The following is a 72,089-nucleotide window of genomic DNA, read 5'->3' as shown; positions in this document are numbered from 1 at the left end:
CGTGATTTTGCTTTCCCGGATTTTTTGATACTAAACATATATAAAAAAATAAAAATACATACTTAATTACTTATCTACCTCCTTAGACTTTAGAAAGCTACTGCTAGTTTCATCTGTTTAAATTTATTTATAACCAAAAACACAGTTTCTCTCAGTCGAATCCCATATTCCGACCTCTCATTCAGAAACGGTACATATTCTGCTAAATCAGCTATGATTGCTTGATGCAGCTCTACTAGCCACATCGGTAAACACTTTATTCATATTAATAGGCTAAAGCGCTGACGAGATATTACCTCTTGAACTTTCATAAATTTACAATTTTTAACGCAACAATAACATTTAAACTATTATAGATTTTGTGGCGCGTCTAGACAATTTAGCTTTATATATTTTTATGTCCGTGAGTGCCAACTAGCACCCCCATGTCACTCTTAGTTCTGTTTTCATCAATTTTTCTCTGGCATATAACTTCCTCCAAGCCCGAAAACACGGTCATACACGCCCCAGCCAGGCTTCCGCAAGGGACTGACTATTGGAGAATATAATACCTGAGAGTGAAAATGGAGAGAGTAAGGACATGTGACCTCATAATCTTACAGAGGCTTTACTCGAAGAAAATGGAGAAACTGAGGTCGTTAAATGTCCCACAGTAGACATAAGTTTAGGTAATATTATGTTACAGTGTGTTGTAGATTCTGGTAGCAAGGTGTTAACTATCAGAAATGATGTGTTCAGCTGTTGCTGTGTGAATAAAGCACGTCGATACTAACACGACAGAAGAATAGTGATAGAGAGGCAGCCCTGACAAGGGAGTGGAAATCAAGCTACAAATGCAGGTAGATTTTACATGTTAGTGACACTCATTCATTGAAAGTTTCAAATCGTCTCTATATACATAAAGTATTTATAGATATGTAAGTAAATTGGTTTTTTTTTTTTCGCTAGTCAGATGACGTCTGGGTCTGCTTCTTACTTACTTTCCTTGAGTGATGGTGGTACTTAAAGACGAGTGCTATTAAAGTCTCTATCATGGTACTTTTAATTACTGGAACGCCAAGAGATATCTTCAAAATTTTATTTAAATTATCGAATTTACATGCAAAATATTTTAACCAGATTAGAGTATATTAGGTGTGGCTCAATGGTAAAGCCTATGTCCATTTTGAATTTTTTGATCCTCTTGTAAGGAACAAGTAGTGTATTTGTGATTATCTCCATCATGTTCTTCCTTATTTGCCAAGTATAATTTTCAATTGATATGAAGCCATTTGTGTTGCTGTCCTATTCTTCTCATTTTCTGTGTAAAACGTGTAAGTTGCTGTGACAGATAATTATGCACAGGGGTCAGTTCCTACTTTTGTATGGCAGTAGTGATTACGATTTCACGTAGTATGTTTAAAAAATTCAGTACCCTTCACAATGAATATGTGTGTTTCGTGACTTCTGTTCATTACTTTATATGTAAGAAAGACCTTAACAGGTCGCCTCCTCAATGGGTAAGCATAAAATGCTAAGAACTGCTCTTCCATTGTACCGACAGTTGAGTTTCATTTGTTTCCCTAAGGCATGGGGTAATGAAATGCCGATCAGATTTATACCATAAATCTCATAGATAACACGTCTCAGTGTGATAGCATTTTTGATTTGGCTACACACACCATTTTATCATCTATTTACCTTGTGTAAGACTTTCTGTTTTGCATTTATTCTGTAACTGAGCATTAATGAATGTATTTGTGTATAAGCGCATTTGAAATGCTTCTGCAGACAACATTTAGTAATCGTAGCCGGTAGGCCTTACGAACCTCACTTGGTGGAGGGAATAGCAGTGAATAGAAAAGCAATGGACAGAGATAAGAATACTTTCAGTGGTTGCAGGGGTGGATTTGGTCATAGGTATCTCTACCTTCCACGTGAGAGAGGAACCGCTTAGGCCATGCCTTCTCTTGGTAGACATATTCCTGCAGCGACTCGCTCTCGTGAGTATTGCTGTCAGGTCGAGGATAAAAATACTTGAATGTTACAATTTACTTGATCTATTTACTTAACCGCCGGCCGGTGTGGCCTAGCGGTTCTAGGCGCTTCAATCTGGAAGGTCGCTAAGGTCGCAGGTTCGAATCCTGCCTCGGGCATAGGTGTGTGTGATGTCTTTAGGTTGGTTGGGTTTAAGCAGTTCTAAGTTCTAGGTGACTGATGACCTTAGATATTAAGTCCCATAGTGCTCAGAACCATTTCAACCATTTAATTAACTTTCACTATGTTAGAAATGATCTCGCCATTGGCAAAAGATTCCGGGCTAGCCCCCATTCGGATATTCAATAGGGGACTGCCTGAGAAGGAGGTGAGCATGAGAAAAAATTTAGTAATGAACGAAAGGATAACCTGCTATGAGTCGGGGCGTGGAATGTCAGAAGTTTGAACGTGGTAGACAAGCTAGTAAATCAGAAAATGGAAATACTAAGGCTCAATCTATACATAGTGGGGGTCAGTGACTTGAACTGGAAAGAGAACAAAGATTTCTGTCAGATGAGTACAGGCCAAGATCAACAGTAGCAATAAATGGTATAACGGGGGTAGAATCAGTTATGAACGGGAAGGTAGGGCAGACAATTATTGTGAACAATTCAGACATGGGGTTGCTCTCATCAGAATCAACAGTGAAGCAACACTGACAACGATACTTCATGTATACATGCCGACGTCGCAAGCCGAAGATGAAGAGGTAGAGAAAGCATATGAGAATGATGAATAGCTAATTCAGTACATAAAGGGTGATAAAAGACTAATTCTCATGAGGGCTTAGAATGCATTTGGAAGGAAAGTAGTAGAAGAAAGGGCTACGGAAGAGTGTGTGCCTGGTAGTAGGAATGAGAGAGGAGAAAGGCTAATTGAGTTCATCAATATATTTCCCTTTGTAATAGCGAATACGCTGTTCAAGAATCACAAGAGGAGGTGGCATACCTGGTAAAGGCCAGGAGATACGAGAAGATTTCATTTAGATTACGTTATGGTCAATCAGAGATTCCGAAATAAGATATTGGATTGGAAGGCATACCCAGGAGCGGATATAGATTCAGGCCACAATTTTGTAGTGATCAACAGTAGGATGACGTTAAGAGATAGTTACTCCACTGTTAAACGTAAAAGAGAGAGCGGATATGTCGAAAAAGCATATTGAAGGCCGCTATGAGGTGGATGACTTGTCTGAGGGTGTGACAGAAGAAGAAACAGGAATAGATATAGAAGAGGTATATGATCCAGTATTAGAATTAGAATTTCGAAGAACTCTGGAAGACTTAAGAAAAAATTGGTAACATTACATCAGAATCTCTAAAATCATTTGAGATAGTAGCAACAAAACGACTATTAACGTCGTTGTGTAGAATGTATCAGACTGGCGATATACCATCTGTGTTTCGGAAAAAAATCATCTGCGACTACGAAGCAGACGAAGTTAAGGAATTGTGCTACATAGGCAGCAAAACAGCCTATGACGGACGGGCCAAGGTGAACATAAAAAGCAGACTAGGACTGGCGAAAAGGGCAGTCCTGGTCAAGTACGGTCTACTAGTATGAAACATAGGCCTTCCAATAGGGAACTGCCAGAGAAGGAGGTGAGCATGAGAAAAATATTCAGTAATGAACGAAACCTGCTATGAGTCGGGTAGTGAAACATAGACTGAGGGAAAACCAGAACAGAAGATAATAGAAGCTCTTGAGATAAGGTTCTACAGACGATTGTTGAAAGTTAGGTGACTGAAAAGGTAAGGACTGAGAAGGATGTCGGAGAATCAGTGAGGAGAGGAGTAAATAGAAAAAACCACACAATAGGAAGGGGTTGTAGGACATCTGCTAAGACATTACGGAATAGCTTCATGGCGGATGTAGGGATACGTAATTTAATATTCGACCCTCTACTAGAGGGAGCTGTAGAGGGGATACACTGTAGAGGAAGACAGAGATTGGAATAAATACAGCAAATAATTGAGGACATAGGTTGCAAGTGCTGCTCTGCGATGTAAAGGGTGGTAGAAGAGAGAATTATGTGACGGGCCGAATTAAACCCGTCTGTAGCCTGATGATTAAAAAAAAATGTTAGGATAGGGTTTGTGATCCCGTCTTTTTCGATTGTTTCACTTAATTTTGCTTATTGAATGTAATTTGAGGTGGCATGCCTTGTTCCTCTTCAACAACCTCCCGAACAGCGCGCGGGAAAAACAAACACCTAAACCTTTCTGTTCGAGCTCTGATTTCTCTTATTTTATTTTGATGATCATTCCTACCTATGTCCAAAGCACTACACATCATGAACCCTCTATTCGCTACTCTGGCTATGTATTGTCTCATGCACTGTGTGACAAACGTCATGTTAAATTCATCGTTCTTTCAACCGGTTACAGACTGCATCCAATGTTGCAACATTTGTTCATTAGATCAGTATGTGTTTCCGGTGTCTTGGCTACCAGTTAAATTCTCCGTGCACGTTGTAGAGCTTGAAATTACGCATCCAATGAGTAACTACATTCACAGGGAATTTTCTTTCGTAAACTATTTTTGCGAACACCAGTCTCTGATACGAAAAATACCACAGCCTCATCTGTTCATACTCTGAATGCTTTCATCCGTTTAGTAGCTCCAATATCTCGGGCACGAGGCTGATTCCACAATACGTTCACTGTTTCCTATGTGTCCCATTTTGGTATATGTCAAACGATCGCCTATTAAATGAACTGTTGTAGCGGATCGAATACTAAATTACGTATTCCTGTTTGCGCCATGAATACTTCGAATTTTAAATGTCTTTCTTGCCTTTAGGTGATTTTTATCACACGTATCTCGATCTCCATTCATCCCCATGTGCCTGACCACAAAAGATTAGTGCAAACCGAAAGTATGTGCGCCCTGAAAACGAAATAAGAGTACGGTTACGGGATGGGTAATGAATTCAGTCCTACTGCAATTTCCATAACGTCACCTAACAGCAAATGCTTGCTTATATCTAGTTTATCCATTACTATAAATCTTATCACTCCTGTTTTAATGGCCATATTCGATAGTGTAACTTCACGTAGTATTACAAGCATGATAGATTACGAAAGTGATGTAAGCGAAAGTGAATGCTGAGCCATAACTAACCTCTTTTTAATGAATACTCCTGTCATTTATCTGGCACTCCTGCTCAAGATTTTCTTACATTGACCAGTAGTAGATTAATTTCAGTCGAAAGTAATTTAAAAACACACTCCCTCCCATTATCGTATATGTTACATAGACGGCTATATATTTTCTTAGACACTCTTTCAGTTGTTTCGTTACGATAAAGTCTGTCACCTTAAATCTATTATCTGATTTTGTTATCATCGAAATATAGGTTCGACGAGCGAGGTATGTGGGACACTAACTTACCACTAACCAAAGTACACTGATCAGCCAGAACATTATGAGCACCTACCTCATATGCCGTAAAGGGTACCCTCCGCCAGGCACCCTATGGGGGCTTGTGGAGTATCTATGTACACTGGTGTCCTAAACCACAGCAACAAAAGCAAGATTACTTTCACTTTGCCATAAAACCGTATGAAGAAGTGATAGTAAAATAGGATCAACGCAAAGAATTCAGAACTGCGACAAGCATAACGGTAGACTACCATGTTCTTCTTTCTTCCCAACTTAACGGATTTTCACACACATGCCGAAGACTGGTTAATGTGCTCAGTATGGGTTGTAACCCCCTCTGCCACCAACACAGGCCTGACAGCAATGAGGCATGCTGTGAATGATGTCCTCAGTCTCATGTGTGGCAATAACACCCATTCTACCTGCAGTGCTGATCGCAATCCTGGAGAGTGGTTGGTGGATGATGAGGAGATGCAAGCCATCTCCCTGGTTCATCCCAGACAGGGTCTACGGGATTCAAATGTAGAGAGCGAGCAGGACACGCCATGCGTGCAATACCTTCCGTTTACAGGAGTACATCAACCACCTGTGTTCTATAAGGCCGAGCATTATCGTCCATCAGTACGAAGCCTGGGCCCACAGCACCTCGCAACTGCAAATGGGGTCTCACGATACCTGATAGCAGTTAAACCTTGCCGATTCACGCTTACAATTTCATGAGTAGGGGTTCGAGTGGTAAACATAATCTATGTCCACACCATCTACATCTACATGATTAATCTGCAATTCACATTTAAGTGCTTGGCAGAGGGTTCATCGAACCACAATCATACTACCTCTCCACCATTCCACTCCCGAACAGCGCGCGGGAAAAACGAACACCTAAACCTTTCTGTTCGAGCTCTGATTTCTCTTATTTTATTTTGATGATCATTCCTACCTATGTAGGTTGGGCTCAAAAAATTAATTTCGCATTCGGAAGAGAAAGTTGCTGACTGAAATTTCTTATATAGATCTCGCCGCGACGAAAACTGTCTTCGCTTCAATGACTTCCATTTCAACTCGCGTATCATATCTGCCACACTGTCTCCCCTATTACGTGATAATACAAAACGAGCCGTACTTTTTTGCACCCTTTCGATGTCCTCCGTCAAACCCACCTGGTAAGGATCCCACAACGCGCAGCAATATTCTAACAGAGGACGAATGAGTGTAGTGTAAGCTGTCTCTTTAGTGGACTTGTTGCATCTTCTAAGTGTCCTGCCAATGAAACCCAACCTTTGGCTCGCCTTCCCCACAATATTGTCTATGTGGTCTTTCCAACTGAAGTTGTTCATGATTTTAACACGCAGGTACTTAGTTGAATTGAGAGCCTTGAGAATTGTACTATTTATCGAGTAATCGAATTCCAACGGATTCCTTTTGGAACTCATGTGGATCACCTCACACTTTTCGTTATTTAGCGTCAACTGCCACCTGCCACACCATACAGCAATCTTCTCTAAATCGCCTTGCAACTGATGCTGGTCTTCGGATGACCTTACTAGACGGTAAATTACAGCATCATCTGCGAACAACCTAAGAGAACTGATCAGATTGTCACCCAGGTCATTTATATAGATGAGGAACAGCAGAGGTCTCAGGACGCTTCCCTGGGGAACTCCTGACATCACTTCAGTTTTACTCGATGATTTGCCGTCTACGAACTGCGACCTTCCTGACAGGAAATCACGAATTCAGTCGCACAACTGAGACGATACCCCGTAGGCCCGCAGCTTGATTAGAAGTCGCTTGTGAGGAACGGTGTCAAAAGCTTTCCGGAAATCTAGAAATACGGAATCAACTAGTCGATAGCGGCCATTACTTCGTGCGAATAAAGATCTAGCTGCGTTGCACAAGAACGATGTTTTCTGAAACGATGCTGATTACGTATCAATAGATCGTTCCCTTCGAGGTGATTCATAATGTTTGAATACAGTATATGCTCCAAAACCCTACTGCAAACCAACGTCAATGATATAGGTCTGTAGTTTGATGGATTACTCCTACTACCCTTCTCAAACACTGGTGCGACCTGCGCAATTTTCCAATCTGTAGGTACACATCTATCGGTGAGCGAGCGGTTGTATATGATTGCTAAGTAGGGAGCTATTGTATCATTAAGGACCCCTCAACGATATCGGTCTCTTTCCACAATGTTTGGATCCCGAAATCGAGTTCCACGTTTCTTCCATATGCGAATCCATTACGATTCACTCTGCAGACTAAATCGAAACTCTTATCTGAAGAAGACATTGGCCCACTATTCGACGTCCAGGTGGTGTGTTGACGGCTCCACTCTAGAAGTTCCCTTCTGTGAAGACAGCATGTGACCCACAATATAGGCCACTCTGCCGAAGCCTTCTGCACATCGTTTGCCTCGATACAACACGTTCAGTTGATGCTGCGAGCTGACATGCCACAGCCAAATGACGGTTCCCTTTTCTGAAGTCACACGTGCTCGACCCTGCCCTGGTCTTCGGGATACAGTTTCGATCTCTATAAACTGTCACCACATCTGAGAAATAACAGAACGATTCACACTAAACTATGAGGCCATATCAGTTTGCGACTGCCTGCGTCTATTCTTTCTGTGGCCCTCCACCGCAGAGAGTCTGGTGGGCATCTCCTCTGTGCCACACTGCATCATCTGTGACTGTGTACACAGCGACAGTAGATGTGGGGTTACCCAGCAAACACTACCTTGTTTCATAGATGCCCCGATGTCATCGTTGGCGTCGTTGTCCGTTGACTATGCCATCTTCCGTGCAGAGCAACACCGTACAAATATCTGGTTGACAGTTTCTGTGATTATATCGTGACGGGGAAATAACGGTTTGTTGCTTTCATTTTGGAAACTAGTGTGGATGTACTAGGGCTAATTGTGAAGATATGGATGTCCACTATTGTTACGGTTACCATCGGCGATGTATCGTGGCATTGAAGCAATGAAGCCTTGATAGGTCGCTAGGAGGATCTAGAACCACATTGCACACACAAGTCACTTAATTCCCATGAACTGCAGTGAGGGGGACGGTGAACTCTGACGCCACGTTCAATCACGTCCCATGTGTATTCGATCAGGTTCATTCTGGCGAGATGGGGGGCCAGCGCATCCCGGTCGGTGTGACCGAGCGATTCTAGGCGCTTCAGTCTGGATCAGCTCGACCGCTACAGTGGCTGGTTCGAATCCTGCCTCGGGCATGGATGTGTGTGATGTCCTTAGGTTAGTTAGGTTTAAGTAGTTATAAGTTCTAGGGGACTAATGACCTCATATGTTAAGTCCCATAGCGCTCAAACCCATTGAGCCATTTGAACCAGAGCCAGCTCATCAACTGGCACTCGCTAATGTGCTCCTGAAACCACTCTATCACACTCCCGCCTTTCTGACATGGCGCATTATGTTGTTGTAAAATGTCAAAGCTGTCAGGGAACATGATCGTCATGAAGGAGTGTACGTGGTCTGCAACTAGTGTACGATACTCCGTAGTCGTCATGATGCCTTGCATGAGCTGCACTGCACCCACAGCTGTCCACGTGAATGTCCACAGAGCATAAAGCAGCCGCCGACAGCTTGTCTGCGGCCCACAGTTAAGATGTCAAGAAGATATTCCCCTGGAGTAAGAAGAATCTGCACAATCATGCTGGCATCATGAAGAAGGTATCGGGATTAATCAGACCATTCAACGCTTTGCCACTGCGCCAACGTCCATTGCCCATGGCCACGAGCCGATTGCAGTCATAGTTCCCGATGTCAAGGTGCTAACATTGGCACATGAATGGGCCGTTTGCTGCGGAGGCCTATCGTTAAGAGTGTACAGGGTATGTGTGTTCAGACACTCTTGCACTCTGTCCAGCACTACAGTCTGATGTTAGTTCTTCCACTGTTTGATGCCTGTCTTATTTTACCAGTCTGCTGAGCCTATGATGTCCTTCATTTGTAACGATCCCGACCTCTGGACGTGGTTTCACCTTTATTTCGCTACGTCTTGAAGACACTCTCAACAGCACTCTTCGAACATCCGACCAGTCGTGCAGTTTCCGAAACGCTCGTGCAGAGCCTCCATGTCATCACAATCTGGTCTCGGTCATACTCATAATGCGTGCTTTCCCCATTCTACACACGGACAGCACGCACCCTGATACCTCATGCACGATGCGTGTGTCTGACTAGCAGTCACTCATCACTAGGTGGTGCCACTGTCGCCTGAATGGGTTCATATCGATATTAGGTCCGTGGTCGTAATGTTCTGGCTGATCAGTCAGTTATCTTGTTAATGTGACTTACTATTTACAAAGATACTCTCGTTGGTTCCGCCTATTTTCCGTGTTCTCTGGTTCCTTTCGATCTAGCACTTTGAGGGTAACATTTGACATACCAGTAATATCAGGACTTGTTTCACAATGTCTTCTAAGGAAGTATGATTACAACAATAATTCTCTGGTTTGACTGTCAGCTACGTCATGGGTTCCAGCACAGGACGCAGTCCATCTTCATCTTGGTTATGATGTTCAAATTTGTCGACATACATGGTGTCGAAAATTAAAGCAACGTAGAGAAATTTTGCAAGGTTGCATTTATTTTTCCACGAAACAGTATAAACAGGTAACAGTAAAGTAGAAACTATGTAAAGAATAACTGCTGTATACACTACTGACCATTAAAATTGCTATACCAAGAAGATGATGCGTTACAGAGGCGAAATTTAACCGATAGGAAGAAGATGCTGTGATGTGCAAATGATTAGCTTTTCAGAATATTCACACAAGTTTGACGCCGGTGGCGACACCTACGACGTGTTGACATGAGGAAAGTTTCCAACCGATTTCTCATACACAAACAGCAGTTGACCGTCGTTGCCTGGTGAAACGTTGTTGTGATTGCATGGGGCTTAATTATTTAAATATGAAATGCAAATTCTTTTTAAATTTTTAGTAGCTGTATGTCCGATTACGAAGTCTGGTAAACGGTTGGCCCTGACTAGTTTTAGTACGCAATCTCACTGCATAGAATAACAACAAAGAATGGAATGAAATTTTCCGTTAACACAATTAATTAATTAAGTCCCCAGCAGCTATAAAACCAACGAAACAGCAAAGCACAAGTGCAACTGTTCTGTGTGTGGAAGTGTGATTCAATGTACACATCTGGCACGGTTCTTCTTCAATAAGACAAGAAATTTTAAATATCATTTATACTGAAGTAATTAAAAAAAATTAGAAATACTATAATTGCGCAAGAAAACCAGAATTACAATCTAATACAAGAACACAAGCCAGATGCTTTGTTGACTGAACCTGTAATGACGCATTATTTAAGACATGGAAATAGTGAAAAAAAAAGGGAATATTTTACCTTCATATACATTGACGAATAGCACTCTGATCATTACAATATCTCCATTCGAACAACATCTGCTGTCTAGCCCATCAAACAACTGCATAAAACATGGAACAAGCACTCCCTACTACAACATATCAACACCGACTCACTACTACCACAAGCACTCTCCACCACGACTTCTCGACAAGAACTCTTCACTACGACATCTCAGCAAGCACTGACTTCTACGAGTTCTCGACAAGCACTGCCAGTGGAGGCGGCGGAATAATACTCTTTGGCGCAATCTCTGGCGCTGTGGCTCAGTGTAGCCACCTTTCATATGCCCCTCCTCCACGGGCCAGAATTTGATGGTATTTTTGCCAGCATTGGTGGTCAAAATACCACCAAATTCGTCCACAAAAATACAGACAAAATTAAAAGATAATATTAATACGTAAATATCACATAGTTAGATAAAATTTTTGGCTTTGCACTGACCTTTCAATAACCTAATATATAAAATACAGTAAGCAATACAAATTCTTTCATACATGTGACTTTACATAATAGTTTACACAATACACAAAAAAATCAGTTTATACAAATGTTCAAATAAAATGCTTTCAATGATAAAAAAAACAAGTAGTTGATAGTTCCAGCAGTAGCACCCAGCAATGGTCAACAGGTGCAAACAGCAAGAAGTAACATCATTTCAGTAGAAACAGTTCCAGCAGTGGCACCCAGCAATGTTGAGCAGGTACAGACACCAACAAGTGACATCATTCAGCAGAAACAGTTCCATTAGTGGCACCCAGCAATGTCGAACAGGTGCAGACACCAACAAGTGACATTATTTCAATAGATGCAGTCCATCAGTGGCACCCAGCATTGTTGAACAGGTGCAGACACCAACAAGTGACATTATCTCAGTAGAAGCAGTCCGTCAGTGGCACCCAGCAATGTTGAACAGATGCAGACACCAACAAGTGACATTATTTCAGTAGAAGCAGTTCCATCTGTGGCACCCAGCAATGTTGAGTAGGTGCAGACACCAACAAGTGACATTATTTCAGTAGAAGCAGTTCATCAGTGGCACCCAGCAATGTTGAGCAGGTGCTGACACCAACAAGTGACTTTATGTCAGTAGAAGCAGTTCATCAGTGGCACCTAGCAATGAAGAGCAGGTACAGACACCAACAGGTGACATCTTTTCAGTAGAAGCAGTCCATCAGTGGCACCCAGCATTGTTGAACAGGTGCAGACACCAACAAGTGACATTATCTCAGTAGAAGCAGTCCGTCAGTGGCACCCAGCAATGTTGCGAAGGTGCAGACACCAACAAGTGATATTATTTCAGTAGAATCAGTTCCATCAGTCGCACCCAGTAATGTTGAGCAGGTGTAGACACCAACAGGTGACATTATTTCAGTAGAAGCAGTTCCACCTGTGGCACCCAGCAATGTTGAGTAGGTGCAGACACCAACAAGTGACATTATTTCAGTAGAAGCAGTTCATCAGTGGCACCCAGCAATGTTGACCAGGTGCCGACACCAACAAGTAGACAAATATGTTCTTCTTTTTTTTCTACTTAACGGATTTGCACACACATTACAACTGGTTATGTTCACAGTATGGGGTGTGACCACCTCTGGCAGCAATGCAGGCGCAACGACGCCCGGACATACTGCGGGAATGACGTCATAAATCTAATGTTGAGACTATAACTCCCACTCTACCTGTAGAGCTTGGTGTGTGGTTGGTGGATGTTGAATTTATGTAGCCTGTCTCCGCAGTGCATCGCAGACATGCTCTATGGATTCAGATCGAGAGAGCGAGTAGGCCAAAGTATGCTTGCAACATTTACCGTTTCCCAGAAACATCAACCACCGGTGTTCTATGATGTCGTCTTTATAGTCCTTCAATACGCAGTCTGAGTCCAAATCACCTGGCAACAACCGCACATAACGTCCCAAGATGTCATCACGATACTTGACAGCAGTTAAACCTTGCCGATTCATCCATACAGTTTCACACATAGGTGTTCGGGTGGTACACATAATCTCTGCCTACACCATTACGGATCCTCCTAGATGTCTGTCTCTTTCCACGGTGCTTTAGTCCCGAAATCGTGTTCCACGTACCTTCGAGATGCAAATGCGTGGAGAATCACTCTTCATACCAAATCGGGACTCATCTGTGAAAAGAACATTGGCCTATTGTTCGACGACCAGGATGTATGTCGACGGCTCCACTCTAAACGTTCCCTTCTGTAACGACGCATCAGAGGTACACATACAGCAGGTCTCGTGCCATGAAGGCCACTCTGTCGAAGCCTTGCGCACACGGTTAGTCTCGATACAACACGTGCAGTGGATGCTGCGATGTCAAATGCCAGTTGCCTTGCAGTACTCATGCGGAACCGTCGCACCATTACAGTCAAATAACACCCCTCTCTTTCTGATGTTACTCATGGTCAGCCTCTCCCTGGTCTTCGGGATACAGTTTCGGTCTCTATAAACTGTCGCCACACCGAGAAACTACACAGCAATTCACATTAAGCCATAGGGCCACATCAGTTTGCAATTGTCTTGTTTCGTCTCTTTTTATGGCCCTCCCCCATCGGGAGTCTGGTAGACGTCTTCATTGTTCCATACCGCCCCTTCTGTGACTATGTACACAGCGACTGTGGATGTGGGACTATCCGGCACGCACTACCCCGTTTGATAGGTGCCCTGACGTCATCATTGGTGCGGTTGTCCGTTGACCAGAATGCTGCCTTCCGCTCAGAACACGATTGTACCGAAATCTGTTGACAGTCTGTATAATTATACCGTGAATTAGACAGAGAACGGGGTTTTACCGGTTTGTTGCTTTAATTTTGGACACCAGTGTAGCCCAAATTCTAAGGGCAACCTTTTGTAATTGCAAACGAATTTGGTTTTTGGAAGCGTTTGGATAAGACTGATTGGTTCCGCTGGAATCTTCTGGTACGGCGAACGTTGCAGACGGTTCTGGAAGATGCCATTGAAATATACGTGACACAGTGTCGCACATAATAACATTCAGAGCTCTCTGTCAGAAATCAGCACTCGACAGTTATTTGAAATTGGTCTGAGAGTTATCTGTATTAATATATAAGTTAAACGGAGGGGCCGTTTTTAATTGCCCTGTAACTACAGCGTATTGTGTTAACAACTCACTATTAAACAGTATTCTTGGTTAAGTAAGGGCTGAAGAAATTATTCGCTTATCACCGAATGAAGTAAAAGACAGTATTTGCATTACATGAGAAATGTAAGCGTAGGCAGCTTTTCATCCAGTAAGGATGAACTTAAATGACATTTTCTTCCGGGAAGGAACTCTCGTAGCAAGTACAGTTGAAAGAATTCAACAGATTTTTTGTGAAGTGCGTTTCTACAGTGGCCTGTAGTTACAATCTAGAGGTACTATGCAGCTCCAGATTTCCATCACGAGGACTTTTTGTAGCTTTTTAAAGACAGATATTGTTATCGTTGAAACTCGCGAGTTTCTACAGTGGCCTGTAGTTACAGTCTAGAGGTACTATGCAGCTCCAGATTTCCATCACGAGGACTTTTTGTAGCTTTTTAAAGACAGATATTGTTATCGTTGAAACTCGCGAGTTTGGCATTATGTGAATTTTTAACCTCTTACGCGTAATTTTGAACGGTTGTCCTTAGAACACTTTATAACGCGTCTTTTATGGCACCCGTTACGCTGAAGGTTCAAAACTAATATTGGGAACACGAAATATTATAATTTAGTTGTAGTTACTCTGCGACATGAGCAATAAATATCTCAGGTGCGCCAGTTTTGTTCGAACTGGCGATAGGAAGTCGTACATAAAGTAGGGAGCAGGCTCTATTTAGTTACTATAGTTAGTAGTTATCCTAATGAGATGGCCGTAATGGCAACTAAATAGATCACGTCGAAGCCAACTAATTCTGATCATGAAACAAAACTCTCCGATACATCCAAACGATAGGGTATTAAAACACGTACGTAGTATTAGTGTCGGAAAAAATTTGAAGTACAATGCGATATCGAAATCTACATCTACATCCATACTCCGATAGCCACCTGACGGTTTGTGGCGGAGGGTACCTTGAGTACCTCCATCGGTTCTCCCTTCAATTTCGGTCTCGTATTGTTCGTGGAAAGAAGGATTGTCGGTATGCCTCTGTGTGGGCTCTCATCTCTCTGATTTTATCCTCATGGTCTCTTCGCGAGATATACGTAGGAGGGAGCAATATACTGCTTGACTCCTCGGTGAAGGTATGTTCTCGAAACTTCAACAAAAGCCCGTACCGAGCTACTGAGCGTCTCTCCTGCAGAGTCTTCTACTGGAGTTTATCTGTCATCTCCGTAACGCTTTCGCGATTACTAAATGATCCTGTAACGAAGCGCGCTGCTCTCAGTTGTATTTCTCTATCTCTTCTATCAACTCTATTTGGTATGGATCCCACACTGCTGAGCAGTATTCAAGCAGTGGGCGAACAAGCGTACTGTAACCTACTTCCTTTGTTTCCGGATTGCATTTCCTTAGGATTCTTCCAATGAATCTCAGTCTGGCATCTGCTTCATTGACAATCAACTTTATATGATCACTCCATTTTAAATCACTCCTAATGCGTACTGCCAGATAATTTATGGAATTAACAGCTTCCAGTTGCTGACCTGCTATATTGTAGCTAAATGATGAGGGAACAATCTTTCTATGTATTCGCAGCACATTACACTTGTCTACATTGAGATTCAATTGCCATTCTCTGCCCCGTGCGTCAGTTCGCTGCAGATCCTCCTGCATTTCAGTACAGTTTTCCATTGTTACAACCTCTCGATATACCACAGCCTCAGTGAATTTCCGATGTCATCCACAAGGTCATTTATGTATATTGTGAATAGCAACGGTCCTACGACACTCCCCTGCGGCACACCTGAAATTACTCTTACTTCGGAAGACTTCTCTCCATTGAGAATGACATGCTGCGTTCTGTTATCTAGTAACCCTTCAATCCAATCACACAATTGGTCTGATAGTCCATATGCTCTTACTTTGTTCATGAAACGACTGTAGGAAACTGTATCGAACGCCTTGCGGAAGTCAAGAAACACGGCATCTACCTGTGAACCCGTGTCTATGGCCCTCTTGAGTCTCGTGGACGAATAGCGCGAGCTGTGTCACACGATCGTCTTTTTCGAAACCCATGCTGATTCCTACAGAGCAGATTTCTAGTCTCCAGAAAAGTCATCATACTCGAACATGATACGTCTTCCAAAGTTCTACAACTGATAGACTTTAGAGATATAGGTCTATAGTTCTGCACATCTGTTCGACGTCCCTACTTGAAAACGGGGATGACCTGTGCCCTTTTCCAATCCTTTGGAACGCTACGCTCATCTAGAGACCAACGGTACAGCGTTGCAAGAAGGGGGGCAAGTTCCTTCGCGTACTCTGTATAAAATCGAACTGGTATCCCATCAGGTGCAGCGGCCTTCCCTCTTTTGAGCGATTTTAATTGTCTCTCTATCCCTCTGTCGTCTATTTCGATACCTACCATTTTTTCATATGTGTGACAATCTAGAGAAGGAACTACAGTGCAGTCTTCCTCTGTGAAATTGCTTTGGAAAAAGACATTTAGTATTTCGGCCTTTAGTCTGTCATCCTCTGTTTCAGTACCATTTTGGTCACAGAGTGTCTGGACATTTTGTTTTGATCCACCTACCACTTTGACATAAGACCAAAATTTCTTAGGATTTTCTGACAAGTCTGCACATAGAACTTTACTTTCGCATTCATTGAACACCTCTCGCATAGCCCTCCTCACACTATATTTCGATTCGCGTAATTTTTGTTGGTCTGCAAGGTTTTGGCTTTGTTTATGTTTGCTGTGAAGTTCCCTTTGCTTCCGCACCAATTTTCTAACTCGGTTGTTGTACCACGGCGGCTCTTGTCCATCTCTTACGATCTTGCTTGGCACATACACATCTAACACATATTGTACGATGGTTTTGAACTTTGTCCACTGATCCGCAACGCTATCTGTACTTGAGACAAAACTTTTGTGTTGAGCCATCAGGTACTCTGAAATCTGCTTTTTGTCACTTTTGCTAAACAGAAAAATCTTCCTACCTTTTTTAGTATTTCTATTTACGGCTGAAATCATCAATGCAGTAACCGCTTTAGGATCGCCGATTCCCTGATCTGCGTTAACTGTTTCAAATAGTTCGGGTCTGTTTGTCACCAGAAGGTCTAATATGTTATCGTCCCGAGTCGTTTCTCTGTTTAACTGCTCAAGGTAGTTTTCATATAAAGCACTTAAAAAAAACTGATGTCCAACATCAGAAGGAAGAAAGACAAAAGAAAGAAAATATTGGGCAGATATATTTCCATTGCACAGCTTTCAGCTCTGAGTCATCAGTATTTCAAGTTCATGTAATATGAGTCTCCCCTTATCATAAAAGAAACTGTGATACTCGAAGAAACCACTACAACTGTCCATGTAAAACAGTTCACAAAAAAGTAATAGGGTCTGTTCACTACCCGCTGGACTGGTCCACGAAAGTGGTGACATTTACTTCGTGAAATCCACTGTAGATACCTTTCACTAAATCGAAATGTCCGTGGATCTTAAATATTTAATAGGATAGATGGATTAAAAATATTTTTTTCGCTAGCTATTTCATATTCTTCCAACTAAGAGTCTGGAACAACATGTTACTCTCAGGAACTTAACTGTTTATTGTACCCCCATCCGGGCGAAGCCAGCGGAAAAACCCCAGGAGGAAAAACTGCAGTGTGACCATCAGAACTTACTGGTTTACAAATATTTCATCGTGGACTGAAACCAGGTCTTTTATTGTGTCGTTTGTTAAACCCACACACTGCATTTATATACTTAAACGAAAGTAAAGCTTTTACCATATTTACCATTCAACTTACAGTATACCAACAGTTTTTAAACTAGGAAGATTTACGTCAGTCACATAACAACTACAAGCAAAAGTTTCGTTAGCCGTAGCGTTTTTATGAACATTCGTTACATGACGCAAGCGTGCATATTATTTGATCTTGAAAGGTGTGTGTGTAAATTTTCATAGGAATTTCATTGCTTTGGACTTCTGGAATCGCATACGTAAGGTTTGAAATGCTTAGACATGTGCGCGCAGCCTCAACTGAGAAGACGCGCTGCGCAGAGATGTTGGGGTGACTTTTGCTCAGCGAAGATGCGCGGCTGATTTATCTGTTTGTTACGAGGAGAGGAGACAGCTTTGGGGTTAGATGTTTAGTAGCAGTAAGTGATGGAGAATTTTCGGAAGTATATTATGGCTTATTGGAAGATTTGTTACGAAGGGAAAACGTATTGATTTTTGCACTGGTATGATTATACTCTTTGTGAAGAATGGTTTACAGGTAATGATTAAGTTCGTTTGATAATGCAGCATTCTTGGTTCATCAGATATCAAGATCAGAAATCTTTCTGTATTTTCATTTTTTTGTTGTTGTTGGGATTTATCGATAATTTTGAGGCAAATGGATTTAAGAAATAGATTTTGGAATATTGTTTAGCGAAAGATTGTCCATTTGAGGTTTAATTTTTGTAATTCTTGGATAATAGTAACATGATTTCAGAGAAACTTTATCTCTTTCATTAAACGTTATTAAGTAAAACGGCATGAGATTGCTATTGAGTTTATTTAACTCAGAGTCATTGTCCACATCTCAAGAGTCAATTATTTTTCAGTTTATTTTAAACCATTATCAAAACTTATGAATCAAGAATGATAGCACAGCTTGTAGAGAACGCATTGCACCTTTGTGTACCTCAGTAGTTAAATTTTGCAGCTCTGTTGTCGGGACGCACTGTATCTACGAGAGCAGTTTGCACGGCGTTATCCGGTGCGACCAAGGTAATAAGAATCGTGTAGAAAACCGATATAGTCAGTTTTTGTAATAACAATAAATTTAAGAAAGAACATGATTTTCTTAGCATTCTCGCAGTTAGATTTCTGTGTGCACTCTCGCAGTTGAATTTTTACATCAACGGTTAGAATTACGCCAGGAAACGCGCCTTGTAGTCTTTGAGGTACGCACACTATTCTAAGCAGATCGAAATTGGGCATTGAAGAACAGATTAAATACTGAAAAAAACCAAGTTTTCAGTCTTTACACTAGAATCATTTTCTTAAAGAGTTTTAAATGTAAGGATATGTTCTGTCCTGTATGACAGCTTTTACGGAGGCTTTAATTGGAAAGGACTCGTGGTTATCACTATGCCGACAACCGACAGTTCACGGACAGCAGACACGGTTGCATTTCGACCCCGGACACATCACACGAAGTGAGAACCATCCAGAAATGGAGTTCGGAATCAATGACAATACACCTCGAGACCACTCTGGACACGGGCCCGGAAGTTACGATGACGTCCACATTTGGCGAGTTACATGGAAGGACACGTAGACACGAATTAAAATAGCTGGACAGTGAAATACATCTATGTGCAGAAAGGGAAGTTTACTTTAGGGTACATGTAGTTTGTTTTCTTTAATAGAAACTAGCCAACATCGTTTTACATCGAAATTCTTTGGGAGATCTCACGAGTTTAGCGTGAAGCCGAGGCATTATTTCACGATCATGCGAACAACCTATTTACGCGAAACCTGTACACAGTTTTAAATCGTCTTTATTAGTTAACGATCAGTCTAGCACTGCATGCAGTGTTTCTGCGTGCCATTTTGTCAATTTTGCAACGTCTTTCATTTGTTAGTTGAATGTTAAGATTGCAGACATTTATGCTGGAAAGCCAGCAACAACACAAAATAAGCTACTGCTGTGGCCGGTTTACGGTTTAGGCTGGGCCACGCTGCCACACCCGCCCGTGCGCAAATACTTAGCGTTGGCCTGCTTAGCATCGCGGACGAACGTCCGTGGTTTCAGCGACTCCGGAACATTTGGTGCTACGCACAGGAAAAAGCGAATACATTCAGTGAATTCCGTCTCTTTCCGTGCCCGCAGTATTCCAGCACTTGTGAGTGAAACGTATTTCTACTGTCAACTACCTTTTCCATTAGGCACATCACTACATACCACCGCTTCACTTTTGTCCACTTTCACTAAGAATTCTGAACGTTCATAGCTCTGTTCATTATTTGGACTGCGTTAATTTTGTTCTCCTCTTTGCCTTACCTATAAAGTACTTTGTACATATTGAGGCCTCACGCAAGAGTGATTTAATTGATAATCGATTAGAAACTTATATTCTGTATTTACATTAATTTACAATTATTATCCAATGTGTTGTTGACGTTGTGGACTTCAGTCCAGAGACTGGTTTGAACCACCTCGCCATGGTGCTCTATCCTGTGCAAGCCCCCTCATCTCCGAGTAACTATTGTAATCGACATCCTTCGGACTCTACTTAATGTATTCATCTCATGGTCACACTCTACGGTTTTTACCCTTCACGCTTCCCCCTGATACTAATCGGTTATTCCTTGATGCCTCAGAACGTTTCCTACCTGTCGATCGTTCCTTTTAATCGGGTTGTGCCACAAAATTCCTCTTCTCCCCAATTCTGTTCAGTACCTCCTCATTAGTTACGTGATCTACCGATCTAATCTTCAGCATACTACTGCAGCACCACGTTTCGAAAGCTTCTATTCTCTTTTCATCGAAACTATTTATCGTCCATGTTTCACTGCCATACAAATACTGTCAGAAAGAACTTCCTGACTCTTAAATCTATACTAGGTGTTAGCAAATATCTCTTCTTCAGAAACGCTTTCCTCGCCATAGAGAGTTTACATTTTATATCCTCTCTACTTTGACCGTCATCAGTTATTTTGCTTCCCAGATATCAAAACTCATCTACTACTTTAAGTGTCTCATGTCCTAATCAAATACCTTCAGCATCACCTGATTTAGTTAGACTGTATTCCATTAATCTCGTTTTGCTTTTGTTGATATTCATCTTATATCCTCCTTTCAAGACACTGTTCATTCCGCTGAACTGCTCTTTCAGGTCCTTTGCTGTCTCTGTCAGAATTACAACGTCGTCGGAAAACCTCAAAGTTTTTATTTGTTCTCCATGGATGTTAATTCCTACTCCAAATTTGTCTTGTGTTTCGTTTACTGCTTGCTGAGTATACAGATTGAATAACATCGGGGATAGGCAACTACCCTGTCTCACTTCCTTCTCAATCGCTGCTTCCCTTTCGTGCCCCTCGACTCTTATAATTGTCTTTTGGCTTCTGTGGAATTTGTAAATAGCCTTTCGCTCCCTGTATTTTACCCCTGCCACCTTCAGAAATTGAAATAGAGTATTCCAGCAAACATTGTCAAAACCTTTATCTAAATCTACAAATCCTAAAAATGAAGGTTTGCCGTTCCTTACATATCTTCTAAGATAAGTCGTAGAGTCAGTATTGCCCCCACCCCCCCTATTTTCTTCATTTCTACAAAATTCAAACTGATCATCCCCGAGATCGGCTTCTAACAGTTTTTCGATTCGTCTGTAAAGAATTCGTGTTAGTATTTTGCAATCGTGATTTATCGAACTGATAGTCCGGTAATACTTACACCTGCAAAGACCTTCTTTCTTAGGGATAGAACTTATTATATTCTTCTTGAAGTCTGACGGTATTTCGCCTATCTCGTTCATCTTGCTCATCAAATGAAAGAGTTGTGTCATGGTTGGCCCACCCAAGGTTATCAGTAATTCTAATAGGAATGTTATCTACTCCTGGGGGCCTTTTGGACTAAGGTCTTTCGGTGCAGTGTCAAGGTCTTCACTCAATATCATATCTCCCATTTCATCTTCATCTACGTGCTCTTCCACTTGCATAACATTACCCTCAAGTACAGCGCCCTTGTATACATCCTCTATATACCCCTTCCACCTTTCTGCTTTCCCTTATTTGCTCAGAACTGGTTTTCCATCTGAGCTCTTGATATTCATACAGGTTGTTCCCATTTCTCCAAATGTCTCTTTAATTTTCCTATAGGCATTGTCTGTCTCACCCCTACTGATATATGCTTCCACATTCTCACATTTGTCCTCTGTCCTTCCACGCTCAGCGGTTTTGCATTTCCTGTCGGTCTCATTCTTGAGACGTTTGTATTTCTTTTCGCGTGCTTCATTTACTGCATTTTTATATTTTCTCCTTTCATCAATTAAATTCAATATCTCTTCCGTTACCCAAGGAGTTCTGCTAGTCCTCGTCTTTTTACTGACATGATACTCCGCTGCCTTTACAATTTCATCTCTCAAAGTTACCCATTCTTCTTCTGTTGTATTTCTTTCCGCTATTCTTGTCAATCGTTCCCATTGCTCTCCGTGACACCGATTTACAATTTTCTTTTCTTATGCAATGAGAACGTACGATTTAATAAGAAGTAATGTTTCATGATTTTATACTACTCGGATGGAACACAGTTCAGCGTATATAGTACATTCGTCAGCTAAATGCGGCAAGGCAGTGCCCCTCGTCCATTTACTGAGTAGTAATTCTACAGCTTTCATTACGTGAATCAGCAGATGAAAGCGTCAATACATGTAGACACTAGTCTCAACCCAAAAGAGACAGGAAAGGAAAAATCCTACAGCGAAATTTACCGGAAAAAATCTGTTTATTCGAGACCTGTATATGAAATTCTGCAATATCTTTTATTTGGTTATTTGTTCGTGGAAAATAAGTAGAAAATATTTCTTCAAACTACTCAAATTGGTAACTACCGGCTGGTGTTTCAGAGTCATAAGCTATTTCTTCCACTCACAAACACAGCAATTAATCAATCAGTAACTTTCCAGGTTCGATGCTATTCACTTATTAAAAAATATATATATATACATACGGTAAAACTCGTATAAGTGTAGATATTTCTATTGCTGGCTGAAGGCGATGTACTGAATAACATGACTATTTACTTCATTGGCAGACTAATAATTACAACTATTGGGAGTAATATATTTTTGGGTTAGTTACTATCTCTACCCCCCCGTGAACCATGGACCTTGCCGTTGGTGGGGAGGCTTGCGTGCCTCAGCGATACAGGTAGCCGTACCGTAGGTGCAACCACAACGGAGGGGTATCTGTTGAGAGGCCAGACAAACGTGTGGTTCCTGAAGAGGGGCAGCAGCCTTTTCAGTAGTTGCAAGGGCAACAGTCTGGATGATTGACTGATCTGGCCTTGTAACAATAACCAAAACGGCCTTGCTGTGCTGGTACTGCGAACGGCTGAAAGCAAGGGGAAACTACAGCCGTAATTTTTCCCGAGGGCATGCAGCTTTACTGTATGATTACATGATGATGGCGTCCTCTTGGGTAAAATATTCCGGAGGTAAAATAGTCCCCCATTCGGATCTCCGGGCGGGGACTACTCAAGAGGATGTCGTTATCAGGAGAAAGAAAACTGGCGTTCTACGGATCGGAGCGTGGAATGTCAGATCCCTTAATCGGGCAGGTAGGTTAGAAAATTTAAAAAGGGAAATGGATAGGTTGAAGTTAGATATAGTGGGAATTAGTGAAGTTCGGTGGCAGGAGGAACAAGACTTCTGGTCAGGTGACTACAGGGTTATAAACACAAAATCAAATAGGGGTAATGCAGGAGTAGGTTTAATAATGAATAGGAAAATAGGAATGCGGGTAAGCTACTACAAACAGCATAGTGAACGCATTATTGTGGCCAAGATAGATACGAAGCCCACACCTACTACAGTAGTACAAGTTTATATGCCAACTAGCTCTGCAGATGACGAAGAAATTGAAGGAATGTATGATGAAATAAAAGAAATTATTCAGATTGTGAAGGGAGACGAAAATTTAATAGTCATGGGTGACTGGAATTCGAGTGTAGGAAAAGGGAGAGAAGGAAACATAGTAGGTGAATATGGATTGGGGGACAGAAATGAAAGAGGAAGCCGCCTGGTAGAATTTTGCACAGAGCATAACTTAATCATAACTAACACTTGGTTTAAGAATCATGAAAGAAGGTTGTATACATGGAAGAACCCTGGAGATACTAAAAGGTATCAGATAGATTATATAATGGTAAGACAGAGATTTAGGAACCAGGTTTTAAATTGTAAGACATTTCCAGGGGCAGATGTGGACTCTGACCACAATCTATTGGTTATGACCTGTAGATTAAAACTGAAGAAACTGCAAAAAGGTGGGAATTTAAGGAGATGGGACCTGGATAAACTGAAAGAACCAGAGGTTGTACAGAGATTCAGGGAGAGCATAAGGGAGCAATTGACAGGAATGGGGGAAATAAATACAGTAGAAGAAGAATGGGTAGCTTTGAGGGATGAAGTAGTGAAGGCAGCAGAGGATCAAGTAGGTAAAAAGACGAGGGCTAGTAGAAATCCTTGGGTAACAGAAGAAATATTGAATTTAATTGATGAAAGGAGAAAATATAAAAATGCAGTAAGTGAAACAGGCAAAAAGGAATACAAACGTCTCAAAAATGAGATCGCCAGGAAGTGCAAAATGGCTAAGCAGGGATGGCTAGAGGACAAATGTAAGGATGTAGAGGCCTATCTCACTAGGGGTAAGATAGATACCACCTACAGGAAAATTAAAGAGACCTTTGGAGATCAGAGAACGACTTGTATGAATATCAAGAGCTCAGATGGAAACCCAGTTCTAAGCAAAGAAGGGAAAGCAGAAAGGTGGAAGGGGTATATAGAGGGTCTATACAAGGGCGATGTACTTGAGGACAATATTATGGAAATGGAAGAGGATGTAGATGAAGATGAAATGGGAGATACGATACTGCGTGAAGAGTTTGACAGAGCACTGAAAGACCTGAGTCGAAACAAGGCCCCCGGAGTAGACAATATTCCATTGGAACTACTGACGGCCGTGGGAGAGCCAGTCCTGACAAAACTCTACCATCTGGTGAGCAAGATGTATGAAACAGGCGAAATACCCTCAGACTTCAAGAAGAATATAATAATTCCAATCCCGAAGAAAGCAGGTGTTGACAGATGTGAAAATTACCGAACTATCAGCTTAATAAGTCACAGCTGCAAAATACTAACACGAATTCTTTACAGACGAATGGAAAAACTAGTAGAAGCCAACCTCGGGGAAGATCAGTTTGGATTCCGTAGAAACACTGGAACACGTGAGGCAATACTGACCTTACGACTTATCTTAGAAGAAAGATTAAGGAAAGGCAAACCTACGTTTCTAGCATTTGTAGACTTAGAGAAAGCTTTTGACAATGTTGACTGGAATACTCTCTTTCAAATTCTAAAGGTGGCAGGGGTAAAATACAGGGAGCGAAAGGCTATTTACAATTTGTACAGAAACCAGATGGCAGTTATAAGAGTCGAGGGACATGAAAGGGAAGCAGTGGTTGGGAAGGGAGTAAGACAGGGTTGTAACCTCTCCCCGATGTTGTTCAATCTGTATATTGAGCAAGCAGTAAAGGAAACAAAAGAAAAATTCGGGGTAGGTATTAAAATTCATGGAGAAGAAATAAAAACTTTGAGGTTTGCCGATGACATTGTAATTCTGTCAGAGACAGCAAAGGACTTGGAAGAGCAGTTGAATGGAATGGACAGTGTCTTGAAAGGAGGATATAAGATGAACATCAACAAAAGCAAAACAAGGATAATGGAATGTAGTCTAATTAAGTCGGGTGATGCTGAGGGAATTAGATTAGGAAATGAGGCACTTAAAGTAGTAAAGGAGTTTTGCTATTTGGGGAGCAAAATAACTGATGATGGTCGAAGTAGAGAGGATATAAAATGTAGGCTGGCAATGGCAAGGAAAGCGTTTCTGAAGAAGAGAAATTTGTTAACATCCAGTATTGATTTAAGTGTCAGGAAGTCATTTCTGAAAGTATTCGTATGGAGTGTAGCCATGTATGGAAGTGAAACATGGACGATAAATATTTTGGACAAGAAGAGAATAGAAGCTTTCGAAATGTGGTGCTACAGAAGAATGCTGAAGATTAGATGGGTAGATCACATAACTAATGAGGAAGTATTGAATAGGATTGGGGAGAAGAGAAGTTTGTGGCACAACTTGACCAGAAGAAGGGATCGGTTGATAGGACATGTTCTGAGGCATCAAGGGATCACCAATTTAGTATTGGAGGGCAGCGTGGAGGGTAAAAATCGTAGAGGGAGACCAAGAGATGAATACACTAAGCAGATTCAGAAGGATGTAGGTTGCAGTAGGTACTGGGAGATGAAAAAGCTTGCACAGGATAGAGTAGCATGGAGAGCTGCATCAAACCAGTCTCAGGACTGAAGACCACAACAACAACAACATACTATCTCTAAGTACATGTGGCAAGGGCAACCCATTAATGGTTACTTTGCCCTGGGCTGCAGATTACGTGTTGAAGGTTGGACACGTGGGCATAAAAAGGTAAGTCTACAGTGACACGCATAGTCCACTTCGTGGTGCAACTACCATCAGCAGAAAACATGAGGTCGCAAGGTTTGTGACTTTTGTGGGCAGATTGTTCGACGCAGAAGAAAAAGCAACCAACGCACCTAATGTGTGTGCATGTTAAAGTACCGCATATTAAAATACCTGTACTTACACCCGTTACACTCTGTACACACATATCTGCAGATTTACAGATAAGAGAAATACGTATATACGATGTGCTTATTTAAGTTTTGCACTTCCTTTAAAAATTTTATGGTCAGTATTACCAGGTCTTAAATTATTATGTAAGTCCTAAATATTCAGCTACGTGACCGTCTTTGACATCAATTAACGTTAATGAACAAAATCCTTATTGGCTGTTATTTACAAGATTACTTGCTACATCAGTCGGCGTAAATAAACTGAGGTGACATAAGTCATGGGATACCTCCTACTATGCTGCCAGACCTCCTTTTGTCCAGTGTGGTGCAACAACAGGACGTGGCATGAACTCAAAAAGTGGTTGGAAGTCCCCCGAAAGAAATACCGAACCATGCTGCCCCTACAGTTGTCCATAACTGCAAAACTGTTGACAGTGCAAGATGTGCGCGAACCGACCTCCTGATTATTTCCCATAAATGATGGATGGAATTCTCGTCAGGTGGTCAAATACTTGCCTCGAGTTTTCCAGAATGTTCTTCAAACCAATCGCGAACAATTGCGGTCCATTGATATAACACCATTGTTTGGAAAGTGGAGTCGATGAATGGCTGCAAATGTTCTCCAAGAGGCCGAACATAACCATTTTCAGTAAGTGATCGGATCAGTTTCATCAGAGGTCGTAGTCCATTCTGTCGAAACGCAGCCCGCACACAGCATTCTGAAGCCATCACCAACTTGCCCAATGCTTTGTTGACAACTTTGGTCCATGGGTCTTGGGATATGCCCCACACTCAAACCTTACCTTCAGCCCATACGAACTGAAATCGGGTCTCATCTGACCAGGCCACTGTTTTCCAGTCATCTGGGACCCAATCGATATGGTGACGAGCCCAGAAGAGGTGCTGCAAGCGGTGCCCTACTTTTGGCAAAGGCATTCGCCTGTTTCGTCTGTAGCCACAGGCAGTTAACGCCAAGTGTCCTCGCACTGTCCTAACCCATATTTGGTATTCTCGTTGCACGTTTGACAGTGTGGAGCTCGGAATATTGAATTTTCTAACTATTTCCGAAATGAAAAGTTCAATACCTCTAGCTCGAACGATCATTTCGTTTTTAGTGTCTTGTAACTCACATCGTATGGTCATAATCACGTCGCAAACCTTTTCACGTGAAGCAGCTGAGTTCAGATGACAGCTGCACCAATGCGTTGCCCTTTTATACCTTGTGTACGCGATACTACCGCCATCTGTATATGTGCATATCGCTATTCCGTGACATCTGCCACCTCATTGTATCACTCTATTAGATGATTATGGGCTATGATTTTCTATTAATATATTGTCATTTTGGTTTCTAGTACTTCCCCTCTAACGTCCTTTCTCTGGATAAAGACTTCCTCATTTTCAGTGATCGCAGTGACCAAGATTCTTTCACATATTCATTATACTACTTCTTCCAGCAAAATTTATACATTGGCGACACAATTAATTTACGGTAACGTAATGTAAATAATAAGGTATAATATTTGTCATTGTTCGTTATAAATATTTGCACAGCTTACATCACGTCACTTTTGTACCAAAATGAAGTTCCCAAATGATTTGCCAGATTGTAGTTCATCAGTTTAGTCACTTTCACTAGATATGGTTCGTTACTGTTGTAATTATGAGGAGAGAATATTACGTTCTCCCACATCGTATAAGAAGAATGTTTTCATTTTACGGCTATGAATGAGCAATACTTAAAGCTCTACCCCAAAGCTTCAGTATAGATACTTATATATCATTATTCAGTACAATGAAGTTTCTACTCTCATGAGTGTCTGCCACATCATTATTTATCTATTCATTTCCTTTACAGTCATAATATTTGTATATAGTTCATGTGAACACATTACCTCCACTGTATGACACACTACCTGTTTCACCATTTACACACATCACAAAAAACTTGTACACCTATGTACTCATCCACCATTTGAATTCCATAAGTGGTGGAAGATCGGGTCATTACTCCCTTCCTAGATTTCGTCATCCCGACCAAACTGCATTTAACTATCTACATGGGCCGTGCCTATTGATTTCGATTGCCTTTAATACACCTAACCAAACATTAGGGCAGTCCTGTTGTATTTATTCACTCACCGTGACAAGTGTATTTCTATTGACGAAGAACGAACAATTACTAGTGTATCCTAGTTACTTATTAACAGTGATAACATTCACTCATGAAATCAGGACTAAGGCATCTCAGATATAGAAATGGGATGTTATTTTTCCCATGAATTTGCTTTTACGTCTTTATAGTTCTGCTGTGGTCTGAAAGTACTCAGTAGTACCTGATTGTACGAGTAAAAATTTTGACATCACATAAAGAATTTATGTTTCCTGAACCTTTAGTGCATTTCCACTTTCATTTATTATTTAAAAGCACTACTAAATGTTTTTTAATGTCCCTGTGAAAATATAGGGTTTTAATGTTTTTACACATTGGATGTGGTAAAAGATAACCATAACTTCCTTCTTGTGAACTATTCGCTACAAACTGCCCACAAATTATTGTTTGGTTAGTTTTTGAAGGTCACGGTTAACATGTCGAGGGTTAATGTCTTTATCAGCACATGCTAGAATTACGTATGACACTGAAATGCCGAGTAACTGTAGATAATTTTCACTCTGGTCTGTATTCAGTCATGATATGGATACTGTCCTAGATCGGGATGCCGGCAAGCGATGGCGTTTACGCCACATCTTTTCTTATTATCACAAGGTACGCTGCATTCTGCGTGTCGAGTGTAACACAACAACAGTGTCAGCGGTTGCATCGCCAAACTGAACTGCGACTACAAAGTCTTAATTGCAGCGGCAAGAAGTGACTCGCACCACAACTGCTGTAGTTTCCGTCTTTATTGTCATTATTATGTACCGTAGGTGTGAACATCTGAAACTCCCTAGTTTTAGTATAACTTCTACTAACAAAACACAAGAAACTGTGGGAGCTGCCCCTATACTCTTTGCTGTAAGATTTGGTGCTGATCAAGAACCATCACATACTTTGTCAGTGTACCTGATTCCTTAAGACTCGGTACCGTGACGGACACCGATAGTCCTAACTATATAGGTTGTACCGCTTCTCAGTAGTTCTTAACAGCATTCCAATTTCTTTTATGTTACCTGTCTTCGCACTAAGTTGAGGCTGCATTCTGACTGGCCGCTGAAGCAAATCTTGTTTTAGTGTCTTATGTATCTGTCCTAACTCTTTCTTACCCGTCTGTGGTGAAGAGCTTTGTTCATTGTGTTCTTCAGTAATGGTTTGCTGTGCCACATTTTGTAAGTCTGGCTCTAATCTTTTTGTGATCTGTTAGTGTTTTTTAAAAACCGATCTACCTTTTTTTCGCGTTTGGTGCTAATATCTTCCACCTTTCTTACAAATTGCTGAAATGTTGATTTTTGAAGTGTTTTGTGGCGATTGTAGAGAGTTAAAGTACTCAGTTGACTCTTCTACCGACTCAGCGATGCACCCAACTCTTACTTCGGTTGTGACATTTTTAAGATCTTCTTGTTGTAACCCAGTTACGTGATTAGCAACTTTGGTTATCAACTGCTTGGTTAGATTTTTAAGCTGTTCGGTGTCTTGTGCAACCTAACAAGGCAAAACGTCTCGCTTACTAGACGAAATATGTCTGTTTTGATGTGTTTTGTTGTTAATTCGTCAAACTACCGATCGTAGTTTCTTGTCTACGGAGTATTTTCGTAACAGAATCTGGTGTCGTAGCGATAGACTCAGCAATAGCTGAGTTTGTAGCAGGTGACGTTACCTCACTGCTGAAGCGCGAACGTTACACACATTCTCACTGGTCAATTTGCCTTCTGATACTTGATGTGACACACTCCCTACATCTGACTATTGGACCATGGTTACCTGGAGTCTAGCTTTAACCACACTGAAGTGCAACAATAACTGGTTGAAGTTACATCTGATCTTATTGCGATTAGCACGTAAACAAATCACAAATGTATTCGTGTCCGGCACAGTTTTACTGATGGAAGATATTTCTTCGAAAACAACACCACCTCGCCACTAAAAACTGCACGCACTTAATCAAGGACATCTTCCCTCTTGTGGCTTTGTTATGAAATGTAAAAATAATTATATGGTAATGACAAATTTTGTAAGTAACAAAATCTCTAGCTTGCAAGAGGCTCAAGTAACAGACTTGAAAATTACAGAATCCTACAAACCATTTGTTATGAAGTAAGTCTAAGTATTCCTTAACTTGTGCTGTTGTGTTGTTATTCCTTACATTACTAGTTTCAACCATTGTATTGTATTTTGTTGCTTGTCAAAGCACTTATTGAATCTTTATTTTCTGTTTTCGTTTAACATTTATCTTGACCGACATGTGTGTTTTATGATTACATGTAAGAGAAACCATCAATCATGGATTATACATATTACTGAATACACTGACATATCCAGCGTAAGATTATTTTTACACTTAAGTGCTCTTCGCGTCCCCAAAGTATCGCGTTTGTCATGACATGAGCTACAGTGACGTTTCAAACAAAGTTTTGGGGACACGAGATATTACGATTTAGGTGTATCTGGCTTGGTTAATTACTCTGCGACCACAAGATTTAAATATCTCCTGTGCCCCACTCTTGTTCGCACTTGCGATCAGTCTTCGTAGGTAATGCAACAAGCAAGCTGTATTTAATTCCCACAACTAGTAGTTATCCTTATAAGATATATGTATTGGAGTCTAAATAGTTCCCGTCCAGGCCAGCTGATTCTGATCATGACACAAAAATCATCGTCCGTATGACCGTCACCACCCTCTAGTTGACCAAAGTTGATTTCTTAATTTTAAAGTAAGTTACTAATTGGGGCAGCTGGTCAAATTTTCACAGCACTTGTGACGCTGAGGCAGTGACACACTGCAGCGACAGATAACAACAGTAGAATTTGATTAACCAGTTTTATATAACACTCATCTTCCATTTCCCTTCTTTACTGTAAGTTGAAGGCTCATAATCGATTCTTCGGTATAACTTTTAATGCTGGCCTAGAAATACTTCGGTTTTTTGTATTAACCCGGCAGCGGGCGCATGGCGGCATACAGTGCCGCCAATTTTGTTTTCGTTCAATAATTACGTCAGCGCTCCGAGCACACAACAGTGGTGCTAGATATGCTTCGATTGTTTAGTCACACGCCAAACTGCATTACTGCGTCGTCATTATACCGACCATAACAGCTGTGACTCACCTGTGAAGTGGACGTCTGCACTGAGACGGCACTGCGTACCGCACGCGCCCTGTAATGTAAGTACATGTAACCGTACCACTGTGGAATGTTTTGATGATCAGAAACTTCGTTTTACAACTGCGTGCCTGAATGATGATTTAGTTATTAACACTGATTTGGTATTACAATTATTTAATTATTTCGCAGATCCGCACAAAGGAAAGGACTAGCACCAGAAGAAATTGAGCGTCTTCTTCTGCAATCATCGGACGAAGAAGATTACGCAGATATCTCCGACAGAAATGAGGAAGCAGAAATAATTGAAACCGCAGATCATTCCAGCGAATCTCAGCAGTTGTGCGTTGACGGGAATGAAGTGAAAGGAATGCCACATGATGACTGCTATTTTTATATTGGCAAGGACCAAGAAACGTTGTGCATAAACAATCCGTTAGCACTACCAGGCAAACCAAAACGTAAGAATATAATCAAAGTCCTAGCTGGCCCGAAACGAAATGGTAGAGAAGCTAAAACTGAAATTGAAAGTTTCCTCAAATTGTTTGATCCTGAGATAATTGATTATGTCTTTGGAAACACAAACAAGTACATAAATAACAAGAGATCATCTGTGAATTACCCAAGGGCTAGAGATTGCAAAACTACTTCTGCTTCTGAAATAACGGCTCTTGTAGGAGCCATGTTTCTCATTGCAGTACAAAAAGGAGGACGCACAGATGTATTAGAACTGTGGGCATCAAATGGAACAGGAATGATGATTCTAAGGGCAGCATTTAGGTACAAGCACTTTCTGTTCTTGCTCCAGTCACTCAGGTTTGAGGATACTTCTACAAGAAAAGAATGACTAGCAACTGATAAACCTGCTGCTATCCGCAATCTCCACTCAGCATTTCCGAACAACTGCAGAAATAACTACAGTCCAGGGGAGATCACAATGACGATATGCTTGTCCCATTTCGCGGACGTTGTGGTTTTGTTCAGTACATGCCCAATAAGCCTGCTAAGTATGTATTGAAGTTGTATGGATTGTGAGATAGCAAGACACTTTATACTTTTAATTTTGAAGTATACTGCGGCAGACAGAATCTTGGACCATATGTCGCAGCTAACCAGCCAATGGATATTGTGAAGAGACTGGTTGAGCCAATCAAGGAAACTCACAGAAATGTAGCTACGACAACTACTACAGTAGTTACCCAGTGACCCAGCATCCTTTAGAAAATGGGCTAGCGTTCATTTGAACACTGAAAAATAACATGAAGGAAATACCTCCAGAATTGTTCACCAACAGATTGGGAGAAATTGGAAATTGTCTTCTCGGATTTCAAGATGATTTCGGTCTTGTTTCGTGCCAAACAAAAAGGAACAAGGCTGTGCTTTTCCTGTCGTCAGTACATGAAACTGCTGAAATCGCCACCGCTACAGGCAAGTCTGTTGTAAATTTGGACTACAATGCAACAAAAGGTGGAGTCGATACTGTGGATTATATGTGTACATCCTACTCTACACAATGGACCACAAGAAGATGGCCCTTAGCATTGTTTTTTCGTTATCTGAATGTTGCTGCGATAAATTCCCAGGTCTTGTTTTTTGCAAACAATCCAGAGAAAAGATTCAGAAGAAAAAACTACCTAACAAACCTGACCTTGGCCCTGATGGACTGCCGTTTGAAAGAAAGGGCTCAGCTCTCTACTCTACCACGAGATATTCAAGGATTTCTGTCACCTCATCAATCAATTCACGCCAATCACGATGAGACTGTGAGAAGGTGTACGAGGTGTCATCATTGTGGTGTTCAAAAAACTAATAAAACTACTGTCACTTGCAATACCTGCAAAAGATTCGTTTGCAAGCAACATTCCCAAAATGTTGTCACATGTAATGATTGCAGAGCTTCTCTGGAAGAAGAAAGTGTGTGATTCTGAATATGTATTTACTGACTTTATTATTACTAGCAAATTTTTATACATATTACACGTTTTTGTAAAACCTGCTTTAACAATGGTAAACAATCGAATCATATCTGTCGTTATAATTTATTTAGAATTTGCTATTAAAGTAGCGCTTAGGAAATATCCTGGAAACGTATGTCACTTATCCTGTAACAATTTTAAATTTCCTATGCACCTTGGATATATGTATACAGATCATATTAAAAGTTGCTGTTAAGAATGATGTTATAAACAATAAATAATTAATTCCACCAAACAATTTAAAAAACTGATTTTTTATGTGTTTAAAAGTAGGCGGCACTGAGTGCTGCACGCGCTTGCTGACGCAACAACCTTAAGCGCGTCTGCCACACGATTAAATCACACAAACACTGAAGAAGTTTGTAGTGATTTATGCTAACATTTTCAACTATTTCGTATCATAATACAAATTAGTGTAACACACATAACTTGCACCCCATCTTCACACTTCAGACTCGTACAACAGACAGCTCAAAGACAAAGATTTACATCTAACAACATGTAGCACAGAAAATACTAAACATATATCGACCTGATTGTGCAAAATCATCTTGGGAACATAAAATTTCGTCCAAGATCGGTTAGTACACGTATCTCACTATAACCTGTCTTATTACAACTACTTGCCTCCACCAAAAAAATTTTTACACATAAGAGGGAAAACGATTTTGATACAAAATGATAAAACTGGTTATGCCAACAAGATTTGGAGTATAGCAAATCAATGTCCATATATTCCTCATTACATGAAATAGAAAAATTTGAATACCTTAGTGTCATTACTTCATTCAAGAGAGGCCATAGCAAAATTTCGCTTTAAAAAGTTCTTTTCTCACTAATTTTCAAAGCAGTTTGAAAGTCTGATCTTTTACCTATTGTGTAGCTCTCAAACTTTTAGCAAATATCATGTAACATGTATGGGATATGGAGAAGATGTTAGATATAACAGTGATTTTATCATATTGGCATGACAGTATAACTTGTATTTCATGAAAATGTCTGTAAGCATTTTGTCTGTTAATAAGCACTACACAAAAAATTTCTTTTACACTTCCTTATGTACCAGTGCTTATAAATCTGTCCTCAGTAATTGAAATATCATTGATTGGTAATGCTATATGACCAAAAGGAACCATGTTAGAACACACAGAGTTATTTGAAGTGCTCTAAAGAAAATAGAGCAAAATACTTTGGACCATGGAAAAAAACTAACGAACTTAGTTAGGAGCTTACAGCTTTTGCTCAGAACACTAATGAAATGTTTTGGTAACAACATTTTACAATGTCTTTTACACTTTACATTTTTCACTAATACCTACACATCCTCTATAGAGCCTTACATCATCATCAGGTATGTCAGGCTTTCACTGAAGCTAACTTCACTTTACTTTCTGCAGTGTTGTTACTCAGTGCATATTCATTTTACCAAACTCCACAGTTGTCTATAATTTATCATCTAGAATGGGTACCAGGACCTTCTTACTTCCAAATTTAACTTTCGTACAGAACATTTAACGCTCAGAATAAAAAAATTAGCAACCACAAAAATTATTTCTGGACCTTCTTCGCATTAATTTTTTATGTACAAAATGGCCAGTGCATGAAGTGCAGATCCGTCTACCACCTCACAGAAGTTGTGGTGACATAAACTAGGATACACCCCAGATTGAAAAGAGTAAAACAAATTGAAGAACGCAGTGGAAACAGAACCCTGACAGGAAAGACTCTGAGTCTACTAGAAGTTAAGAATGGTTAAACCCAGCTTGGAAAGACACCAGTCACCAAGTGGCGTACCCACCAAAGCCAGCAGACCCCCTACTTACATTTCATGTGCAAGGTTATCAATTTTATCACTCTTTTGTCATTTAGTCTCCGATTGTTACAAACTATTTACATTTGTTAGTTTACATGTTACATAATAGATTACAATAGGATATGAAAAATTACTTTTCAGATATCTCAAATTATGTTACAGAATGAGACAACTAGCTCTTTCTTACGTGCTTTCTTGAAAACTCGAATATTTAGTTATTTATATAAAATATATTTTCCATAGATTATGCAAAAAATGTCAACAACACAGAAATTTGCTTTAAAGTGCTGTTCCTTAACTATTTGTCGCTGTTATATTTACATTCTTCTTTCACGTCTAGATAAAGTTAACTGATTGAATGGGGTAACCTGAAAGTTCAATACATACACAAAAAATAATATTAAGCATAAAATCTATCCTAGTACATACAAGTAAATTACATACAGAGAAAAGAAATTGCAATTATTTTGTGAGAAATGGTGTGTTACTTTCCACACACCCTCCCAAAACAAGTTTCATTGGGTGACAATCAATTGTAGATAGCAAAAAGGAGTTTTCTAATGGTCACTTCCGATTCCAGCGTCTTTTCACACAAACATCATGACCAAAAATAACATGGAAATGGCACAAGTACTAATTCATTATATTCCACAAACAAGAACTGAATAAATGTTCAGGAATAGACTGAGACTTATATTTAAAGCTTCGACTTTTCAAATGATTAGCTAGTTAAAACATTACTCTAAACATTGGCAAATGACACTATAAAAAACTAATTACTTTTTATCAAAGAAGATAAAAAATATAACTTGAAATGTAACGTCGTACACGCAAAAAGGAAGTTACCACATTTAGGCTGTTAGCCCAAAATTTTATGAAAAACTGTAAATACATAGTTCTCTATGTATGGTCGAAAGCATTTTGGTTCTACAACACGTTTTTGTTGCAGCTATTACCATATTGCTATTCAGAATGAAAATTATTACCGTTTACTCCATTATGTTCCTTCTGATGATAATTGTTACCATCATTGTGGTCACTATGTTCCTTCATGTTGGGATTTTTACAGTGCCAATTTTGTTTTCTACCTCTTTCCAAATGTGTGTGTCTACTATAGTTGTATTTTCCTGTTTTTCAGAACTTTCATCTTCTTGATACACACATTTAAAAAACAGGTCTATTGTCACCTGGCAAATAGGCTACGTCCCACTATACCCCAGCTTGTAACCTTTTTAAAACATCAGTCCGGATGAGTTTATCAAAAGGTTTGCTCAAATGTACTAATTTTTAAGTGGATTTTTGCAAAACTGCTTCATGCTAAGATGACCTTCACTGTAATTAGGTCCACTGAGAAGTTCACTTTTTTAATTCTGTCTTTTTTAGTCTCTGATCAACATTTATCTAAATATCCTTTCTTAAAATCTGTATATGTCGTGCCATCAAAAAATTTCAGTTTGGTGTCAACATTACTTACCCACATCTAAATTCGACTATTTACATTTTTTCAACAGGAGTTATATCGTCATGCACTTTTTCGAAAGAAATTGTTTTTCTAACTTCAGCGACCTCATCTTTGACGTTTTTGATTTCAGTATTAAATTTAAGTTCAATTTCTTACATGTTGGGCTCAACAATCTCTAATCGACCATCCAACCCCTAATATTTTCATTGATATCATTTAGTTTAGCTGTATTTTTACCCATATCAGCAAATAATGCTCCTATTTAATGGCCGAATTCTTTAAACTGATGTTTACTTCCTTGTTCATGATTTTCAAATTGCTCATAAATTTTTACAAACTGCTGCTTATTACCTTTAAGCTATTGATTAGTCACTTTTATTAACAATGCCAGCATGGTATTTATATCAATATTTCCATCTTTTTTAAAAATGTACATTAATCCTCTGTGTCTTTTTCCACACTACTGCTTCATCAATGGAGTATTCCAGTTCTTATTTCACAACACTACTTAAGTTTCCCATGTCTTATTTCCATCCATTACCTTAGACTCCTGTTCAATGACAGTCATTGCTCCCATGTCTTATTTCCCTCCATTACCTTAGACTCCTGTTCAATGACTATCATTGTCAATGATTATTCCAAGAAACACTTCACCAGAAAAAGGGAAAAATAAAGAAAATACATCCAGTACTTAACTTTGTTGTTGGATGTTGACATTGTTAATTGTTTACCTCACTTTTTGTTTTTCATAATTTTCTTCTTCTTCTTCTTGTTTTCGAACTCTTTTTGCTGCTATTGTTACTGTCTTGTCACAGTGATTCTTACTTCGTAGATTTCTTGCATACAATTTTCGCAATTCATGTACTTTCAATCTACAATAAGAAAAATAATCGAACACAGTATTCGTCTTTCACTTTCAGACAATCCGGATGATGCCAACATATTCTGTCCATCAGCATCCTCTAGTTGCCAAAAGTTGACTTATTAATTTTGAAGTAAGTTACTAATTTGAGCAGCAGGTTACATTTTCACAGCACTTGCCACACTGAGATAGTGACAAACTGCAGTCAAAGATAGCAACAGTAGAATTTGAATAACGAATTTTAATAGCAATACTCATCTCTTATTCCTCGTCTTTGTTGTAAGTTGATTGTTTATAATCGATTCTTAGGTATAAATCTTTATGCTGGTCTCAAGGATGTCTGGGTTCCCTCTATTAAATCATATGTTCACTGATGGTGATTAACGCTTATAGTTTCAGTCATTTCATTTCACAATAAAAAACAGTATAACACACCATCCTCACACTTCAGACCTGTAAAGCAGACTTCTCAAAGACAAAGATGTGCCTCTGACAACTTGTAGCAAAGAAAATACTGTCATGTATCGATCCACTTGCGCAAAATCATCTTTGGAAGATAACATTTTGTAAATAAAATACAAATAATTGTTAACCTTATAAGAAGTCCATAATCATTATTGTAATTACACTTCGAGGTGCGGCTAGAAAAAAACCGGACTGATGCTGGAAAAAACATTTATTTACAATTATTTACAATTTCATGTTATCTCCATCAATGTACTCTCCTCCTCGGTCTCTACACCGCTCCATAAGAATATTCCACTGTTCATAGCAATGCTGCAGATCATTTTCGGTAAGTCCATACATTACTTCCGTCGCTTTTTCTTTTACTGCTTCAACAGTCTCAAATCTAGTTCCTTTCAAAGCTGACTTGACTTTAGGGAAAAGAAAAAAGTCACAGGGGGCCAAATCAGGTGAGTAGGGTGGATGATCTAAGATGGGAATGTTGTGTTTTGCCAAAAACGTCTTCACTGACAACGCACTGTGAACTGGGGCATTGTCTTGGTGAAGGATCCGTGACTTTTTTCTCCACAAATCGTTCCGTTTTCTCCGTACTTGCTCACGTAGGGTAGCCAGGACGCTAATGTAGTAATGCTGATTCACTGTTTGTCCCTCTGGTACCCAATCAATGTGCACAATCCCTTTGATGTCAAAAAAACAATCATCATTGCCTTGAATTTCAATTAGACATTTGTGCTTTTTTTTTGTCGTGGAGGACCAGGAGTTTTCCAATGCATCGATTGGCGTTTAGTTTCGGGATCGTAAGTAAAAAACCACGATTCATCGCAAGTAATAACATTATGTAAGAAGGTGGGATCACTTTCAATGTTTTCCAGGATGTCAGAACAAATCATTCTTCGGCGTTCCTTCTGTTCAATTGTGAGACACTTTGGAACCATTTTTGAACACACTTTGTTCATGTTGAAACTTTCATGAAGAATCTGCCTAACACTTTCCTTGTCAACTCCTGTTAACTCAGACACTGCTCTGATTGTTAAACGGCGATCTTCTCGAACAAGTTTACCGATTTTTTCAATGTTTGCATCAGTTTTTGCTGACAATGGTCTGCCAGTGCGAGTGTCATCACTGGTGTCTTCGTGGCCATCTTTAAATCGTTTAAACCACTCAAACACTTGTGTTCACGATAAACAATCATCGCCGTACACTTGTTGTAACATTACAAACATTTCACTTGCAGATTTTCCTAGTTTGAAACAAAATTTGATGTTAACACGCTGTTCTTTCTGTACACTCAACATTTTCCGACGCACAGACAAAACGTCAACTACTTAAAACAGACGCCACGGGCAGACTGAGTGCAGGAGGCAGATGAAACTCGAGCAGTAGGCGGAGCGAGAGTCACGTGACAGGCCACGCGACTTTCAGCCTTATTGCATTCGTTTTATTGTTTCACCAGTACTAGTCCGGTTTTTTTCTAGCCACACCTCGTATGTGTTCATATAAGTTAACGTTTAAGCAATTTTGTACAGCTATGTGGTAGTGGGTTTCTGGGTTTTGAATATTGAATTTGGAATCTCACCATAACCAGTTTCATTACAACTTCCAAGCGATGGTCCAGTAAATATAAGTTAGTAGCATTAGCTTTGGGAAAAATTATAAGTACTGTACACACACACACACACACACACACACACACACACACACACACATATATATATATATATATATATATATATATATATATATATATATATGTATATATATGTGTGTACTAGCTTACCACTTGCTGGTATGTTCGTGTACATGGCAAGGCCTGAAGAGGTTTCTTTGTTTTTATTTAATAGAATTTGTGCGTTGTTCACAAATTGGACCATCTTGTCAGCTTTTCGTTGTAATTGAGGCCATATAGGCATGGACTTTTCCAAATGTACTTCTGACCAAAATTGATTCTGATAGCTGTGTCCAAAGTTTTTGTTAATCATACTATTTGGGTCATTGTGGAGATATTTATATAGTTACTTTCATCCCTTAAAAATGTTTCTTTACATACAAGTGAAAAAACTAATTTCCATTAATGTAGCTTTGGATGTTTTTTAATGTAAAGAAATATTTTATAAAAATTTTCATCCACTATTGCACTCCCTTAGGGTTGAATTTCCAGAAACAATGAAATGTGTATGTTTTAATTTCAGATACAAACTGTTAGTGATGTTGCCTTAAAAATTCATTAGCTATTATTTTGTAATCATTTATTTTCAAAAAATTTTCACTTACTATTTTACCTCCTCAGTGGTTTAATCTCCAGAAATGCTGAAACACGGATTTTTTATTTTCTGACTGAGAAACCAAAACCAGTTTTCGTAGTTCTAGCTTCGAATTTCCCTTAATAACGACATACTTTCGAAAAACTTTTGATCCCTTGTTTCACCCCCTGAGGAGTTGGATATCTGACAATCTCTTCTTAAACTGTGACTACAGTATAAATATACACACCCTCTCCAAACTTCAATTTCTTATTTTTAGTGATTAGGGCTGGATGAAGAAAAGACAGTGCATCACTCTGACCCTATCTCAACGCCTTAGTTTGAATTTCCAAAAACAGTGAGAGACGAATTCTTTCATCTCTAATCGAGAAGGAAAAGCACCAGTTCTGAGGATTTAGCTTTAAAAATGCATTCGCAATGAAATATTTTCATAAATCGTTTCCCTCCTTATTTTACCACCATACGGGTTGGATTTCCCAGGACAAGGACTTTTGTATGCTTTATTTCTAACTGAGTAGCCAAATTTAAGTTGTCATAGAATCAGCTTTAAAATGCTGTTTGGATTAGATTAGAATTTCGAAAAATCCTTTCTTAAATGAATTCCCTTTCACAATTTCATAGTTTTCAATTCAGAGTCAACAGTATTTAAATTTTATATATGTGACTCTCCCACCTCTCGCTCTTATCATAAAGGAAAATGTGACAGTTGAGGAAAGCATTTTATCTGTCCATGTAAAATAATTCACAAAGAAAATGGTTGTGCCTCTACATGTTCCAGAATGGGAGAGCGAGTGTTAAGCGCATTCCGCTGGTGGTGCATCATAGCGTATATAAGACCGGGCTATGGCGTATTGTCAAAGAACAACGGGAGTTTAATCAGTGCAACCAAAAGTGGTGATGAATTTAGGTATTCTCCCGAGGAAAGATGATTCGACAATCCGTATCAACAGATTTATGATAGCATGGAATGTTGCTGCGTCTCCACCAATAAAAATGTATCCTTCGCCTTTCATGATGAAATGCTTGGAAATGACAGTGTGTTAACAAAGATTAAAGCCATTGTTTGCCATTATAAACAAATTTTAGGTGTCACACATAACGCAAACGGTACCAGAATCTGTTACGAACAAGAGCAAAAATTACTAGAAGGAGAAAACATCAGTTAAAGTGTCTCACAGACTTCAGCTCCCTGTCTTTGCATATGTGAATGACGGATTTCATAGTACACATCGAGTTTAGCTACCGGATCTAGTAGACGACAGAAGTGACGTATTGAAGCCATGTGACAGAATTTAACAAAGGAAATACTAATGGAAGAGTTACAGTGAGTTATATGAACACCTCTTTAATTAAGAAATAGCGCATTGTGATCAGTTCTGTACAAGAAACGGGATAATACTAACAGTGAAAGAGTAAAGCGGCGTGTGAAAGAAGTCAGTGTATAAGCACAGTGGTCCTACTTTTGGTAGTATATGTCCGTGAGAATAAACACAAATCGATACAGACATGTAGTTTTGAGGATCTCGAATACCTGAGTTCAGAGATCTAGTCCCGAAAATAAACGAATTAAACGCATGTGCGCACACCAGTGTAGATGGGGACTTTATTTAAAAGCTCTCATTTTAAATAAGTGTCTTGTCACTTGATCCACTTCTTCAGTGTCAGCAGCAGAAGAGCGGCTATCGAGGGAAAGAATAGTCGATTACTTCACAAGTACTTGTTTTCGGATGCGTAAAGACGATGTATCTCTGTTTGTGCATAACTGATGTTTATCGAAGAAATTAGGAGTGTGTTCTAATACAACAGCATTTTGCTACTCACCACATCAGTGAAAAAAAGCGAGACAAGCTAGAAAATAAACTGTTAATTAAGAACGTTCTACTATCATACTAGGAAACTGACTGACAGTCCAGTTACCAATAAAAAAACGTTTTACAAGTTGATTCTGCTAAAAACAGCAACAAGTCACTGATAGTACTATTATTTGTTTACAAAAACGTTGAGCATAATGATTTCCAGCCGACACGTTCGTCTTCAGCCGCACGTTTCCGTTTGTTGCACATTTGTTGTTCTTTACATTTGTTGGTTCTGGCTTTACTCCCACGATTAATGTAAACAAGAAACAAATGCAATATAAAAATCAACAGCCGTCTGAATATGAATCTTTAGGTTTGAAACCGGTAACGGCGCTATTTGTGGAAATAAATAGCATTATTGACAGGGATTGGTCGCTTGTTTCATCTTTTCAAAATTCGAATAATATTTTATACACAGCTTCACAAATGTCACTTCTCTATGAAATAGTGGGAAGAAAGTTTTTGTTCCAAGTACCAGTAATATTGGGGCACTATTTTTTATCTGTGATAATATATGTTCAGAAATCTACATTCGTTTTGTAACTAGTAGAACTGTTCCAACTAACAGCACTGGAATTCTTGAGGGAGATACAGCTAAGCACGTTTACGAAGGCATGTTCTCCATAGTCTTGCACCTAAATCAGGTTGAAGAAAATGCAGCAGAGCACCGAGATCACAACAGCAATGGATTCGCGTTTTTCTTTTAATGACACTTAGAACGTTTTCCATTCCCGTTCTTCATATGGTTATAGGACCTATTGTTCTAATAGAAAGAAAGGTTCTACGAACATATACGGAGATCTAAGTACATGTTGAGAATCGGATATTCTGTTCTAATAGAACAAGAAAAGACTTTTGCTCTCTTTTCAGTGAACGACGAACTCTTGTGAACACACGTAGCTACCTTCGGATTTAGTTGTCTTAAGCATCGAGCATTCTCAATGGCTGCGGAATGCATCGCTTACGATAAACATGTCTAAAGCCGGGAGTGTAAGGTCTATGTCAGGTAACTGCTCATGATGAATGGAAGTCGAAACAGCTTGATTTATGCCATCTTCAGTCCTATTCCCCGCACACGAAGGTTTTGGATCATCTACTGCTCGTCGAAACAATTACAATCGTCCGAACTTCGCTGTTTCTACAGCGATCCCTTCTGTTTGTTGCAGATGGCACCTTGTCTGCAAATACCTGGAACAACTTGCCTAAAATATAGTCACGAATATTGTATCTAAGAACGGAAATAGCCAAACACGTCAATGTCAGATGTTGATTATTGGTGACTTTTAATCACTCATAACTTGCAATACGAGTGGATACTGTTTCATGCACGCAGGTTCCTTCGGTAGTCTTCTTTACCGTAGTCAAACAGGAAGACAAATGACACGAAACAACTTTTGGAAAGATACATATTTTAAATGTTATCATCGTCTTCCTTATAAGGCTTCTCCCCAATACCACATAGCTTATTAGAAGAAGTAGATAACGACTATCACAAAAATGTACACTGTCTAATTATCACCAAAATACGCAACAAGAAGGAAGGTGATCAACTTGCCGAAAGTAGTCTTTTATCACGGTGACCTTCTCGGTTTTACGCATGCTCTTCCGCGTCCAAAATTACTGGTGAAGAATGATATATAAAGGAAGAAGTCCACGATTACTTTCAGTATTCCGCCATGGAGAAAACACTCCTTTCCGTACTTGTTGTCGCTGTGTGTCTAGGTAAGTCACCTTTTCCAAAGGTATAGGCGAATACTCGGCTGTCATAGACATTTACTTTCCTCTGCGTACTGGTTGTGTGTGATGGACTAGCTAATACAAGTATAAATTAAAAAGAAAACATAGATACTTGTAGGTAAGAACAAAATATTGTTAAGTGAGGAACAGTTCGTGAACAACAGCAGTATTTGGTAGTGGAGAACGGGACAGATTGGCCCTTTTTCTCTTGATTTTTTTTCGATCTGCATTTCAAATGTTTCCATTGCTATTGTATGTGGAAACTTTGGTACATTGTTTCAGCAGCTTTGCAGCTAATCATTTGTGGTGTCTCCCTGATTGTCTATTCACATAAACAATATTCAGTACAGTAATACCACCTAAGCCAAATTACGCCATCAATGGAATAAAATGGCCCAGTAGTTGGGGCAACTTGACGCACGTAACTTTATCACTTAATTAGTTATCTAACTGAGCATATGTCGACTTTAATACTAAGACTCGATTTTAATAAGAATTATTACAGTTTTTTGCAAAAACTAAAACCATAAATTGTATTATCATTGTTATAATAACAGCTTGACAGAGTAGTATGTCCTGAACTTTTATCAGTCTTTGTCTGAATCACTGATAGGATCTTCACGTTCTTAAAAAGGAAAAAGTTCTTTCGTGTCATTTTAAATGGGTGTGCCCACCGCTCGTAACTTGGCCACTGACAAGGGAAGGCCTCAGACACGACCAACCGATTCGGCTCAAATTTGGCATGTCATTTATATACAACTTAAAACGAAGGAATCTAAGATATTTTGGGTGAACATCCCCACGTTTTTGGAAAAATCACCCCTAAAGGTTATGGCAAGCAATGCACTCAAAATTTGAGGGATCGACAGATAATTGTAAATAGAGCATTTTTTATCATCGGGTATGGGGTCAATGTGGTGTCACCGCCAGACACCACACTTGCTAGAGGGTAGCTTAAATCGGCCGCGGTCCATTTAGTACATGTCGGACCCGCGTGTCGCCACTGTGTGATCGCAGACCGAGCGCCACCACAAGGCAGGTCTCGAGATACGATATAGCACTCGCCCCAGTTGTACGACGACTTTGCTAGCGACTACACTGACGAAGCCTTTCTCTCATTTGCCGAGAGACAGTTAGAATAGCCTTCAGCTAAGTCCATGGCTACTACCTAGCAAGGCGCCATTAACCGTATCTGAAGATAGTCTTATCTGTATTATCAAGAGCGATGTACCACAAGGACGATATAAAGTTAAGTATTCGAGGAGCTGCATACTTTTCTTATTAGCATTCACTCCTTATCCTGTTCCAGAATTCACGCCCGTCTGCGTTAGATAGCGTGCATTTAGGCCGCCTCTATCTACAAGGTGTTGGAACATTTACCAACACATCAGTCAAAAACGCATACTTCTCCAGAAATCGAGGTAAGAAACTTTTACAACTGCCGCCTCTATACCCATACGGTAAACGCATTTCGCCGATAGCACAACGGCCAACGTTTTGCCGGCACGGTAGCTCAGCGTGTTCGGTCAGAGGGCTGCGTGTCTCTTTAATTAAAAAAAAAAAAGGAAAATAAAGAAACTCCGTCAAGTAATCAACGATCAACTTTGAACGGATGTATTGTGATATCCGCCCAGACCAAACGCAACGAACTATATCGAACAAAATGAAAAAACGGTTACTGGCTGTTAAAAAACCTGGCGATAGAAATAAACATCACACGGCTGGCACAAAGGTGTGCAGTTTGGCGGTATTACTTTTAGTGTGCACGTCGGCTGACCCTCGCCATCTATATACATTGTGTCATATATTGTAGTATTAATTTATCCATTCCAGGAATCCAATATTAGACAAAACTCGTTATGAGAAACGTATGTAAACATTTTTCAACGAGTCGGTTAAACGATTGACCTCTTCTATAACCCGAGGACCAAATGTAACATTCGTTTCTTGTAAACACAGGAAAACCTTAGGCAACAGTTTTCCAGAGGCTGTGATGGCATATTGCGCCGTGTACGAATGTGTTAGTTTGTTTTTACTATCAAGTGCGACAAGAGTTCGTTTTTCTCCATTATGTGATAACGTGCGTTGAATGTTCACCCGATACTCGCATCCTGTTTCATCGGTGTTGTTCACGTAATCACGATTAAAACCGGTTATAAGTGACGCCGTTTTCGTTCAGAAAAGAGCCGCCACTTTCTGTGTATCTTCTATATGTTGTACCTCCTTATGAGAGACGTACTTAATGACGTGCCGTTGACGAGTTCTATACTCCGATTTCAAATTTTTTGCCCAAGATAATGATGCAGCTGACGTAAAATCCCTGTTGGCCGTATATTGAAGCGCTGCACCTGCAGCCCACTCCTGAAGTATCCTCGTTGTTACATTCTCGTTACGAACACGAAATTTGACAAATTGGTCGTATGTCCACTTATTTATCGCCTGTTATTTGTCGTATCTTGTCCCTCATTTAACGATATCACTTTCCCACAATTTCAAGTCCTTCTTCCTTTTCAAGGCTGTTGTTGCTTCACTCTTTTGCAGTGTTTGTAAGTTCCAATTTGGATGATTCCTGGCTACCGCTAGCGCCTTTACTTTTACTTCAAGGGGTGTAGCACCGTAGTTCAATTGTTTAGTAACCAGTTCGTAATACTCATCGGGAACAGATGAGGCACATATTCCCAGTGACGTGGAGATTTCCAAAGTGTTATGACCATTTGGGATTCACTAGTTGGGATATCCTCCACTGAATCACCTTCTGCTTCGTCTTCATGGTATAGTACTTCAGTATCACCAAAAGTCGTTTCGTTCGTCAGCTCCAAAGATCGCTTGACGATAGCCGCTCCTATCAATCTGGAACGCCGAGAAACAGAACTGCCTGCTTCCTGTAGTGCATTGATATTGTATCTGTCTTGCAACACTTTTACAAACCAAACCACAGCGTCGGTAACTTCCCGCTTGCCATCGTCTGTGACAAGCTCCCAACTATATATTACAGCGCTAGTCGAAGGGTGTACGTCCTCCATTATTCAGATTATGCACCTGAAAGATATGACACAACAAACAATAACTGATTACTACGGCAGAAACAGACGAGCTAATTACTACAAACTACATACAATACTCGTCATATGTTACTTATGCATTCATTCACAAAACATAATTCATTCGGTGCATTAACGATGGAAAAATCACTACATTTTCCGCGAGGTTCGCGGCAGCCTAATGACGGAAAACAACTCTTCCCGATTGACTTCTAGAAGGCTCGTGCAGGACACCTTCACTCTTCCAGGTTCACAACTATGATATGACGAAGAGGCAACCGCGACAACATAACTCTCGCCGCGTGCATTCTGTCCCGTGCCTCGCTGTAAACAAGCGTCGCGCGGTTGGCTATCTGTGATCCTTCGTGAGGAATTTGCAGCACTCTTACTCGGAGCTGTTTTCATGTGACAAGGCTTAAAAGTTTAATACTTTATTAACTCACGGCGTTTGGAAAATTAGTTTGCCTACCTTATTATTATCATTCCTTATTGAGTTACTTACCTTACCAACCCTCTTATCCCCAGGAATTGAGATATGGAGAAATACAAACGAAAAGAATAACATCCGCTAAGATCCTTCGAGATTCGACCACGGGTTTTCCGATTCTCAGCCAGTTACCTTTTTTTTCTCATTCTGATCGCTTTCGTTCGTTGTATCTGCTCGGGGCGGACGTCGTAAGACATCCGTTTAAGTTCGTTGTTGATCGACTAACTCAGTTTGTTTATTACAGGGGGCAGCTAACCCTCTTACCGAACACGCTGAGCTGCCGTGCTGGCAAGGAAATTAGTTTCCCTACCTTGTTATTTTCATTCCTTATTGAGTTACTTACCTTATTAACCCTCCTATCCCCATCAATTGAGATATGGAAAAATACAAACGAAAATAATAAAATCCGGTCATATTCTTCGAGGTTCGAACCCGAGTTTTCCGATTCCCAGTCAGTTACCTTGGCCGTAGCGCTATCGGCGCTGTCGGCGAAAAGCGTTTACCATGTCGCTACAGAAGTGGCAGTTGTAAAGGTTTCTTTCCTCGTTTTCTGGAAAAGTTGGCATTTGCGAACCCCATACCTGATGATGAAAAATGCTCTTTTTACAATTATCTATCGATCCCTCCAATTTTGAATGGCTTGTTCGTCATAACATTTAGGGGTGATTTTCTCAAAATATCTTAGAGTCCTTCCTTTTAGGTTGTACACAAGCGACCTCCCAAATTTCAGCCGAATCGGTTGGCCGTGTCTGAGGCCTTCCCCTTGTGAGTCCTTTCATCAACTGAATTGCTGTGACAGAATGGTTTAAGGCAACCGAGGCACAGGACATCCTCATCTTCATCTTCTTCATCGTGAAGAACCTTCTTAGGAATGCCTACTTCCTTACTGTTTTTATCTGAGGAGTTTAATCATGTAATTTAGCTTGACAATTGGCACTTTTTAGGTAATAGGTTTTTGAGCAGAACACCAGTATTTCCCTTTACAGTGGTTTCTTTGCTCTCCGTGGAGGCTTGTTTTTCCCATTGTAACGCATCTTTCACTGGAGTGTCTGTCAGCGTAGCCGAATTCTTTGCGGTTAGTTTTCTGGTTTTTCCTTGTTTGTCATTTCTCAAATGACTGGATTTCTTCAGGCGTTGGGTAATGCGGTTCGTCAGCTGAAGTGACGTTGAGCATAAGAGGCGTTGTTTTGACGGCAAAGCGCTACCATTGTGTTCCTGAGCAATTGAAGGACCAACTTCAGCAATTCAGCCACACCCATCAGCGTTAGGTTGTTATGAAAGAAGGCATCTATGAAAATCAAAAAGTAAAATATAAATAAAATTTAAAATCTTAAACACGTTACTGATTTAAAATCAACGCAACCTATAATTGACTCTCGTACAAAATTTCATTAGATATGACTTAGACTCAAATAACGAATGTATCTATCAAATAAAAGTACTTCTTACATAAAGACAGCGAGGAAGGTTGGCCATGTGGACCGATGTTCCCCCACTATTTAAGTGGGCGATTGTGCCCCGTTGCCATATTCAAATTATTTTAGTTCGTTTACGAAAACGTTTTAAACACCTATCGCTGTAATCCTTGAACTATGGACTAATATCGTCGTACTTACTTGTTTAACAAGAGTGTTGTCCTCAGGCATACAACAAAATATCTTCAAAAAGCAAAATTTACTTTCACTAAAAGGAAAACATAAAATCGTTGCCCACCCTCACTCGACAGTTTAAGTACTCTAACGTATTTGTTTAAAGGCCACTGTATTATTGCTAGTAACGTCCTTGGCCGGTGGCGCAACCTAACCATATAATACCAGTTGGCCATCGTGCCACTTATGACAGTGTTGCCCGATCTCCCCTGTTAAGTTTCGACGTTAGAGTCATCTGCACAAGTGCATCACCTACAGCTCTACAGTTTTTATGGGAAATGCAGGTCTTTAATCCAAATTTCTTACAGTATCTTCAATTTTACATTCTGGTGGCAGATACATGTATACTTGGGTCAGTGTTTTCTTGTTCTTTCGCTTCATTTAAAATTAATTGCTGTCGGCGACACAATACAACTTGACATTTCGTCAAAGTGGGAAGTATGCAGTACATGGAAGTGCAAACTTAGCAGAAATCTTGGAAAACAAGGTATTTCAGTAGAAAGTAGATTATAATTGTTGTCTGAAGGTAAGGCTTCTGCGTGTATTAATCTTGTCTGTAGGGCACGACAATGTGTTACCTTACAGCAATTACAGTATTCAGCAACTGTCTTCTGCCAATGTAACTATCACTAATCAAGCTACCAACGATCATCTGTAGTATCTGAAATTAAAGTAAATCTCATCTGGAGTATCTGTTAGTGTTTCGGACACTATCTGTATGAGGTAATTCATTCTACAGTAAATGTACTGAAGTCTGACAGCACAGCAAAAGCTAGCGTTTCTGTTGGCTCACTCTGAAAGTGGCCGAAAGGTATACGATCGAAATATCAGGACAAGAAATACATTTTATTTGTCTGCACGCCCCAGATTTAATGTATCATACGTTGTGCTGCGAAAACATGAATGCGTACATTAGTTTATCTTACTTCACTCTCTTATCACTATACTGTTAATATCGCTGTAGTCACTGCAATCTAATAGTACCATACGTATTAGTAGGAACTGCACGGAATATGACTCGGATGATCTGGAGAGCACTGAAACCATAACGATTTATCATAATGAAACATTCTGAGAGCCGCAAGATTTCCTTTTTGCTATATTTTTTTCTCTTAACGACAAGGACTCATTACTGTGGTATACAGTAAATTGTATCTCCCTGATCTCCTCATATTGTAAGAAATATGTTGCATTCTTTTTCTTTTTGCAGGTGTTTGCTCAGCACAGGTGTCGTGTCCTGATCGATGCTTGGAGCTATCAAATCAGATACGTCGTCCTGATTTTTCCATAGGTTTGTATATTAGGACTGTATTTACTGAAAAGTGCTTGATCATTATAGCAATAGTCTATAGCAATGTAGTTTGAAATTTTTTCATGAAGTCTCTTAGTTACATTCTGGTCGGTCACTTTCACACGAATAACGGGTCGTGGAGTTCGTTGCTTCACACAACACTTCTAGGAAGTTAATGATAAACATCGAAACGACTTCCCTCCCCACACTAGCATAAAACTCCACACACACACACACACACACACACACACACACACACACACACTCACCCAAACTCACTCAGTACAGTTGTATTTATCTCCTGCCTCTACTGTGATGGAGTATGGGTATCAACATCATTTCAATTACATTTACCTTTCAGAAGCCGGATTTTGTGTCAGAAGTTGAACAGTACGACAACATAAAGGTATTGCTGTACTGCAAATATATGTAGATATAAAGCAGACTGTTAACGACTAACTATTGTATAAGAATTAAGCAGTTACTTTTTAAGTAATATAATTCACCAATGTATAGTGAACAGCATAAAGTAAATTTACAATCCTTAGAATGTAGGCTAACTACCTGACATATTAAGTAACCAGAATATTAATGCTGCTGAAAGGAGACAAACGAATAATCTCCTACATCTAAAAGGAAGAACCTGGAGTAGACATGTTTGTGTTAAGAAGGGTCTGAGGCAGTGTTGTAGTTTATCACCGCTATTGTTAACTAGTACGTGGGAAAAACCATGAAGGACCTGAAAGAATCTTTAGGAGAAGTAATATACCTTCAAGCCGAAAAGATACCAATATTACTTTCCGCTGGTGTTGTAGCCCTTCTGGCTAAAGATAAGGAAGACTCAAAAGTCCTGCTAACATGATATGGGTGCACACTTAGTCAGCAAGAGGGTTTAGGGATAAACAAAACAAAAGTGAATCTGATGAACGATGGTTGAATGGAGAATAACTATTCCTTTCACATCAAATTAGGAATAACATAGTGGTGCATAAGTGCTAGAAAGCTCCCGTGTAGGAAGTACAGGGTTATTACAAATGATTGAAGCGATTTCACAGCTCTACAATAACTTTATTATTTGAGATATTTTCCCAATGCTTTGCACATACATACAAAAACTCAAAAAGATTTTTAGGCATTCACGTATGTTCGATATGTGCCCCTTTAGTGATTCGGTAGACATCAAGCCGATAATCAAGTTCCTCCCACACTCGGCGCAGCATGTCCCCATCAATGAGTTCGAAAGCATCGTTGATGCGAGCTCGCAGTTCTGGCACGTTTCTGGGTAGAGGAGGTTTAAACACTGAATCTTTCACATAACCCCACAGAAAGAAATTGCATGGGGCTAAGTCGGGAGAGCGTGGAGGCCATGACATGAATTGCTGATCATGATCTCCACCACGACCGATCCATCGGTTTTCCAATCTCCTGTTTAAGAAATGCAGAACATCATGATGGAAGTGCGGTGGAGCACCATCCTGTTGAAAGATAAAGTCGGTGCTGTCGGTCTTCAGTTGTGGCATGAGCCAATTTTCCAGCATGTCCAGATACACGTGTCCTGTAACGTTTTTTTCGCAGCAGAAAAAGGGGCCGTAAACTTTAAACCGTGAGATTGCACAAAACACGTTAACTTTTGGTGAATTGCGAATTTGCTGCACGAATGCTTGAGGATTCTCTACCGCCCAGATTCGCACATTGTGTCTGTTCACTTCACAATTAAGAAAAGATGTTGCTTCATCACTGAAAACAAGTTTCGCACTGAACGCATCCTCTTCCATCAGCTGTTGCAACCGCGTCGAAAATTCAAAGCGTTTGACTTTGTCATCGGGTGTCAGGGCTTGTAGCAATTGTAAACAGTAAGGCTTCTGCTTTAGCCTTTTCCGTAAGATTTTCCAAACCGTCGGTTGTGGTACGTTTAGCTCCCTGCTTGCTTTATTCGTCTACTTCCGCGGGCTACGCGTGAAACTTGCCCGTACGCGTTCAACCGTTTCTTCGCTCACTGTAGACCGACCCGTTGATTTCCCCTTACAGAGGCATCCAGAAGCTTTAAACTGCGCATACCATCGCCGAATGGAGTTAGCTTTCTCGGCTCCTGTCGCCATTTTGTCTCACTGCGCTCTCGATCGCTCTGGCGGCAGAAACCCGAAGTGCGGCTTCAGCCGAACCAAACTTTATGAGTTTTTCAACGTATCTGTAGTATGTCGTGACCATATGTCAATGAATGGAGCTACAGTGAATTTATGAAATCGCTTCAATTATTTGTAATAGCATTGTAAGGTAGCAAAGGGCAGTCAAAGTAACTACTACATTAAATGAACATTAGCCCAAACTGAGAAAGCTTTCTTCAATAACATATCTGCACTTGAATTAAACACTGATTTGGGAGAGAAGAAGAAATTCCTGAAAACACATATATGTAGCACAGCACTTAATTGTAGCTCAAACACGGGTTCACAGGGAGCCTGGATTTGAAGAAACCTGAAACATTTTAAATCTCATGTTATCAGCGATAGTTAGTAATATAGAGGAGAGACATAGTACAAGCTGAAGAAATACTGAAAATAATAAGTGATAAAGAGGGCTTCGGAAGTTACCTGAGGAATGAACTGATTTTTTCAGATATTATCTATTTCATCCATGACTAGTTAAATTGGCACCAAAGGGGCTTGTAGAGGGCAAAAAATAGCAGAGAGAGACAAAGTTTGGAATATGTAAAATCGCATTCTGGAAGATGAGCAAGGTAGGTACACTGGTATTAAACCTTAATACAAGATAAAATAAGGAGAGACAGACACAAAAGAACGAGTCGAAAGACTGACGATAGAAAGATAAGTACACGGTAATGTTCATATATTTCAATAAGTAAACGAACACTACAACGTGGGATGCATGTACTAGTTATTCAGTCTTCTAACGTGGCCATGACTATCATAAACGTGTGTCTGTGTCGCAACATTTGACGACAAGCTTGAAAATTATTCCAATGATTGATGTTTTATTGGATTTCGTCTTCCACGATGATAGACTGCCAACACCTAGCAAGGTGCTTAGCAGCATTCATTCGTAGAACGCCCTATATGTTTTCATACTTTAACGTGAAAAACCAATTGTCATCACACATTACAGACACTATCGTTGTATTCGGTGGTACAATACACTAGGGGAAAAGAATGTTTTTCAGTGGAGAGCTATTGAAATATTTGCTTATGTGTTTACAGATCCTAGGCCACACCAATAAAATATTTTCGTTCTGTTTGGTAGGTGATCTCATCAGATACTATGCCTTTGCTTGTTGGCGATGCAGTAACTACCAGGTAAGCTTTTCCTACATACATTGTAAATGAATAGTATAATAATGTTCCTTATAAAATACTATTGTTTCACTGACTGCATCTGCCACTATATATTAGAATGGCAACTAACATTTGCTATGCAATAGACATCAACGGCAACCACAACATCGGAATCAGCAACAACATCTACGGAGTCTTCTTCAGATACAGAGGCCACAACGTCTGAGGGCAGTGGGTCGGCACGCATCAACGCACGACCACATCTATACAGCGCTAGCGAGAAGGCTTTACTCTACAGTGCAGGGTCTCGCATCAATGCACGACGGCACCTATCCAGCGCCAGTGCGCGACCTTCACTCTATGCTTGAGGTTACAGTCGCCAAAACAGCTAAGACAATCCCTGAAGATAGCATTTGTGGCATATCATTATTACTTACTTGATTCTTATAATAACTGCACCATATGTAAGAATTCATTTCTAGAAATTTATTAATATTTAGTGTTGCAAAACGAAACAGAATAAAAAACCTTTTTTAAATTCACAAATCCCATGCACGTTACCACACTCTACAATCCTTAGGAACGGATATGAAATATTTTATACACCATAAGTAGGAAAAAAACTAGGATAGGATTCCGGGGATACGATTCTAGGTGCATAAGTTTGTAGCATTTTTGTTTTGAATGGTAGCTGGCAGAGAAAATGATCACAGATCCCCGAAAGTGGGGGACAAAGTCTTAGAAAGGGTAAAAACTTTAAATATCTTGGTTCTATACTCAATGAAAGGAACGAGATAGACCAGGAAATTACCGCACGGAATACAAGCAGGAAACAGGTAAAGATATGCTCTGGTAAAGCTATTAATGTCCCGGCTTCTATCGCAATTTTCAAAGACCAATATTTATAAGACAATAATACAACCTTTAGTCTTATGTGGAGCAGAGACCTGGACCATCACGCAAAAGATGGAGAGAAAAATTCTGACGTTTGAGAACGCCATCCTCAGACAGATTTTTGGACCAGTGAATGAAGGAAATGAATGGAGGAATAGAAAGAATTACAAATCGCAGGAGCTACACAAGTCGATGGACATCGTGGCAGTGGACAGAGAAAGAAGACTGAAGTGGTATGAACACGTAATGCGTCGAGAGAGGATGATCATCAGGCAGGTAGAGAAGGAAGACATTAGAGGCAAAAGACCACGGGGAAGACCATGACTCCGATGCACTGATCAGGTCAGAGAGGATGTGAGTAAGCTGGGGCTGTCTGAAGAAGAATACGGTGACCGAGGACGCTGGAGGAGGCTCATTGGTGAGGCCAAAGACCGACTGCGTTTTGTGTGGCCAACGCAGTAAGTAAGTAAGTAAATAAGTATGGTGGTATTCTGGTTGCTATTTGTTTACTTGTCGATCGTAATTCTTTATTTGTAGTTAACTGTTGCTATTTGAGTTTACATACTATCAGTTTGAGATAGTGAGTGGAGATGTGGATCCTAGAAAATGGAGTGCGAAGAGGAGAAATCGGAATATTATCGCCATACTCCTCTGTTCGTGTAAAAGAAACGGATAGCAGCAGCAGTGGTAGCCAAAAAATCTGCGCCCTGTATGGGGTAATGCCATTGGACACGCACATCTCTGCTTGCTCGTCATCAATTGGCTCTTGAACCACACCAACCATTCCTATCATGCGTTTTTACTGGCGACGGAAAATGTTGTCTTTATGCTACCATAAGGAAAAGAAAGGAAAAGTCAAGCCCCAAAGAAGCTGCAACTTCACGTACGCTAATAGGCAGAAGATAAAGTTGTGCGTCTGGTGGAACGGCGACGGTGTGGTGCATTAAAAATTGCGAACCCGAGGTGTAACCGTCACTGCCGATATTTACGGTCAACAACTGAGACGCCTTGCAGACGCAATCCAATAATAACGACCTTGAAGATTACTCGGAGTGACACTACTCCACGATGACGTCCGCCCACACTATCCTAGACTGCCAAAAAACACTATTCATGACTTTGGTTGGGAGGTTATTGCGCTTCAACCTTATTCACCTGATCTCACGTCCTCAAATTTTCAACTTTTCCGCTCTCTGTAGGAACAACCTTCAAGGAACTTCCTTTCCGGATGAGAACGCGCTCCGAGCATTGCTCGATGAATTCTTCGCCTGAAAAACCACGTGATTTCTACACTCATGTAATCGAAAAGTTACTCCACGGCTGGCAGACTGTTGCAAATAGTGAATCTCTTGTGGTTACTAAACTTATCGAAGAACGATACGGGCTTATGCACCAGCCTAATACAAATAAAAAAAAAAAAGGTCTTGTGACGAGGGCCTCCCGTCGGGTAGATCGCTCGCCTGGTACAAGTCTTTCGATTTCACGCCACTTCGGCGACTTGCGCGTCGATGGGGATGAAATGATGATGAGTAGGACAACACAACACTCAGTACCCAAGCAGACAAAATCTCCGACCCAGCCGGGAAGGAGTTAGCGCTATAATGGAACCACTATCATTAAAGAAAAATATGAGTTTACTAGAAATATGTGTTCAAATGTTGAAATAATTGTGAAATGTAATCGGACTTAACTGCTTAGGTAATCTGTCCTTAAGCTTACACACTACTTAACATAAATTATCCTAAGGACAAACACACACACCCATGCCCGACGGAGGACTCGAACGTCCGCCGGGACCATCCACACAGTCCATTACTTCAGCGCCAGAGACCGCTCGGCTAATCCCGCGCGGCTCGAAATATGTGTATAGTGCAGTTCCGTGAAGGTAACCATGTAATTCAGTGATAAGCATCATATACATCCTTGTATCACTATTTAAGATCGATAGTAAGCAAACGTCACTTCAGTCGCTGTGCGCTATGGTACATCGCCAAGAAAACGAAGTATCTGACGACACCTCAGAGACGGTGGAACCAGCAACTATTGACTGTTAGCGAGGATTATTCTTACATAAGATTTTACTGTAGCTCGTTATACCACATTTATTTACTTATTTATTTATTTAATCGAATTTTATTAGGGCCATGAGACCCTCTTTCACATAGGACTAGAGATTCATCTAAATTATTTTAGAAACAAAAAATTTAATAATAACTAGTATAATAATTATCTACGTGTCTGAAGTGATAGTCTGAGTAAGCTATCGCGACTATGAACTAACAAAGATAATGCTGGTAGTACTTATACTACTGTAGCTGCTTTCAATGATAGTGATAATAGTAATATCGAAAACAATGACAATAATAAAGACAATAATAACAATAATGACAGTAGCAGGTATAACAAGAATTGACTTGTGGGTAGAACATGCGTTTTCTAATGTAGAGACTTCTGGGGAAAAGGAAACGGCTAAGAATACTGGGATATGTGGAGAGTGACGTACAACGATAACAAGTACGTGCAGGGACAATGGCGGCCCTCATTGTTGATTTAGTAGATTCGTCAGTAATTCTCTTCTGAAGCTGGAGACATTATTCACTTCTCGAATCTAATGCAGAAGGTTATTCCAGAGTCGGGTTTCTGCCACTGAGGAGGACTTCGAGAAAGTGGCCGAACTATGGAGTGGGACGGAAAGAATTTTGCTCTGATGAAAGCGCGAGTTTCTGCTTCGCTGATCAGACAAGAGCTAAGGTCGAGGAGAGATTTCAGATACAGTTTTCGTTGATAAGACAGTGGAGAAGACACAGGGCATTGAAATCTCTGTGCTAGTCGGCAACCATCCAGGATATCTGTGTGTGGTGAAATGTGATCAAATACACCGAAAATAAATCGAGCCCAGACATTTGTAACCGGTTGCAGGCACCATGAGCTTTCCGGAGAAATGCTTGCAGAATACATCGCTGTAATCAGTAGCTGGAATTATATGTGTTTCTACAAGTTTCTGTTTAATGTCAAGAGGGACAACTTTTTATATTTTTGTTGGGTATGAGGAGACGCTGATGCCTTCTTCCACACTGCAGCTACGTGCTCAGTCCAATTTCGATTTTCAGCTGTGATTAGTCCTAGACTCTTTAATGAAGAACACATGTTCATGTTTGCCCCGTTTAGGATTAAAGAAGGTATTGATTCCCGACATTTTGAGCTAATGAGCCTAGAATTACCAACCAGTACCGCACGAGTTTTGTATGGGTTGAGATTTAGCTCTGTTCCTGCACCCATTTTGACAGCGCACACAGGTCGGTAATGTGATTCTCGATTGGTGGCTTCAGGTTTATTGGTTTTGCATTTACATACAATTGGAGCTCATCAGGTTACATATATTATCTGTGGTATCCCGCCCACTCGTCTTATATAGGCTGCCAAGGAAGCTGTTTTCTCGGATAGCTAGACAACAGTTCTAGCAAATCTTATTAATGGTGTTTATTGCAGTAAGTTAAATTGACAATACTTAACTTTGCGTATCCACAAAGGTAGGCCGCAAGCAAATGACGGCTTGCTAATAATCAATGCCCTTCGGTAGATACAATTTCAATGCAAGCAAAAGAATTCAGTTCATAAGTCACTGCTGTAGCGTTAGTAAGATAATAGCCTCGTCTTACTAAGATGCTAATTGCCTCGTCTGCATCCACGGCAAGCTCCAGCTCATGTGTTTCCTATATTAAGACAGGTTGGTATTCGGCCTGTAGGTTGTGTAAATATAGTTATTTGTTAGCTCGGTTTGGTCTATATATTCCAAGGCATTGGACAGTGCGCTAAGAATGCGAGTTGGTCGGTTTTCAGAGAGTTCTGTGCGAAATCTTTTTAGATAATGGCTTAACTATCCACCTTTCCCAGGCTTCAGGGAATACACTTTCGATTAAGAAGTGGTTGAAGACATCTGCTGTAGTGGGCAATAGTTGGTAAACAATAAGATTCATGAATTGGGGCTGTGATGCCATGTCCACTAGATTATCACTGGTCAACAGTGATTTTAGTGTCAAATAATTGACAATGAATTTAGGATAACTTTATGGCCCTGAATTCGAATGTGTCACTCGTTTTGCAGGATTGGCTCTATTTATTGTGGTAACGTATCATAGGTTGATAAACAAACAAACCAAAATTCAAAATAGTAATTAAGATACATTCTCTACACAGTCAAATGAAAATGACAAAAACATATGAAAAGGAATACAAAAATGCAATTTCGTAGTTGATTCAGCATGTAATACAAGAAGAAAGGAAAAAATTGACTGTTAAAAACATTGCAATTGGCATATGGAAAAAACTCGGTCTGTGTGATTTCTCTTGTGTTTATCGCCAGGCCAGTCAGGCTCAAGATTCCAACTGTAGTCTGCCATCATGTGCATGTCCCATCTACTATCATATCGTTGTTCCATCACCTGAAAATCGATTTAATATGGCACCTTGTTCCTCGCTGTAGTCACCAAGATTGTCCGGAAATCTATCAAGATGGCTGTGGAGGTAGTGAATCTTAATGCTCAAATCAGCCCTTAAGCTCTTGAAGTTTCTGAGCATGTATTGCTCCAGTTCCTCATAATTATGTGCCTTGTGGTTACCTAAGACATTCTTCACTATAGAGACAAAACTGTTCCAGGCAGCCGGCCGAAGTGGCCGTGCGGTTAAAGGCGCTGCAGTCTGGAACCGCAAGACCGCTACGGTCGCAGGTTCGAATCCTGCCTCGGGCATGGATGTTTGTGATGTCCTTAGGTTAGTTAGGTTTAACTAGTTCTAAGTTCTAGGGGACTAATGACCTCAGCAGTTGAGTCCCATAGTGCTCAGAGCCATTTTTTTTGTTCCAGGCAGATGCTCCAGTGCAATTCATAACTTTAATGAATTCCAAATCATGTATAAGCTTTCGAATTAGGGGACCATTTAACGGATTTAAAAATTATTTTCCTTTCCCCTGTATACTATTCTTCTCAGCAACCTCGATGCATTAACTGTTAAACTGATAGTGCGAGAATTCTCGCACCTGTGGCCCCCGCAGTGTTGAGAATTGTGAGGAAGATACCCCTCAGAAAGTGCGATGGTATATCGCTAGTCTCACACATTCTACGCATCAGTCTGAGTAGTCCCCCTGTTTTCATTTACCCCAACGATCCTAGAAACTCGGTGCAATGTCCTCCATCTCGTATGACGTATCTGATCTGAAGCCTTCAGAGCTCTTCCAAATCTTGAATCCAACACAATGTTTCCCATTCCATCCCAATCGACACTAGTTTTCTCTTCCGTCACGTCATCGGACAAGTCTTACTCCACAAAGAGGCCCTCACTGCACTCTTCGCACCCATCCTCCTTCTTCTCTGCCTCTGCCATCAAATATTCCAGCTTTTAATTTTTCATGACTGAGTCCAGGGAATGATTTGCATATATATTTGAAACACTCACTTCATTAGATCAAGTTTGATATGAAACGGTGGAAGTATGATCTCGTCCCTGTCAATTAACGGTTCTTTAAGGATATTAGTTGCTCCTACAGTAAAGCTCTATCTTGATGACCACGAAACTTTTCCCAGTGAACATGCTTTGCTCTGCTGGCCCATATTCAAATAAAGCAAGGGAATGTTGTGTATCCACTTTGCTGTCCAAGAAAAAAGTTAACCGTTTTTAAATCAACACAGACAGACCATTGGTGTTGACTATAATGAAATTTCTAGAGAATCATCTGGAAGCTTTCGTATTCTTCATGACGTTTCGTCGAGTGGCTAATTGGAATGGATGCATATCAGTTACCATTATGCAGTTACATACACTTTAGGCTTCTGGTTGACCGAGTTAGGTGGCGCAGTGCTTAGACACTGGACTCGCATTCGGGAGGACGACGGTTCAATCCCGCGTCCGGCCATCCTGATTTAGGTTTTCCGTGATTTCCTTAAAATCGCTCCAGGCAAATGCCGGGATGGTTCCTTACAAAGGGCACGGCCGACTTCCATCCCCGTCCTTCCCTAATCCGATGAGATCGATGACCTCGCTGTCTGATCTCCTTCCCCGAAACAACCAACCAACTAGGACGGCAATGTGAGAGGAGTGAATGTTGGCCATGCAGGACTCTCGGTACGGACCGTACAAATCTTCGAGCTGCCTTTTAAAATTCCGGCCATGCTTGTCGTGGACACGCTGCGGCATTGCTTCGAAGTACTAAGTAGCTGAGAATAAAACTGCGCAAACACGTCCTGTCGTACGTGACCGTCGGTGGCTGTCGATCGATCGTCAACCACGGACTTCTTCGGGGTGCGGGCAGGAAGGGCATGTTCCCCCTGAACGCCTGCAGAGACCTCTCGTCAAGATATCTCGTGCAGACACGACCCTACAGCGCAACCGGTGACGCTGATTATTACATACGTTGAGGCAGCGAGGAACGTGACGAAAGCGGCTGCCCTTCCGTTACGATTACCCACTACTGCGACTCCGGTTTCCGCGCCCATCAAGCCATGGCCTGCATCGGAAACGTCGACGTTTTCGACAGCAACAACCCCGTCTGCAGTTCATCCGTGGGAGGGAGGACATCACCTGAAGGTCGATTCAAGCTCGTACATGGAGAGATGGGTGGTGCCTACCGTTCGTCGTGATCCACGGGACGCAGACACACCTTCCCGCAAGCAGAAGTCGCACAAAAGGCGAAAGAAGTGGGGGCTGTCCGCAGGGAACGCTTCGGAAGACACGTTGCAGGAAAATGAATACAATCCCCCTGCGGCCTGGGCTGTTGACCCCACTTCAACGGTTCCTGTTTCGCTGCTGCCAGCGTCCGCCCAAGAACAAAGACAGTTTGCCGATGTTCAATCCCCTGGAGAATTTGCCGCTAAGACATCAGATGAAGATCATCCGTCGCCTAACGTACCGCATCTCCAGCTTGGTGAATGGGCGTCTGAGGTGGAAGAGGTGATGTCATACTCGAGCGACCATCTGATGCCCGCGATCGGCGGATCCTCGGATGGGTATCTTGTCTCAGCCGATCACTAATGCATGTGTTGCAGGTGACCGGGACAGTTAGATGGGCGACGTGGGGCTTACTGGTTTAAAAGACTGTAGGATAGGAAATCGTACTCCCCAATGATCCGGGTGTATCGGATAGGTACAATCAATGTGAATGGAATTAGTTCCACGATCGAAACCCAGCTGTTAAAGGATATGATTCTGGTGGCGGACATCGATATCGTGCATCTTCGAGAGTTAAGCCCTGATCTGCCACTGAATGTTTATGAATACAGGTCTTAAGCCAACCCAGTAACCGACTGTGGTGGTGGTACGGCCATACTACTACGTGGCGGCGTAGAAGCGACCGGTATTCAGTATCTGCCATTAGCGCGAGGCATAGCGCTCACAATCGTAGCGGTCCGCCTTGTGACTCTGTACGCCCAGTCTGGTACTACGAAGCGTCGAGAGCGAACAGTATTACTCTGCGGACGTAGCTCCATTGTTTCAAGATGCTACAGAGTACTTCGTGCTGGGCGGGGACTTTAACAGTGTCTTACGCCCTGACGATCAGATCCCTCACCATGCCTCATGCCCTTGCCCTTCACGAATTGGTAAGGGTTTCCACGTTACATCGACAATAATCCATGGTGAACGACGCAATTGTACAAACTCCACCAACCACTTGGCCAGCAGGTTGGGCAGGATTTCAGTTTCCCGAGACCTGCGGGCAGCAACTGTAGGTGCCAAGCTGTGGCCCTGTGCGTCCACCGACCTTCAGGCCTTCATTAGCGCCTTGACCCTGCAACGGAAACAGACGAACTGTAGTAGAAGATCATGAACGCTTCATTTAAACATTCCCCATTAAGAGGCTTGCAGTCTAGCCGTCACTGATATCTGGCAAAAATGTGAACGACGACGTTATACCTGTGATCCTACGATACGGTGGTGGACACACAGCTCCAAACCAGCTATTCGCCGCACGCTAATGGCATATGGCCGAGACAGAGTGCTTTGGTAACGATCGACCTCTGAATTTTAATATACGATCTTGAAAGAACTAGCGTCGCAACAGCCTTCGCCAGAGCGTCTAACAGTCACAAACATGGCTCCCGCAAATCACGTCTGCCGGACTGGAAATCAACAGGGTTCGAGCGGGACTGCAAGATTCCATCCCAGAAGAACATTCTTTTCCTTATCACATCGTCAGAGAATGGAGTCAGCGTAAGAGGGTGACTCATCACGGTAGTTACTGCAGTGGAGGTGCAACGTGCAGAGACGCACACCGCCATCTCCCGTGTCGTCATAGATTATTAACGCACTCTCCGTCACGCAGATCAACGGACTTAGAATGACGTACAAGAGTGCCTGCACGAGCTGCCGCCTTCTACTTACTTTCAACTACCACTACAATGAACTTAGGAACAGCCCATCTGTAGTTCCATTTGCCTTCTTGAAACAGTAAACATTTATATGTCGACTGATGTTGACAGAAATATCAAACAACTCAGTCACCTATATTTCATTATCTCCATGATTGCTGAACAGAGGGAACGGGTTTGTTAGAGTATGCGGCTGAAAACATGTGTCTATGAAGAAACTGACCATCTTGTCTTACAGTGGGAGAAATGTATTAACTGCTACAGTGATTGCATTTGAAATGATAAACAGTTTACGTAATTTCCTACGTATTTTCTACAAAAACAATTTACACTTGTATACAGTACCACTCTGATGACTGATATTTCTGGGAGGCTTAGATGATATTATTGTAATATGTGAGTGGGTTGACAACTGGTTACTGACTTTGTGATGAGATGCCTAGTCTTCACACAGATTTGCCAGAACATGACGTAAAATAAGATTCCACCAAAAGTTGAAGGGGAATGGGCCCAATTGTTGATTGATTAATACATAAATGTTAATTCACACAAAAAGTGTTAAAATATTTTGCACTTAAATACCTGTCAAATGATCTTGTTTCCAGGGAATTTGGATGAGGACATTGAGAGACTGGACTGTATTTAGGCTGTTGCTAACGACCTGGAACATGTTATGATGCCATTCCCAATCCTGAGTTCATGAGGAATGGCATCAGTTGTCTGTGAAAGAATCCATCAGTGTTGATTGTTGTTAAAAGTGTTTCTACAATAATTTCCACTTACATACAATACATATCTGGCGTTTTCCATTTCTAGGAAGCTCAGACGATGCTGATTATGCTGAGATACATGTAGACATTGAAAATAAGACTGCAGTTAGCGCAATGCCTAAATTCCGTTGATGATATTAAATCCATTTGGTTCGTCAGAACTGTTAACAATCCACAATACTCTACAATTAAAAGCAGCGAAGTACTATGCTGGAAGCTCACATACACCTTAAAATAATATGGTATTGGTGTTGAAGAGAATTTATCAATATTTGCGGTGGGGGGGGGGGGGGGGGGGAGGGGTGGAGGGGACGGATGATATGATGGAACACCAAAATTGAAGAGTGGTACCAAAATCTTACCTTGAGTGCCATACTGGGCCAATTTTCTGAAATGTTGGGAAGCAGGACCCATACGAGGAGTACTTAGGAAAGCATCTGATGGATTACTCTACAAAGGAACCAGTGCTTGTGGGAATGCCTAGAAAACAAAACAAGTTCTTCAAGTTTACTAACACTCACCGTCAACAGCGTCTTCCCTTTTAGTGTACGCTGATTCCTAGAAACTCCTAGAGATTGTGACACATTTTAAGTGTGACCCCACTGCCTCGCATAGCAGCTTCACAGAATGTCATGTACCATATGGGTAAGTGTATCAAATTGTGTGCTCATATAACCCTACTCTTAACCATTCTCAGCCATACATGGCGGTTATTGCTAGGAGATATCTGTTCTCTGAGATCAAATGACTTGCAAGGGCTGTTGATAGGTTTGTTGCATCAATATTCCCATGATTAAATAGCAGGAATATGATAATTTATAAAAGAAAGCAGCTGACTGTCACATTTGTGAGCTCCCATTAGATAGAATGGTGGAGACTCCATGTAGAGAAAGCTGTCTGTAATGGGGAATTCCATAGCGCAGCACCAATGCATGCATCATTAAATACCAGCTGTCATGACAAATAACCATTTTCTCCCTACGATTCTCAATTTATCGCTGATATTTCCTTGAAAAAAAGACAAGGTGAGAGTGCTTCCTGAGAACGTTGAAAAATACATTTTATTCTTAAATTGAATTGCCAAAGATATTATGCTCTACCTTCTACAACAATAAGTTTTGCGCATCCACCATTTCCGAAACTTGCTGAAACAATGCATCAAGTGGACATACACATCATTCGAAGTTCAAATCCCCATGACGAAAATTTTCAGATCAGATGAAGAAGGGGAGAAAGTGGAGGAGCAGATTAGTGTTTAACTTTGAGAATGATGTCATTAGAGATGGAGAAATAGGTTGGATTAGGGAAGGATGGGGAAGGATATCGGCCATGCCCTTTCAAAGGAAACATCCTAACATTTGCCCGAAGCGATTTAGGAAAATCACGGAAAACCTAAACCAGAATGGTCAGACACAGGCCAGGCAGAAATGCGAGTCCAGTGTGCTAACTATTGCACCACCTCGGTCTGTATTAGAAGGGGGTATCCCTTCTAAATTCCTGGAATATATGGAGACTTTCAACGAAACCACATTGTCCAACATAACCACCTCCATCAGTAAGCTTACAGTATGGGCATGTACAGTATGTAGGAAAGCAGTTCAACATACCTAATTTAAAGGAGTATACAAGACTTTATGTGAACATGGGTATGTACCGACCTGCATTTATTTGCAATAAATTCAGGAGTGTATGCATGACCACACACATGCTGAACCCTGTCTTCTATTACACCATACAGGGCTTTTGTGGGACACTGTCTTCCTAAAGACACCTGTTAACATCGACCATTTGATCGATGTCAACATGCTGATCGTTTTGCAAATCGTGGTGGACTTCGCCAATGAGTCCCTAAGCAAAGCAAATAGACGTGAATGACTGCGGAGTTCACCACTTCCAACGATTTGAGTTATATCCTATATTCTGACATAAATAGTAGATAAAGGTAAGCCATGCAATGTTCACTGCTGATAGTAGGGTTGCGATGGCTTCACATGAAGAAATCGTCGGATTAGGTAGATTCACAGGTATGGCTGTGATTTCTGGTGTACGATGTATTGTGGAGACAGAACTGGAATATACTATTAGTCTGCATGAATGGTACAGCGATTTGCCACTATGTCCAGAATGATTGGTTCCATTCTAAGGTTCCCTCCACAAACTGATGACGATCGTGGGGGGATAAACAGAAATACATAAGCTCTACAGGAACCTCCAGAAGAGGATGAAGTTGGGTATGAAAGCGATTAGAATCATATACACCACCTCCTTCAAGAAGTCACACTCATTGAAAGAGTGAGTATATTGGTGTTAACACCGACATGAGGACTTCTGTAATTTAACAGATTTTCTAAATTAAGGACCAACCTAATTTTTGGCATGGCAATGGAGAATTTGAGAAACCATCAAGAAATTCACATAGCTATTATATCGCCAAGTCAGAATTTAAACAGTCCACAATCTTCTATGAACAATGCGTTGCTGTGGAGATGGCTCAGATTTGATACAGTGGGCAGGACCTGTTTATATAAGTAAGTATTCATTGCGTATATTCAAAATCCATATTTACCATTTTCATTTTGAGTTAGCTAAAACTTATGTCACAGATCCCATACTACTTCATATGTAAGCAGACAGCTTCATCTCTGTGTAAAGAGCTACTAGCCACATGTAGTAAGAAAACACCACCCTGAAAGATTTGATACATGTGGATACATTCCTGGTATTTCTTATGCTAGGGGCATCTGCTTACAATAAGATTATCACTCTCATGAAAGAGGGGCAAATGGGTCCAAGGTAATGGGCCTTAGATCAAAATGTAAAGTACAATACAGAATTAAATGCCACTCCAAGCAAGGTAGAGAGTGTCCATCCTCCACTATCAATAGGTTTCACACTGATGATTACAAGGAGTGTATGTTCAGTGTTGTTGGTTGCACTCTGCCTTAACTTTGACATATGGTGCACCAAGTAAGCATTAGATCACACAACCATGCGGTACACATTGTATGGAAATTGAAGATTGGTCTTTGGTGCATTTCGTTTGTGAGAGTTGGACATAGACCTTCCCATATACATACTATTCACTTGGGTGACAGTGAGAATGTGTGTATCGTGTACGCGTGTGTATGTTTGTGTGTGTGTGTGTGTGTGTGTGTGTGTGTGTGTGTGTGTGTGTGTATTTATGTGTGTGCTCATAGGTGTGAGTGTATGTTGTCTTGTAGGGACACCTTGTAATATTTTAAATAGGTGTGTGGTGGAGTTAATTGCATACTATACACATATATACTGTACAGATATATGATGTGTATATCCCAGCTGACTGCATACTCTGAGTGCACTTGTACATTACGTGTGTGTGTGTTTTTTTCTATAGTTGTTTCACATGCTGTTAGTTGTCCTAGGCAGTATTATTATTGTCTCTCACTTCCCATGTGAAAAAGCCTCTACTGGAACAGTGATAACAAGAAAGGATGTTGTAATATTATAACAACTGCATTAAAGAATACTAACAGTGTCTAAAATTTCTATTGAAAAAAATGATGTGAAAGTTGGATATTTTAACAATGATATTGAAGTGTGATGTGAGGAATGTAGTATACAGATTCTTTTCCTGTAACTTGTGTTCTGTAAAGCTAATCATGAAAGCTGCCAATGGCCAGGAGAGTAACATGATGACCACATGCCTTACCGTTTCTGAATAGCTTTGCCTTTCAGCTGAGGATGACATGAGCATCGAGTCCTCCCTTGGGCATGGGTATGTGTGTTGTACTTACTCTAAGTTAGTTTAAGTTAGATTAAGTAGAACCATGGACCTTGCCATTGGTGGGGAGGCTTCCGTGCCTCAACGATACAGATCGCTGTACCGTAGGTGCAACGACAACGTAGGGGTATCTGTTGAGAGGCCAGACAAACGTGTGGTTCCTGAAGAGGGGCAGCAGCCTTTTCAGTAGATTCAGGTGCAACAGTCTGGATGATTGACTGATCTGGCCTTGTTACACTAACCAAAATGACCTTGCTGTGCTGCTACTGTGAACAGCTGAAAGCAAGGGGAAACTACAGCCGTAATTTTTCCCGAGGCCATGCAGCTTTACAATGGCGTCCTCTTGGGTAAAACATTCCGGAGGTAAAATAGTCACCCATTCAGATCTCCGGGCGGGGACTACTCAGGAGGACGTCGTTATCAGCAGAAAGAAAACTGGCGTTCTACGGATCGGAGCGTGGAATGTCAGATCCCTTAATCGAGCAGGTAGGTTAGAAAATTTAAAAAGGAAAATGGATAGGTTAAAGTTAGATATAGTAGGAATCAGTGAAGTTCAGTGGCCGGAGGAACATGACATTTGATCACGTGAATACAGGGTTTTAAATACAAAATCGAATAGCGGTAATGCAGGAGTCTCTTTAATAATGAAAAAAAAATAGGAGTGCGGCAAAACTACTACAAACTGCATAGTGAATGCATTATCGTTGCCAAGATAGACACGAAGCCCACGCCTACTACAGTAGTACAAGTTTATATGCCAACTAGGTCTGCAGATGACGAAGAAATTGAAGCAATGTATGATGAAATAGAATACATTATTCAGAGAGAGAAGAGAGACGAAAATTTAATAGTCATGGCTGACTGGAATTCGGTATTAGGAAAAGGGAGAGAAGGAAACGTAGTAGGTGAATATGGATTGGGGCTAAGAAATGAAAAAGGAAGCCGCCTGGTAGAATTTTGCACAGAGCACAACTTAATCATAGCTAACACTTGGTTCAAGAATCATAAAAGAAGGCTGTATACATGGAAGAATCCTGGAGATACTAGAAGGTATCAGATAGGATATGTAATGGTAAGACAGAGATTTGGGGATCAGGTTTTACATTGTAAGACATTCCCAGGGCCAGATGTGAAATCTGACCACAATCTATTGGTTATGAACTGTAGATTGAAACTGAAGAAACTGCAAAAAGGTGTGAATTTAAGGAGATGGGACCTGGATGAACTGAAAGAACCAGAGGTTGTACAGAGTTTCAGGGAGAGCATAAGGGAACAATTGGCAGGAATGGGGGAAAGAAATACAGTAGAAGAAGAATGAGTAGCCTTGAGAGATGAATTAGTGAAGGCAGCAGAAGATCAAGTAGGTAAAAAGAGGAGGGCTCTTAGAAATCCTTGGGTGACAGAAGATATATTGAATTTAATTGATGAAAAGAGAAAATATAATAATGCAGTAAATGAAGCAGGCAAAAAGGAATACAAACGTCTCAAAAATGAGATTGAGAGGAAGTGCAAAATGGCTAAGCAGGGAGGGCTAGAGGACAAATGCAAGGATGTAGAGGCTTATCTCACTAGGAGTAAGATGGATACTGCCTACAGGAAAATTAAAGATACCTTTGGAGAAAAGAGAAGCACTTGTATGAATATCACGAGCTCAGATGGAAATCCTGTTCTAAGCAAAGAAGGGAAAGCAGAAAGGTGGAAGGAGTATATAGAGGGTCTAAACAAGTGCGATGTACTTGATGACAATATTATGGAAATGGAAAAGCATGTACATGAAGACGAAATGGAACATACGATACTGTGTGAAGAGTTTGATAGAGCACTGAAAGACCTGAGTCGAAATAAGTCCCCGGGAGTAGACAACATTCCATCAGAACTACTGACGGCCTTGGGAGAGCCAGTCCTCACAAAGCTCTACCATCTTGTGTGCAAGCTGTAGGAGACGGGCGAAATACCCTCAGACTTCGAGAAGAATATAATAATTTCAATCCCAAAGAAAGCAGGTCTTGACAGATGTGATACACGTGAGGCAATACTGACCCTGCGAATTTGTGTTAGAAGCTAGGAAAGGCAGCCCTAATTTTCTAGCATTTGTAGACTTAGAGAAAGCTTTTGACAATGTTGAGTGGAATACTTGCTTTCAAATTCTAAAGGTGGCAGGGGTAAAGCACAGGGAGCGAGAGGCTATTTACGATTTGTACAGAAACCAGATGGCAGTTATAAGAGTCTAGGGACATGAAAGGGAAGCAGTGGTTGGGAAGGGCTTGAGATAGGGTTGTAGCCTCTCCCCAATGTTATTCAATATGTATATTGACCAAGCAGTGAAGGAAACAAAAGAAATATTCGGATTAGGTATTAAAATCCATGTAGAAGAGGAAGATTTAAGTGTGAGGAATTCGTTTCTGAAAGTATTTGTATGGAGTGTAGCCATGTATGGAAGTGAAACATGGACAATAACTAGTTTTGACAAGAAGAGAATAGAAGCTTTCGAAATATGGTGCTACAGAAGAATGCTCAAGATCAGATGGTTAGATCATATAACTAAAGAGGAGGTGTTGAACAGAATTGGGGTGAAGAGAAGTTTGTGGCACAACTTGACTAGAAGAAGGGATCGGTTGGTAGGAGATGTTCTGAGGCATCAAGGGATCACCAATTTGATATTGGAGGGCAGCGTGGAGGGTAAAAGTCGTAGAGGGAGACCAAGAGATGAATACACTAAACAGATACAGAAGAATGTAGGTTGCAGTAGGTACTGGGAGATGAAGAAGCTTGCACAGGATAGAGTAGCATGGAGAGCTGCATCAAACCAGTCTCAGGACTGAAGACCACAACAACAACAACAAGTCTAGGGACCAATGACTTCAACATGCTGGTGCCTTAGGAACTTACCACATATTTCCAAATACTCTGAGGCTTGTTCAGACATGGTGTGTACTGAGTTTGTTGTATTCGTGTGAGAAGGAGAACCTATATATATATATATATATATATATATATATATATATATATATATATATATATAGTGTCTATGATCATATTGCTATCAAAGAAAAAATTATGTCAAAAGATATGATGTATTGTAGCCAAGAACGTATAGGACATAAAATAGCTACCAGAGAAAATATTGTGATTTAATCAAGAAATGTGTTACATTATTCCTTGTTGTTATTTACAAACCATACCTTCTGTCCTAAAAATTGATCACATAAATGTAAAAATGCATTTGCACTGCATAAAAATGGCGTAAGAGATGAGTCAGATGTCATGTACAGCTACAGGGCAGGATTGGATATAGTGTGAGAAATAGAATGAGAGTGAGGACTTTGTCTGATGATTAGTACAGGTGGAGAATTAGTGGAGGGAACTATTTTTTCTAGTTGTTCATGGTGGGCGAACATCCTTATTTTTTGATAATAAGTGACTATAACTGCACAATAAATAATGATGCTAAAAGTGACAGGTCGTCAGTCTCATTTAACCTAGATAAAGAAAACCAATCGACCGTTTGCCCTTTATTGGAGGATGAGTCTGGAAACCACATAGCCTATGCTCATTTCCCCTGTCAAAAGAAATACACCGGTTAGAATACCTCATCATATTTAAGCTGCCGATATGGCCTACATTAAAAGGAAGAAGGGTGTGAGGGAATGAAGTGTGACCATGATCTTGGTCCCTTGGACAGATCTGGGTACAATGGAGTTTGGCCTCATCGTGGTGCTGTTGCCGTACTAACGTGGCTGTAGTCCAGAATCTCAAAGGAGGAAAGAGTTCGAATTCTTCACAGCAATTTAAAAGAGCTCTGTGATCCTGTGTTTTAATGTAATGATTAACTTTCGTTGAGTTGTAGATTTAATACCTAATTAACATAATATAACATGTCATGACTTGGGAATATTTTACTTACTTGTACGAAAGTAAGTGGAGAAATTCTGAATAAACTTCTTAGCAGACACCCATAGGTCTGTGCCGGCAGACGCAACAACGGCGGGGGGAACCTTCGGAAGCAGGTGAATACAGTTGATCATTTGACAACCTGCTACAGACACACCGCATGGATAACAGTTGTCACAATGTCAAATGAGTCGAGGGTCGACACCAAACTCATGACAATGAAAAGTCCTGTCTGGATTTTGCTAACAGATGGAAATTATCACAAGTAGACTGAATATTCCAGAAATAGAATGAAGAGTGTCATGTGCACACAGTTCCAAGTCGCACAAGTGACTTAAGAATAGTATAAATTGTCAGAAATGGGAAGTAGAAAACATTTATAGTCCTTGAGTAGTAATTATGGATGGAGTAAGCGCCAGCGACTTGGACATAGCAGTTGATGAAGGAACAGTATTACTTCATCTATGAGAGGCCAGTGCTACTCTGGGTGAAGTATCAACAACTGATAGATGAGTAGCATGAGTAGCAGTGTTACAAGTGTCACACACACACACACACACACACACACACACACACACACACACACACACACAAAAATGTTTATATATATATATATATAAATATATATATAT

At 40.6% G+C, this 72,089-nt stretch overlaps 1 protein-coding gene across 1 annotated transcript; it reads left to right on the top strand.

The window, feature by feature from the left end:
* The first annotated feature begins 43,957 nt into the window (after positions 1 to 43,957).
* On the top strand, positions 43,958 to 54,331 carry LOC126418870 (uncharacterized). The gene is made up of 4 exons (XM_050085869.1): positions 43,958 to 44,012; positions 50,415 to 50,495; positions 53,754 to 53,806; positions 53,932 to 54,331. The coding sequence occupies exons 1-4, from the start codon at positions 43,967 to 43,969 to the stop codon at positions 54,151 to 54,153; spliced, it is 402 nt and encodes a 133-aa protein (XP_049941826.1). The 5' UTR covers positions 43,958 to 43,966; the 3' UTR covers positions 54,154 to 54,331.
* Positions 54,332 to 72,089: the final 17,758 nt, after the last annotated feature.

Source organism: Schistocerca serialis, chromosome 9 (genome assembly GCF_023864345.2).
Source record: "Schistocerca serialis cubense isolate TAMUIC-IGC-003099 chromosome 9, iqSchSeri2.2, whole genome shotgun sequence".
Classification (NCBI taxonomy): Eukaryota; Metazoa; Arthropoda; class Insecta; order Orthoptera; family Acrididae; genus Schistocerca; species Schistocerca serialis.
Note: the sequence above shows the minus strand (reverse complement) of the source record. Positions and strands in the feature narration are given on the sequence as shown.

What these genes read in the sequence shown, in the direction of transcription:
- LOC126418870 (XM_050085869.1), top strand. Translation starts at nt 43,967, where the DNA reads ATGGAGAAAACACTCCTTTCCGTACTTGTTGTCGCTGTGTGTCTAG. An exon ending in TGTTGTCGCTGTGTGTCTAG is followed by an intron (nt 44,013 to 50,414) that starts GTAAGTCACCTT and finishes TTCTTTTTGCAG; the next exon opens with GTGTTTGCTCAGCACAGGTG. An exon ending in TCGTCCTGATTTTTCCATAG is followed by an intron (nt 50,496 to 53,753) that starts GTTTGTATATTA and finishes TCTGTTTGGTAG; the next exon opens with GTGATCTCATCAGATACTAT.